Source organism: Palaemon carinicauda, chromosome 9, assembly GCF_036898095.1.
Source record: "Palaemon carinicauda isolate YSFRI2023 chromosome 9, ASM3689809v2, whole genome shotgun sequence".
NCBI classification, from domain to species: Eukaryota; Metazoa; Arthropoda; class Malacostraca; order Decapoda; family Palaemonidae; genus Palaemon; species Palaemon carinicauda.
Genome location: NC_090733.1, coordinates 74,886,449 through 74,955,989, shown reverse-complemented (window position 1 = coordinate 74,955,989; position 69,541 = coordinate 74,886,449). Strand labels below are relative to the sequence as shown.

Here is a 69,541-nt window from a genome sequence, read left to right as displayed (position 1 = left end):
TGAATTACAAAAAGAGTGTCGACGCCAGGCATGTCTGAAAGAGGTCTACCATGGCTGTGGGCCTGCCTACTGACTACACCTGTCTGCCCAGCTGTTCTTATTGGCGCACTCACTGCGGGGGGTCATGAGGGCCTATCTGGCTTCTATCTAGGTAGCAGTGGCGGGCTATGAAATTGCATTCGGCCGTTTCTCGCTTCCTTCCATCCCCTCTCCCCTGTGTACCTGCTAATACACAAATCTAACTCAAAACAATGTGCGCTGTGTAAGCAGATCAATGATGCCACTAAGAAACTGTTTCAAACCAGCTTTCCAGCCCCTGAACGTGGAGACGAGGTCACACATCGACAACCTGTCGGCCCTGTTTCCTAAGACTTCGTGTTGCCCTTTAACACCCTATAAAGAATTTACTAAACTCCCGGTTAACTTTGTCACAAAAGGGAAAATAGCTGTGAGGAAAGGAAACAGATAGAATAGTGTACCCCTAAGCAAGAGAACTCTAACCTAAGATAGTGGAAGACCATGGTACAGAGGCTATGGCACTACTCAAGAGAAGAGAACAATGTCTTGATTTTGGAGTGTCTTCCTAGAAGAGCTGCTTACCATAGCTAGAGAGTCTCTTATACCTTTACCGAGAGGAAAATAGCCACTGAACAATGCAGAGTATTTCTTAAACCTTTGAATGATGAAGAATCTTTCTGTTATCCTAGTGTTGTCAGATGTATGAGGAAAAGGGGGTAATTTTTAAAGAATATGCCAGACTATTATCTGTATATGTGTCGGCAAAGGAAAAAGGAGCCGTAACCAGAGAGAGGGATCCAACGTACTACTGTGTGGCCAGTCAAAGGGCCCAATAACTCTAAAGGTAGTATCTCAAAGGGTGGCTGGTGCCTTGGCCAGCCTACTACTTACATGATGGAATATTTAAAAAAAGAAAAATTTGAAGAGGAGGCAGACAGAACAAATTTCTGTCTTTAACGGAAATAATTTCAAAAAGATATGGCCTTTCCAATTTGATAAGCTTATAAAATCTGAGCTAAAATGTTAGGGTTAGATAATTGGATACTAAGTTTGATGAATTGATAATAGCTGACACTTGAAAGAAGATATTTGAATGGCTGAATTGCTAGCAAAATAAATAAGAGAATAAATCAATTAGTACGGTCACTGATAAACACTAAGAAAAGACCACAATCTGCCATGCAAGACCTAATATCAGTGAGATAAGAAATACAGACTTTATTATGTTTTATATAATGGAAGATGAATTTATTTTTCACCCAAAACTAAGAGAATTTGATTCCCGGAGCTCAAAACAATGAAACATGAGGCAAAGAAGACAGTAAAGTATAAGAATCAGTTCAACAGCAATCTACATGGATAGGTCATATCTTTACCATTGCGCCAGAGGTCCCAACTAATCGGGAAATGAAAACATCTTGAAATTATCCTGTGAGAGAAAGAGAGACTAGTGATTATGACATCTCTAGTCATTTCTTGTACGACTACTGAATTTTTACTGTATTTTCTAAATTAAATAAGAACTGATACAATAATTCACATTTAAATCACATTGAACGTATGTGAAAAACAGTAAAATTGGCAATAAACTACAGTACGGCACATCATGAATGTGTGATAGTTATGTGAATCAAGTAAAACTCTAATTATCATAGGAAAAAGCATAGGCTTACTCTACAATTTCCATTACCATAGGTGAAGCCTACCTTAAAACGACAAGAATGATCTTATTCGAAGATAATTGCCTCAAAAGTTTAAGCAATAGTTGTTGGACAAAAAATCTCGTTCCCCTTTTCTTTGGCTATCTTCATTATTTTTCATCTTTGTGGTTGCTGTCCTTCCTTTTTTGTAACCTATATTTAATGAATATATTTGATTACTATCGTAATCCAAAGATCTTCAGTGAATGAAGGTTACAAAGTTTAAAGGTGAAGGGGAGCTTGATTGAAAAATTGCAGATACAGAAGTTATCCAATCTTATGAAACATGTAAATTAAGTGGCTGTTATAATCATTGTAAGTTTATGACGACTATTTTTAAAGTAACCGGAGTCTTTATTAAATAAAGAAATTTGCTGTAAATATGGAGTAGAATGGAAATAGAGGAAATAGGAAGTAGGGGAAAAGAACCCTGAAAAAAGAAATTAAGAAAATAATTATGGAAAAGATAGAGGAAACTACTGAAGAAAAGAAGAGATGAAAAAAAATCGAGATTTAAAGAAGGAAATTGCCCACAGCCTTATATCAGAGATAATGAAGGCAAGGTTAAATATGCTCATACTAAAAGTAATTTTCAAGGGAAAATCCGCAGATGATGTGTGTGACTTTTGCGAAGATGAAGATACTACAGAACATTTATTTTCATGGCCAAAATTAAGACAGTTAATAAAACAAGACATGAGTGTAGCTCTGTTGCAAAATCCTGGAAGGGAACTGGTTGTATACACAAGTAGGGCGATGCATATAAAAGAATAATTTAAAAGTCTAAACTAATGATGGAATGTGATAAAAGTAAAGATTGAGAATTTCATTGATAATGTTGTTTATGGTAAGCATAAGCTTAGAAGCTCGGCACCTATCTATTATGCGATAGAGTGCCGGCAAATTTATTTTGCAGAGTGAGTAGTTAGGAACCAGGAACAATTCGGTTAAAACTTGACAAGAAAACCTTGACACTGTTCTATCAAATCAAAACTATTTGCACATGTTCTCTTAAATATCAAAGGAGTTTCGAATCATCACTATTATCACCAATAGAGTAAATCAACTTACCTCTATGGATATGTTTGTATACATAGTATATGGTTGTTGGTAGGACAACGTACATATTACATAATTTGGTAAATCTTCCTGACTTTTGTTAAAATAGCCATTTATGTTTTCGGTTATCTACGGTGATGGCAGTCACCGATGTGTTCGAATTGTAAGGAAATTAAGGAGATGTTTATTACACTCATGTCCGATTGGGGATAACTTAACGTGGTGTAAGAGTTTATGTATGTCCGTGACCAAGCAGAAAAAGAAGGAAGATGGTGGAAACAACCAACAAAGTACCTACAAGAATTAAATTGGGTTATAAGGTAGATAAGAAGAATGACCAAGACAGAAATAGAATCCGAAACCAGAAACTGGGGCACTGAAAAAATGGAAAGAAGGAATAGAAAGTAAAGTGAGCTTAGAAATATACAGAAAGTGGAAGAAAGAAATTAAAGAAGAAGAATTATATGACAACACATTTGCATCAGTGATATTTTCAGAGCAAGAACTAATACGTTAAAACCAAACATTATAAATAGACACAATAGGGGAATGTAAACTGTAATTTTTGTGAAAATGAGGAAGAAGATTTGACCCATTTTTGTTGTTTTACCAGGAATATAGAAAAGAAATAAATGAAATAATTGAGCTTCAGCAACCCTACGAGAAAGATCTAGAGAAAATAATAGGATAATTTTTATTCAGTGAAAGAAATTTAGATAAGAAATATTAAATTTGATGTGCAAAAAATACAAACCGATATAAAAGAAGGATAATCTCTGATAAATACTTTTTAGATGTGCCGTTGCAAACCATGAACCTAGAAAATAGAAGAAATAAGAGGTTGGGGGGAAAAGGATTGTGCTGTCTGTGTAGGAGGTAACTAATGATAAGGAATTTTCTGAAAATTGCAGCGCTTTGCACCTGCTACACTTCTTCCAGTCATCACAGTGTTGTGGAGAGAGCTACGGGGAACCTGGAACTTTGAAAAAAAGAAATTACAAAAAAAAAATATGGAAAAGAGAGAGGAAAGATTTGAAGAAAAGAAAAGTATTATAAGTTCGAGGTGTTGGGGTTAGCGTAAAACCAAAGTCGTCGTCAATACTGACGTTATTAAGTAGAAAATAACTCACAAATGCAAATGACCATTGGCGAACCTCGGTTTGGCAGAATACAAAACAAGGAAAAGCATGAAACGTTATAAAAAGTATAGATTACGCAAAGGTACAAAAGTATTGGAATCTATGGGAGAGGATCCAATTATTTATAATGGAAAACAGTAAGCAAAAAAAAAAAATAAGGAATAAAACTGTTATATTCAATAGTAAATTAATAATAATAAATCAATATATGACATTTCCTTTTCCCTGAGATTAAGATATCCTCCGTAATTAAAGATTCAGTCTATCAAGTGGTTTAACCACTCTGTCCGATCTACGTAGTAGTACTGGGTCAGGCAATGACACATTACTAGGAATTGACTTACAGTATCTGCAACAGTTGTCTCTCGCTGCTTAAACCAGTATCAGAACTTCTAACAGTTGGAATAGGAGGCAAAACAGGTTCATGGAAACGACTAATTGCTGGGTTACGAATAGGAACAATACAGTCATCAGAATTAGGAGTGAATCTAGGCATTAATTGATCAGCATGGCGTTTCCATACCGTGTTACTAAAATTCTTCAACTGCAATCTATAATTCATAACACCAAGCACTGGCAGCCAAGTGTTCCCAGCACCAAAATATTTTACAAATACTGCTTCATCAACTATATATTTAGACTTTTCAAATTTGCAATCATTTTTCAATTCTTTCTCTTTCTTATTCTGGGGTTTAATCCTCTCAATTAAACCACGAAAATTACGATTGAACATCATATCAGATGGGGATTTCCTAGTGGAAGAATGCACTGTCCTTCTATAATTGTAAAAAAATCTACACAAACGTGTAGTGATATTCCCCTCTGTGAATTTAACAAGACCCTCTTTAAAAGTGTTAATTGATCTCTCTGCAAGCCCATTTGATGATGGATTGTACGGAGCAGGCGTAGCATGGTTAATGTCATTCTTCCTCAAGAAAGTCTCTATCTCATCAGAAACAAAATATTTAGCCTTATCAGAAACAAGTACACTGGGTAATCCAAAATTGCAAAAAAAAAAAAAAAAAAAACTAATTCTCAATTTCTCAATAGTTACAATTGATGTAGTTAATTTAGTTACCTGAATATCCAAAAATTTAGTGTAATAATCAATGATTATCAAAAAATAGTTTCCATATATAGGACCAGCAAAGTCTATAAGTGCTCTATCCTATGGTTGATCAATCCCTGGCCACGACAATACAGAAGATTTAGGAGTTTGATAGTTTTTAAAACATACATTACATGATTTTGTCATTTCACTAATGTCTTGGTCTATTTTTGGCCACCATACCCAATTGCGTGCGTCAGCTTTCATTACACTAATACAATTATCATTATGATCAACATGTACTTGATCCAACACTACATTTCTCATATTAGATTGAATAATCCCACGATTTCTATATAAAAGTACATCATCATCAAGCCCTAAATTGTCTTTCACTTTGGAAAAATCAGAAATTAAAGGATCATTAATACAGCTATATTTCACACAACTGATTACTTTCTTAAGCACAGGATCACATTCAAGCAAAGATTTAATTGATTCAATAGATAAATTTTTCTCATCCAAAGCTTGAACCATATGAACATATTTATTAGGAGTAGTTAGATCCAAATCCGAATCAGACAGGGGTAACCGACTCAAAGCATCTTAGATAACATTGTCCTTGCCAGCATTAAAACATAAATCGTAATCAAATTGAGAAAGCAGCAAGGCCCAACCTTGTACCCTAGCATTACCATTCGTAGGTACCAACTTGGTTCTGCCAATTAAACCAAGTAAAGGTTTATGGTCAGTTCTGATTACGAATTGCGACCCAACAAAAGCTATTGAAACTTGGATACAGCATAAATCAAAGCTAAAGCTTCCTTGTCCAATTGCGAGTATTTCAACTCAGCAGCTGACAATTTCTTAATTGCAAAATACACTGGTTTCTCATTACCATTGAATCTCTGCATTAAAACACATCCCACACCCACTGGAGACGCATCCACTTCTACTACTACTAGACTATCACCGTTAAAATTAGCAAGAAAATTGGACCTGGATAACTCAGCTTTGACCGTACTGAATGCATTAGCCTCACTATCAGACCATTGAAATTTTGCATTTCTCTTCAAAAGATCATACAGAGGAGAAAGTACACGAGAAAAAATAGGAACAAATCTCGAATAATAAGTAACCATTCCCAAAAATGATTTAACTTCAGAAACAGAACTTGGAGAAGGGGTTTCCAGAATTGCTGCTATTTTCTTTGGTGATGGCTTGATTTCATCTCCTGAAATGACATAGCCTAAGTATTCTAAATTACTGGTATCTAAAACAGTTTTACTTTTATTAATGGTAACTAGAGAACCATGACTTACGAACGTCACCTGTGTGTGACACTGTGAGCGTTGTAGAGCACACCCCTCGCTTGTAGCTCGTGCCGGCCACTGATATTGTTGGGCGCTTAAGTTTTTCAACCTTGGTGCTTGGCGGGTGGTATTGAGCTACTGGGCCCTGGGCATGAGTCGTTGTGTGTGCGTTCAGGAGCGCTGTGATAATGATGGGCTCTGTGGATGCCTCAGTTCGATAGGTGCATCCAGGCACTGGGCAACCAATGCTTTGTGCGGCCATTTTGCTGCTTATCACTGTGAATTACCTACTAGGGAATTACTGACAGAGTGAATCACTTTAATCACTGTAAACCATTTGGATACTACTGACCTTTTGAGTCCTTTTTGCCATATTCACGTTCTCCACAGGTTTGCGGGTTTGTTCATATCGTGGTGTAGGGACACACAATCAGGTAGATCTAGTAACAGACTTAACTTTAATACACAGCAACACTGTTCTTGACAATTCCCAGTTGCATTAGATTCAAGTCTGTTCACTTTTGTTATGGCCACATTTAGTTTACCTTTGGCTGGCACTAGTCACCACATTATCACTCAGCACGTTGCATCACTTACAATAATGTCTTTTAACAATGACTTCTCCCTCGGATCGTTTGTACATAAATAGGAACGATTTCCATTTGTATTTGGCATATAAACAATGTAAAATTTTCGATAATCTTATAACAGATAATGCCAATTGCAACAAATTGTTTATATGCCAAATACAAATGGAAATCATTCCTATTTAATAATTTGCTACAATTTCAGATTTTGTTAAAGGTATACCTGGAATCTTTCCTCTTATTTTAAAGAAGAGGCAAAGGAAATATTGCCTAATGTTGATTACAGGAAAAGCAGTTCTAGTCTTCTAGATGAACCCATTAAGTAAAATTTTCAAATTAAAGATTAAATTTTACCCGACAGATGTGCAAAACATATTGTTTATATGCCAAATACAAATGGAAATCGTTCCTATTTAGTAACATTATGCTTCTGAAGCTCTCTCAAAACTCTGTTTAGTCTTTCATCATGTTCTTTTTGTCTCTCCCCCACTAAAAATGTCATCTAGAAAAGAAATAATGCCATTAATATGCATTAAAATTGGAGACATGGACCTCTGAAAGATAGTGGGTGATGAAGAAACACAAAGGGAAGTATCTTATACTTAAATAATCCCTTTGGAGTGTTTATGACAAGCAACTTTTGACTATCAGTATCTTCAATTTTTGAAAAAAAGAAAAAATCGTACTCTTACCCACTATACCAAATATTTCCTCAAGTCTAGGTAAAAGATATTTCTCACAAGCAATATTGTTAATATTAAGATATTTGAAATCACCACAAATTCACATAGACTGTTTATCACTTTTTAAAACAGGTATAATAGGAGCTGCCCAATCATAAAATTTAGCAGGTTCTATCACATCATTCTCCACAAGCTTATCTATTGCATTTTCAACAAGCTTTACATATTTACTAGATTTATGGAATTTAGGAAGTACACCCCTTTTCAAGTGGATTTTAGCCATAACAGGCAAATTAGGATCAGAGTTGAACTGCTCCAACTGGGATTTACCATCCAAAACAGAATTAAGTTCTATTTCATCTTCAATTCCTGTTAAAGAAATGCCCAATTTTGGCATTAAATCTTTACCACACAAAATGACATTAGGATCTTCAACCACATAAAAACCATGATGGATTTAGTAATCTTTAAATTTTACATTAACAAACACCTAGCCAATTACATGAATAGAATTATTTCCATAAGCTTTCAGGCCTTTAATATTAGGCTGAACAGACAACCCTAAAATTTGAATATATTCGCAAATATCAGTATCATTCAACTTCAAGGTAATCTTTGTTCTGATTAGTTCAGCATTATCACAACCACTCTCCAAATTAAACATATGATTCGATTCTGAATCATTAGCCTCATCCTTTAAATTAAGCAATTGATCACAATTATCATCATCATCATCAAAATCTGAATTATCACATTCAGCTAAAGCATTTACTTTCTTTTTAAAAACTTTCTATTTCTTAGGTTTGTAAAACGGACTTTTACCATCACCGTTCTTATCCACACTTGGCTTAGGTAGCCCTTTGGCCGTGATTTGACTCTATAAAACGAGGACAAACACGTTTCAAGTGCCCTTTTCTATTACATAAAGAACAAGATAAATGGGAAAATCTACAATTCTCACTACAATGAGGATAACCACAATGTCTACAACTAAAATTAGCTTTACGTCTGGTTGCACTATAATTTAAATCCAAAGCATTAACACTATTAGTTAAACCAACTTTCTCAGAAAAGAAAGCTTTCTAAAAATTCAAAACTCTTTAAAGGGTTTCCGTCGAAGTCATAGTTTTTAAATTCAGATTTTCAGCAGCCAAATTTGGAAAATAAACTTCATTATCAATGGCCATAAACAACTGATCTCTGACTCGACCATCAAAGGCAGTACCAAAATCACAATCTGAAGCTAAGGATTTCAGATCACCATAGAGATCACGCAATGACTCACCACAAGTTTTCTTCCTTTGCTGAAACTTAATTATCTGTGATAGGACAGTTTCACAATAAAATGGGTTTTCAAAAGAGAAACAATATGATCAAATCTTAAAGATGCATCATGAGGTAATTTAAGTAGTAATGATATAGGCCATGGCATGGTTATGAGCCTCATTAATCAAAAATTATCAGAAGGGAAGCTCTACAGGAAAGTAGTTGAACATCTGAGAAAGTGTGATTATACACTAGACGAATTCTTCAATGCGATAGATTTCATTATTCGAATGCTCGAGGACGATGCCTTGCAACGAGGAGATAAACTTGAACCTGACAAGAGAATAGACGTCAGTGTAAGAGCGAAGTCGAAACCAGTTCAGAATAATTCTTTTCCCTTTTGTAACGAACAGCACCCGCCTCACGGATGCCGCCGAGTGACTGACGTGGCTGCTAGACGTCGCATTTTGCTAAGAAAGGGCATATGTTTTAATTGCATTAATTCTGGTCATCGAAGTGATAAGTGTCCTGTCCCTAACTCTTGTAATAATTGTAGTGGTAACCACAACACAGCCATTTGTGATGATTATAATCCGAGAAAACAATTGCCATCAGTTCCCTCCACTTCAGCCCGAAGTAATAGTAGTAGTGATTATAGCATTAGTCAGTCTACAACGTCCCGCCCCGTAGTAAATGCGACGCCTCAACAGCACGAAACAGGCCCCTGTCCATCTAAAGATAAAGTAGAATCCAAGCAGTGCAAAAGTGCAAAGGTTACACAGATGTCCAGCGTGGACCTCCCATGTACAATCTTGCTTACGGCTATGGCCAAAATCAATCACAAGCCAGGGAGTGAGCGAGTCCGCTTATTTCTTGATACGGGAAGCCAAAGAAGCTTCATCTCTGTGAAAATTGCGAGGCAATTAGGCCCACCGGTGGTAGGGAAGGTAGCGTTGAATATAGCTCCGTTTGGCTCCACAGAAATAAGCGGACAATATGATGTCGTAAGCTGTAGGGTGGAGATAGGAAGAAGAGTAGTACGAATGAAGCTAGTAGCACATGAGAACGTTGACGTCCCAATACATAACGCCAGTTATGTACAAGTTAGACAGCATCTGTTGAGTAAGGGAGTCACGTTGGCCGATCCAGAGAATAAGTCCGATAAGTTGAAAAATGTGCACATTTTAGTAGGGGCCGATTATTTTAGCTACTTCATCATAGGCATTGAGAAAGTTGATGGGATAAGTCTTTTCTTGACCCATAATGGCATGTCGCCATATGGGAAAGTGCTGCAGTGGCTGTTAGAAGGCCAAAAGATCGAACATGTGAAAACGCTCAGAGTCTGTAGAATTGCGGGTGAACCAAACCAGTTTGACGTAGATGAGTGGTGGCATTTGGACCGCGTTGGCATCGCCCCATCAGAGCAATATACTGTCCGCAAAGCGGAAACCATGCGAAAGGTATCGCAAAGTGTCGTAAAGAAGCCTGAGGGATATCAGGTTAGCCTACTATTCGGGTTGGATGCTAGGCCAGATACGAACTATCGAAACGCTGTAGCACAGTTAGATTCGTTGCAAACTAAATTTAGGAAGGACAGGGAATATTTTGATCGGTATCAGGGAGTGATAAATAAGTATCTAGAAGCAGGCTTTAGATCAGAAGTAAAGGAACCCAAGATTGAAGGGTATTATATGCCACATTTCGGCATTAAGAAAGATAGCCGCTTGACCCCCCTCAGAATCGTGTTTAATTCCTCGGCAAAATCTAAAGGTCATAAATCGTTGAATGAGTGCCTCTTACCTGGCCCCAATCTAGTAGAATTAGCATAGCATTTGCTTATAAAATTCAGATTCAACGAATATGCCATGCTAGCTGACATCAGCAAGGCCTTCCACCGTGTATTGTTAGATCCCTGTGATGCCAAATACACACGATTTCTGTGGCGTGAGGTAGCAGGTCGAGCGCTCACCTTTGCCTTTAGAGTCGTGGTGTTCGGCATCACGGCGAGTCCGTTTTGTTGCAACAAGTTTTGCATTGTCATTTTTGGCAAAGTCATTTTACATAGATAATTATCTCAGTACTTTCGAGAATGCAGAGAGCATGAGGCAGGAGCAAGAATCTGTCAACAAGATCTTAGAAAGGGCTGGTATGCCTTTAGAAGGGTGGGCGTCCAATAACTTAGCCTTCGATAGTGAGAAGCAGTGGAGTGAGCCAGTGAACGTGAACGTACTTGAGCTGCGATGGGCCCGAGACGTCGATCGATTGTGCGTGAAAGAGAGTAAGAGAATCAGTGAATTGGGGGAGGGATGGGTACCTACAAAGCGTAGGGTACTTTCCCTGTTAGTCTCCATATATGATCCTCTAGGCTTGATAAGCCCATTGTTTGTTCGAGGAAAGCTTTTCCTCCAGCAACTATGGGAGGATAACGTAGGCTGGGATGACATGTTAAGGAGAGAGAAAGCTAGGGAAGCGGGTGAGTTGTTGTGTGAATTGAAAGCGGTAAGTAACATCACATTTCCAAGAGCGGTAGGCAATAAAAATCTAGAGCTCCATGTATTCACCAATGCCAGCAGCAAGGCATATGGTGCAGTAGCATATATTAGGGACAATTGCAATCAAGTAAGACTACTCACTAGTAAGATGAAAATCACTCCCAAGGGGATGAACAAGTTGACAATCCCCAAGCTAGAACTATTAGCATTATTGTTAGGCTGCAAATTAGCTAAGACACTTAAAGGGCTGATAGAGCCACGAGAGATAGTCATGTGGACCGACAGTAAGGTCACGATGGCATGGGTAGCATCTCCCGATGCCAAAGAAAATAAGAATATATTTATATCTAACAGAGTGGCGGAGATTATTTTTCTTCGTCAGGTTTGCGATTTCAGTCTCAGCTATGTCCCGAGCAAACAAAATCCTGCCGATGTCCTGTCCAGAGGAGCAACAACGCAACAACTGCTACAGAACCCTCTTTGGCAGAAGGGTACAGAGTTCCTTGGGACAACGGGAGAGCCTGTTCCCTACAAAGAGGATGATCCAACCAGTGTGAGAGCCGTAGTAGCAGCGGTGCAAGAATTAAGGGAAGAAATAAGACCTGTTCCCCTAGGAGAGATATGGGAACTTCTACAGAGGGAAGTAGAGTTCCAATTCTCATTGAGAGTTACTAGGCTAATATTGAGATTTGCCAAATTAAAACGGGACCCATTTAGAATTGTTGTCCAATTAGAGCAAAAATATTTATTTGCCTACAGTCTACGCTTACTTGGAGGGTGAGGTTAGACCCCCCTCGTGAAGTCATTAATTTTGTCAGACAATTAAATTTAGTGTTAGATAATAAGTTGATTTGCACTAGGGGACGTGTGTTCCAAGTAGAGAAAATGAAACATTTGATTCTTTTGCCAGCTAAAGGACGCTTAGTTAAGACTTATCTAAGATATTTGCATTGTTTGCATTTACATTGTAGTGTGAATACACTAATGGGTATCTTTCGACAGAAATGCTGGTCGCCAGGCCTGCATTCCATTGCAAGGCAAATTGTACATCAGTGTCCAGAATGCGTGCTAGCCTTCCAGCCCCTGTTGAGACAGCCACCACCACCACCCCTACCGATGGAAAGGATCAGCTTGACGAAGCCATTTACCGCAGTCGGAATGGACCACACAGCAGCCATATAGACCGAAACGTGGCCAGGCTACCTACTGATTGTAACAATGCACCGATCTTGCCAGACGACGACCTCAATGTGACCTTCACCTCCCGGAGCCTCCGTGATCGTTATTTGAAATTGACAGACACTCTGAAAGCCTTCCGGGAGAAGTGGAAGAAAGAGTATTTAAGTGCCCTGAGGGCCAGACTCGATTGTCGATCTGGGGAACCTTCCAAGCTGCACCCCGGAGACATCGTGCTGGTCAAGCAAGACAATAAAAAAAGGGCTACGTGGCCCCTTGGACGTGTCGTGGAGACATATCCTGACGAGGACAGAGGCGTGCGTTCGGCCAAGGTGTTGTTCGAGGATGTGAAGTCCCTGCGAGTTGTCAACCACCTAGTTCCCCTGAAGATTGCCCCCTCTGATGACGATGATGGTGCTGGAGAAGAGACGACGGTGATGGTCGGAGAAGACGATGGCAACGGCGATGTCAAAGACGAGGGTGCGTACAGTTTACCAGCAGGACTGCCAGGGAACGTTGTGACATCTGGGGACAACCAGGAGATAGTTCAGGCTACGACATCTCGACAACAAGCCACAGAGGTCTTAGGTAGTAACGAAGATAGTAGAGGTAATGATGGTAATGAAAGTAGCGATACCAATACAGTGAGAATATTGAAAGGCGTAACCATGAAATGTTGAGTGCTAGTGCCGTAGAATCAGAGACGTCGGGCGGACAAGGACGTTCCGCACGCCCATTCAGAAAGGCTACTGCGAAGCAGCTTGAGCTAATGAAACGATTAGTTGAGAATGAAGATATATAAGTCATAGTTGCAAACAGTAAAAGAAAACGGGAGTATCCCTCCTTCTGGTAGGTAGGGAGGGTGGAAAGAACTAAGTGTAGGTGAGTTTGAATCCACAGAGGTTGGAAGTGCGTCGGGTATAGAGTACGGGAATGGGAGGGCCTCTTTCGTATATACAAGTCTAGCGTTGTACAGAACCAGCCCCACCCCGCCACCCCCCTTCCCCTAGAGTAATTGCCAAGAAGTGTGGCTGTTTGGTGAGTGGTAATTCCATTGATTGATTAAGGGCAGATTGCCTTATGATTGTATATATATATGATTATTCGATTTATGATTGTGCATGTATACATTGCTTATTGCTTATTGAGATGTTATTGCAGGCCTATTGCCTTTCTATTGTTGATTCATGTATGCATTATATGTTTTGGTACATTTATACATATTATCGCCATTATGTGTATATACTTGTAAGAATTGATTGCCCCGGGGTAATATTATTTCCCTTGATGTACATTGTGTGTGTAATCCGTTAGAGTCGTTGCGGAGCACTACGCCACAAGCCTAACCGAGTCTTGGAGTGGTTACTCCCCCCCCCCCCCCCAGGTTCGGTCTTGCCTAATTGTCCAATGTTTCACCGCCCATTTATTTTAGGTGTGGAGTATGTCGGGAATTTTGAACTGATCATTTGGAATCCCTGCCATTTGACTTCACAAACGTTGCGTTAAATTGGGGCAAGACTGAAAGATCTTGCGGGCGTTTCTATGAATGAGCGCTGTCCAATACGTGACAGTATTGTGGCGTAAATTTTCACCACCTGGCGGGGAAGGAGCGGGTGTCAGAGAAACAAAGTCTTTTTTGTTTACATTTTACGAAAATGATATTGTATTCATTCATGCAGGCAAAATTATCAATGTATATGTTTAGAGCCAAGGACTCGCTAGTTTGTTAGATTCTGGCAAAATACGGCCTTCAGCTGAAGTATTGAGTTTATCCTTTGATCTAACGTAAGACTTTGACTGTTTTTCTATCTTGTATTCTATAAAGAAACTCAATTAAACCCCTTGTTGATTAAATAAAGTGAGAGTTCCCGCGCATTTTACAAGGACCCTTTAATTAGCGCGGGAGACAGTAGTTTTCCTTTGAGCCATGCTGAGCGATGCTCGGCATTCCTGCCGTAGGGCCCGGCCAGACCAAGCGCGGCTAACGGCGAGGTTAGCGGCAAGAGGTTAGGGCGGCAAATTGAAACCTTAGGTATCTTATGTAGGTGGCCAGATAGGAGGCGCGGGAAGCCTCGCGCCTCCTGTCTGGCCACCTACATAAGATACCTAAGGTTTCAATTTGAGGTTAGGGCGGCAAATTGAAACCTTAGGTATTTTATGTAGGTGGCCAAATAGGAGGCGCGGGAAGCCTCGCGCCTCCTGTCTGGCCACCTACATAAGATACCTAAGGTTTCAATTTGCCGTCCTAACCTCTTGCCGCTAACCTCGCCGCTAGCCGCTCTTGGTCTGGCCGAGCCCTTAGCCCCGAACAATGTAAGTACCGTCTATGAGGTTGTAGTGTGTCTCTCTGCCTCTGGCTCCTATCTACCGCGATACCAGGTCGGTTCCTTTGTCAGTGTGAGTTATGTACATTTTTATGTCTGTAAATTTGTCATCCCTGGGATTAGGGATTTGATTTCTCAGATGATGTCTGCAGGCACCGGTATGTCATTTACCATAGAGTCATTATTGTAATGTTGTAATTTCACCTTGTTTAGTTCAACTGTGAACTTATAGTTTTACGAGCACATGTTGCAAACCTCCTAAGGGTTACCGTGTTCTAAGGCCATGAGAGCCTGTATTTGATTAAGTAAAATTTCTTGTCAATGTCGAGTAACTGCGTGTGTAGTAAGGTTGAAGACCTAACTTTCGTTTTGCGTGATGTTTCTAAGAACACATTGGCTTAACCACCCGTGATGTCCTTCAGATTGTATTAGCGTGATTTGTTATCGTTTTTAAATGATCATTTTTGTAATAAACCAGATTTTGTGAACATATTTTATTGAAACCCTCCTGAATCATTACAGTTTTAAATAAGTCGGAGAAAAATTCCTGACAACTACGTCAGTATATTTTATTCTTATATTTATGACATTCTTAAATTTTAGATAACTAAATTGTAATTTTACAAACCGGTACATTTATAAATTAAGAATACATATCCTTATGTTTCTGTCTGTTTTTTTTTCTGAAACTTAATAGCTGTCTCTTATAATTTTGTTGATTTTCTAGCATTTTCAAGTATTGTATATTACAATTGTAATGGGAGAATGTTATCCTTTTGGTATTTTGATTTTTTTTCTGTGAAATTGATTCATCATCCGACTCTAATATCTTTAAAATTATCTCTGTTAGTAATTATTGGAATTTATTTTAATTCCAACCTTATTTATATTTAATAAACAAAACAATTACTCAAAACCCAAAACAACTTACATCAAATAGTAGATCGACTAGTAATACTTTGTGATATTGCCCTACATCACCCTTTTCCCTAGACATGTCCTAAGATACAGAATAATATAGTTCACTTATCACAAGGTAGATGTTGAAGTCTTCCAAAATTGTCGTAGTTTTGGGTGATGAACGTTAAGTTTTGTTCGGAGTTAATATCCTATGAAGATGCCGGCCTTTCCATTATGTACTTATTACTAGAACTGTTCGCCGTGGCTGTGGTAACCTCGGAGTTAATTTACTTCTTACCATTGACAGGTAAATATTACGCACGCGCGAACTTAAGGCCTATTAGGCAATTACTTATTTAAGTCATTTAATTCATAAGTTTAATTTTATTATTCATTTTACTTATCATTAACACTAAGTTACTATACTAAGTAGCATTAAGTTATTTACTTTTAATTTATTATGAAAAATAGGTAAAGCTTCGAGTCAAGCTAACGACCGAACGGCTATTCCCCACAGTCGACACAAATATTTACGTTAACTGTAATCCTTATAAATAAACAGTTTTGCTTTCCATTTCTTTTGCAACTCGTACCTCTATAATTTATTTTTGGTTTCTAACATAATATTGATTATAAAAATCATTTAAAGAAACTTTATTTCATCAACGAATGCATGTAACATTATTGCCATTCCCTTCTTATGTTTTTCTCTCTCTATCTGATACGTGGTCTTGAGTCCTTTTTTTTTCGTTTTGGCCATACTGGCATGAGAAAAACACGTTGGAGAAGCCGAATGGGCATGCTTCCCCGTCCATTAAAGATATTTGTTTTGGGTCATTAGAGAAGACATTGACGTATCCCTTTTCAAAGGTAAGACTTCGTTATAATCTAGAAGATTATTATAAGGATAGGGAATATTATGTTATAGATAGAGAGGAAAAGCGATCAGAATGGATGCAGTGGCTTGCCAATGTCCGGCAAAACAGTTCCAGAATTGGGGACTAGAAGATCCCATAGGGTAACGGTTTCCGGCAACCAGCCGTGCTAAGATACACACAGCATGCTGGAAATCTGTGATATGCAAGAAGACAGCATGATTACTAATAGAACGGTAATAAAGTACCGATCCATTTACGTAAACAAGTCATCTGGTTGCAGTGTAGGGCTATCAATATCAGATGATAGCTAGTAGAAGGGGGTGCAAGTCGCCTTGACGCCTCCGGAAGGCTCCGGCAGACTGCCGGCACGCCGGAGGCCGCTCCAGCAGAGTTTCTGGCATTAGGGAAGACAATATAGAAGTCAAGAGTAATACCAGGGTGGCGGCCGCCGGCACTGCGGCGGCACGCCGGCGGGGAGCGGCGGCTCCGGCAGCCGGAGGTTGCCGGATTGGTGACAGGAACAAGGATGGTTATAGCAGAACCGGACTGCCGCGGATGCCGGCACTCCGGGGGCCGGCCGGTGGACGGACGACCAAAGCTATGAGGAAAGAGGGAAGGCCATCGGTTGGATGCCGGCGGCAGGCGGCAGTCCCCCGGCACACGGAGGACTGGCGGCCCAGAGGGTAAGGGATAAGTCACCAAGGTAGGAGGTGGGTATCACCGACAGTGGAGGCGGCAAGGGACCGGCACCAGGATAGTGAAGGAGACAGAAGGAGGGATGTAGGGGTCCGGCCACGGACCTCAAGACATCCCACCTGAGTGGGTGTACCCATGATAGAGGCTAGCTCTATCACCCAGAAGCAGGGGCCGCAGAGGACCGGGAGCTAAGGTAGCCCAAGGGAGGGCTAGGGGACACCCAAGAAGGGGGGAGAACCCCTGCAGACAGAACGCATCCAGTGGTTAACCCCATAGGACACTATGAAGGGTATATGTACCAGAGCGGACTGCACACAGGAGCTAAGGTAGCCCTATCACTCCACCCTAAGGAGGAGTTGTAGGACAGGGGACAGATGGGTATAGACTAACCTAAGTATAGGCTAGGCCATACAAGAGATAGGTGGGGAGGGGAGAAGAGAATGGTCTTCTGTGGAGGAGGTTCTGTACCAGAGCGGCCACCGAGGAAGGGAGGACACTCCCTAGCCTAAGGTAAGGCAGCTTGTCTGAAAACGGTGCATGGGTATCGTTTCAGCAAGGTACGCAACAAACCCCTCCAAAACCTAACCTAGAGCAGGGATGTTACATCCTGAACTAGGAAGGATGGAAGACGTATCGCTATTGCAGGGATGGTCGGAGACCTAACCCCAGCAATAGAGGAAGGACTAGTCGTTCCTCATTCTCGGACGCAACCCTAAGGGGGAATCATTCCCTTAGGGAGGACAGAGAAGCGATATAATACTCTGATAAGAGCTTCAACCCCTTACGTGGTAGGGGGAGCAAGGTTATGCAGAGGGGATGCCCTAAGGCAGGGGATGAAGGAAGCATATAAGGGTCCTACGTGTAGGTTAGGTTAGAAAGACTCACTATCTAACCTGTCCCTTATATGGTCCCCGAAGGCGAAAACACTTGCATCACAGTCAAAAGTATTGTAAAATAATGCCACTATCTTCATAATAACCTAAGATCACTGATAAATATCATGCATGAACACTGATATAGGCGCTCTGGCCTGGGGGCTATAGTAGCCAACTGGTATGGGGTCATTCGATGACCGATAAAAAGGCGTCAAAACACGATATAAAAGTTCCTAGCTATGAAGACTAAATAACTAATAGTATCGATTAGTTAAAGAGGCCGGAAAAAACGCTGTTGAGGCTAACTAAATAAGGCATGCAAACAACAGCGACGCCATAAAATGGCGGGTCCGGTCGAGGCACAGCTCTGCCACAAAACATCAAATACAGTATCTCGAAAAGTAAAATTTACTTTACGGTCAGAGGTTAATTAAACAATACTGGAAACTTGTACTCAATTTTCCAGAAGAAGGCGAGGCCGAAGGTAGCGACATGACGAAGATGCAGGTTGATGAAAAGAGCGTAGGGAAAATCCGTCTAAGTAAGGCAAGCTACTAGCAGAAGGATGGAGACGGACGTGACGTCATTTAGCAATGGCGCCCGTTTGTTTACGTCTCGAGTACCAAAAGTAGCCACGAACGAGATTAGCTGTGGAACGGCTCCCAGCTATTCTCGGCCCCTACACACCGAAGTGTTAACTCTGTTTGGGGTGTAGATAGCTATGTGGCGCGTTAATACATGCGTCCCCTGTTGATATACGATGTCTTAAAAGGGAAACCTTTAGGATACTCGCTCCAGAAGTTAGAATTCTGTGATAACCTGTGGTTAAATTCTCTGGGAATATTTAGTAGTGATATACCCAAGGAAGCTACCAAAAAGGAACCTTCCATCAGGACGCCATGGCTTGAGCCCAAAAAGTTTGCATACACCCTCGTGGTCGTGTTGCATCATTTTACAAGACACCCTATTTATTCACTTGAGTATGATACATTCTTTTCTTTAAAAAAAAGGGGGGATGTGAACATGTTAGTAACATTACGACCTCCTCGTTTTCCTGAAAACCGTATTAACTGTACGAAAAGTAATGGTTCCTTATATGTAAATTTATTTTCAATGCCAAGAGGGTGTCACGAAGTAGCCGACCTGTAGGACACCTCGGGACTCCCCCTTTCCCTCTCTCCCATGGAAAATTCCATTGTTTATGATCTTAGATTGGGCTATACAATTGTTTCTGAAAGCCCAGCAGATATTTTTCTTATCAATTGAATAGTTATATTTCCTTTGGAAAATAGTTTAGGCTATAAGAATTATTCAATGTTGTTAGGTATATGAGTTAACCTATGTCCTCCTATACCCTCCCTAACCTAGACACAGTGGCCACAGAAACCTTCTATAGCCTAGCCTAGAATTGCCTATAAACCTTGAGTAGGGTATTTTTGGGCTCAAGCCATGGCATCCTGATGGAAGGATCCTATTTGGTAGCTTCCTTGGGTAATCACTACTAGGATTTTCCCAGAGAATTAAACCACAGGTTATCACAGAATTCTAACTTCTGGAGCGAGTATCCTAAGGGTTTCCCCTTAAGACATCGTGTATCAACAGGGGACACGCATGTATTAACGTGCCACATAGCTATCTACACCCCATATAGAGTTAACGCTTCAATATGGCGGACAGAGAGCGGCTGGGAGCTGAGCCGCAGCCAATCTAGATGTGGCGATATCGGTACTCGCGATGTAAACAGACGGACGCCATTGCTTTTGATGACGTCACGTCCGTCTCCATCCTTTTGCTAGTAGCTCGCTCGATTGGACGTATTTTTCCCTTTGTGCGACTTTATCTGCTTGCATCCTCGCCATGTCTCAACCTTCAGCTTCACCTTCTTCTGGAAAGTTGAGTACAAAGGTTAAAGTATTGTTTAAATAAGCTCTGACCGTAAAGTAAATCTTACTTTTCGAGATATTTGCATAATTGTGGCAGAGCTTTGCCAGACCGGTCAGCGCCATTTTATGACGCTGCTGTTGCTTGCATGCCTTATTTAGTTAGCCGCAACAGCCTTACCGGTATATAAATTACTAATCAGCGCTATTAGTTATTTAGTCTTCATAGCTAGGAACTTTATATCGTGTTTTTGACGCATTAGTTAGGGTCTTCGCTGACCCCATACCAGTAGGCTTTGCTTAGCCCCTAGGCCAGTGAGCCTAAACCAGTGTTAATGCATGATATTTCAGTGATCCTAGTGTTAGTTATGAAGATTTTGGCATTATTTTACAATACCATTGACAGTGATGCAAGTGTTTTTTCGTCTTCAGGGACCATATAGGGGGTAGGTTATCTTGAGTGCCTTGCTAACCTAACCTTATGATAGGACCCCTATATGCTCTCTTCATCCCTAGCCCTAGGGCTTCCCTCTGGTAATCTTGTACCCTATTACATGTGATAGGACAAGACTCCTCAGAGTACTGTATCGCCTCCCCACCTAAGGGAATGACCCCTCCCTTAGTGTTGCGGACCTTAAAGGTAGGATCACCTCCTTTAAGCTGAATCGGTCCTTGACCTTTTCCTTGCGATACGTCTTCTCCCTTCCTTGATTAGGGTCTAACAACCCTAATCCAGGTTAGGTTGGGAGGGCTGGTTTATGTACCTTGCTGAAATATACGCGTGCACCGTTTTTCAGTTGGTCCACCTACTATAGGTTAGGGTGAGCATCTCCCTTCCTAGGTGGCCGCTCTGGTGCATAACCCATCCTTTCTTATAAGAAGACCCTCCCCCCCCCCCAACCTATCTCTTGCCTAGCCTAACCTACCAGTAGGTTAGGCTTCATATGTCCCCTGTCCTACACTCCACCCTAGGCTGGAGTGCTGGACCCCGTGGTGCTCCCAGTGTTGTCCGCTCTGATACATAGACCCTCCATAGTGCTATGGGGTCAGTTATCATTTGGTCGACATGAAGAGTCTCCACCCCTTCTTTGGGTACACCCTGTCCTCTCTTGGACTGCCTTAGCCCCCGGCCATTGCAGCCCCTGCTTAGGATGATAGATTCACCTCTATCATGGTGGTACCTTTTTCCAGAGGTGTCTTGACTAGGCTAGTACAGCCTTGCCATCCCACCTCCATCTTTGGTGCTTGTCCCTTGCCGCCTCTACCCCGGCATTACCGCCGCTACGGGTGACTTCCTTATCCTTGCCGCCTTTCCCCGAGTGCCGGGGGATCACCGCCGTGGCCTCTCCATTCCCTCATAGCCTCGGCACACTGCCGACCCCTCCCGGAGTGCCGGCACTAGCAGCCGGCCCCCGGCCCCGGCTATGCTCCTTTATCCTTACCCCTGTCACCCTCCGACTGCCTCCGGCTGCCGGAACCGCCGCTCCTTGCCGGCGGCCGCCGCTACCGGCTGCCGCCACCCTGGCTTCTTTTGACCATAGAATGATCATTCTTGAATGCCAGAAACTCTGCTCGAGCGGCTTCCGGCGTGCCGGGGGTATGCCGGACCCGTCCGGAGGCGGCAAGATGCCTTGCACCCCTTCTCTCAGCTATCTTTACTAGCGATAGCTCCTAAAAACCGCACCTAGACGGCTTGTTAACGCAGACAAACTGGTACGGAATCGTACATTTTGTTCAGTTTTCACTCTGTCTTCTTGCGTGTTTCATCTTTCCAGCACGCTACGTGTAATTGGCACGTCTGGTTGCCGGAACCTTACTAGGATCTCATGATCCCCAGACTTTCTTGATAAGATTTCAAGCCTAGTCTATAATATGGTTATTCTAGATGGAATTCCCATTATCAAGACACCTTCCATGGAGGCCTACGGCCACCTGGGACTGTCCGATGCTACGGCAACCAGCCGGGCGGGTTACACGAGGCATGCGTCTGTCTCCTTTCACCCACCCTTCTGTGCATCACAATTAATTTAAGTTAATATTAACTTGTTAATAATTAACTTTATATACGAGCCATATTATGACTCTACAATACTCATCGTCTCTTTCTTTTACAGGAGGAGTACGTCACGTGTGACCACGACTTCTGCGCGGTCCGTCGGCCACACTTCTATGGACACACGGCGTGTAGGACACACGCCCCTTGTGCTCACAAGAGAGGGGATCTCAAGTACTGGGGCCCCACCACCTGTTCGGTCTGCCAAGAATGCTTACAGAAAGCATTCTATGATCCTCCCTCAGCGGAGATTCGGGACACTGCTCGGGACAACCTACGCAAGTGGGTACGTGGCTTTCAAAAGAACGCCACTGGACCATACCTAGCCACAGAAGAAATGAGGTCTTTGCTGTTCCCAAAGGCCTCACCAGACTCAGTGGTCCCAGTCGAACAGATCCCCGTAGTCCAGATTACAGTGGAACCTGATGTTGTCATGGCTCAGTCCATGAATGATTGTCACCTGGATTCAGAACATGATGAACACATGTCAGAGATCTCGGAGGACACCGAGAAAACCCTTATGGCCCAGGGTGAAGGGAAGGATGATGAAGAAGAGGACCGGGTAGTATATACCGAGTCCGATAAGGAGGATGCCCCTCCCTCCATCCCCCCTGCTACTCCTACACCGACGGAAGTGTCTCTCCCGTCTACGTCCTCCACCACGACTCCTCTACCTACGGCACAGGATATGATTCGGCTCATTGAATCCGTGATGGAGCAGAAGCTCCAAGAAACTCACAAGATCATTCGGTCGATGGGAGGTTCCAAGGAATCTCGCAAAATTTCCATCAAGGACCTCCTCGCATGCTCGAGCGACAATCCGTGGCGATTCGCCGAGCATATGGTCATCGCTGACGACAAGATCTTCGTCAGCGATAAGATCGGCTCCATACCCCTGGAAGAAGTTGAGTTCTTCCCCCGCTTTGAGGCGTATCCGGACTGTTACGTCCGTCTACGTTCAGAACCATCCTCAAAGGAAGAGACCGAACCGAAGGAGAAAATAGTGTTCGATCTCTCGAAGGCCCAGGCTATGCTTGCCAAAGCGCTTAAGAGCAGAGGCTTTACCTGCTCTGGACTTCCGGCTCTGAGCAAGAAGTACCCCACCTACGTTGCGCCCGATGAAGTGGTGATACCCTTCACGGAAAAGGCCTTCGCTGCCTGCCTTAAGGCTGTAGAAGAAGGGAAATCCTGCCCTGCATTGGAGGAATGCAGACCTTTCTCCGCAGTCACCCCGCCCGACACCAAACACTGGAAGGATGTGCAACACACCTTCGTGGTGGGCAAACTAGATCCTGACGTTGCTGGACGTCAGTTTAATGAGGACCTCCCCAAGCTAAACGATCACCTCCTTCGTAGGGAACAGGAAACGAAGGAGAGGCTGGCAGCATCTCTCACTCTCCAGGTCCAGATGGACGTAATGGCTGGTGACACCAGAGTCCCTGACCATTACATGGTCCTTGCCAAATCTCATATGGCAACCTTAGTCAAGGATCTGTACCACTTCATGCGAGCTCGTAGAGCCTGCAGAGAATTCGTGTTCTCCAGTGCCACTGTCAGACACGAACCCCGGAAACTGATTTCCTCCAACATCTGGGGCAAGTACCTCTTCCCGTCTGATCTAGTGAAAGAGATCACAGACAAGGCCGCATCTGAGAACAGGAACCTTCTCAACAAATGGGGCATGTCTAGGAAGAGAAAGCCCTCTCAGGATGACGGTCCTCAGCCTAAGAGGAAGCAGTCGAAGCATAGACCCCAGCAACGTCAGCACAGACGTCAGTTTCCGGCACCCGCTACTCCCCAAGTGGCCGCTCAGCCGCCACAGACCTTTCAGTTGGTCCCACAGCCGGTTTTGTCCTCATCACCGGCCTTCAACCCCGCCTTCGAGCAGCACTCCACTACCTTTCGTCCCAAGGGTAGAAGCTCAGGCAGGGATTCCGGCAGAGATTCCTCTCGCCGGCCCTCCAGAGGCAGAGGAGGACAGGGAGCTAGCGGCCGAGGCAGCAAGTCCTCGGGACCCCAGAAGCAATGAAGTGCTTCCGGTGGGAGGAAGACTCTGCCACTTCCAGGATCGCTGGACCTTCGACTCCTGGGCACACAGCATCATCAAGAAAGGTCTGGGCTGGAGCTGGGCGCAACCACCCCCAACCTTCCAGCAATTCTTCCAACGTTCAACCCCCCTCCTGGAAGAATATGTGCTAGACCTCTTGAACAAGAAGGTGATAAGAAGGGTGAAGTCCACAAGGTTCCAAGGGAGACTGTTTTGTGTCCCCAAGAAAGACTCAGACAGACTCAGAGTCATTCTGGACTTATCCCCCCTCAACGTATTCATATCGAACAACAAGTTCAAGATGCTGACTCTTCAACAGATCAGAACCCTCCTGCCTCGAGGGTCTTTCACGGTCTCGATAGACCTGGCGGACGCATACTGGCACATACCAATGAACCATCACGCTTCCTCCTACCTAGGATTCCGACTCCAACGGAAAAGCTATGCCTTCCGGGCCATGCCCTTCGGACTCAACGTGGCCCCTCGGATATTCACAAAGCTAGCGGACGCAGTAGTACAACAGCTCCGCATCCGAAACGTCCAGGTGATGGCCTACCTCGACGACTGGCTAGTGTGGGCGCCCTCGCCCGAGGATTGTATAGAATCCTGCAGAAAAGTTACCCAGTTTCTCGAACACCTGGGATTCCAGATAAACGCGAAAAAGTCTCGCCTATCTCCAGCTCAGAAGTTCCAATGGTTAGGCATCCACTGGAATCTTCAGCGGTGTGCCTTTCCATTCCAGCAAAGAAAAGGAAGGAAATAGCAGGGTCTGTCAAGCGACTGTTAAAATCCAAACGGATCTCGAGACGCCAGCAGGAACAAGTTCTAGGCTCTCTACAGTTCGCCTCGATCACAAACCCAGTGCTTCGTGCACAGCTAAAGGATGCAGCGGGAGTCTGGAGACGTTCCGCATCCATCGCTCGAAGAGACCTCAAGAGACGGCTCCCAAGCAGACTTCGACTTCTTCTAAAGCCGTGGTCAAAAACGAGGGCCCTAAAAAGGTCCCTTCCTCTCCAACACCCACCTCCATCTCTCAACATCCATACGGACGCTTCGTTGGAGGGTTGGGGAGGTCACTCCCACCAAAAACAGGCTCAAGGCACTTGGTCTCCCCTATTCAAGACGTTTCACATCAACATCTTGGAGGCCATGGCGGTTCTTCTGACGCTGAAGAAACTCTCCCCGCCCCCGTCGATACACATTCGCCTGACCCTGGACAGCTCTGTGGTAGTGCGTTGTCTCAATCGCCAGGGCTCAAGATCGCCCAAGATAAATCAGGTGCTCCTGACAATCTTCCGTCTGGCAGAAAGGAAGAAATGGCACCTGTCTGCAGTTCACCTACAAGGATTCCGCAATGTGACAGCGGACGCTCTATCTCGGACAAACCCGATAGAGTCGGAATGGTCTCTAGACGCAAGATCATTCTCCTTCATCTCTCACCGAGTCCCAGAACTCCAGATCGACCTCTTCGCAACGAGCGACAACCATCAACTTCCTCGATATGTAGCCCCGTACGAGGACCCCAAAGCGGAAGCGGTGGACGCCATGACCTTGGATTGGAACAGATGGGCCAAGATTTACCTGTTCCCTCCCACCAATCTTCTGCTGAAAGTCCTCTCCAAATTGAGAACCTTCAAAGGGACAGCAGCTCTAGTGGCTCCCAAGTGGCCCCGCAGCAACTGGTACCCCTTGATCCTGGAGATGCAGCCAACGCTGATCCCCCTCCCGGACCCAGTTCTCTCCCAGCAAATACAGAAGTCGACTGTCTTCGCTTCATCATCGAAAATCAAGGACCTTCATCTCATGATTTTCTCACCCTAGCCGCTAAGAAAAGGTTTGGGATTTCGAAGGAGAGTCTAGACTTCCTCGAGGAATACAAGACCGAATCCACGAGAAGGCAATACGAATCGTCTTGGAGGAAATGGGTCTCCTTCGTCAAGGCAAAGAACCCCTCGAAAATCACCATAGATTTTTGCATGTCCTTCTTCATTCACCTTCATGGACAAGGCTTGGCAGCCAACACGATTTCTACTTGCAAATCGGCCTTGACTAGACCTTTGTCATACGCCTTCCAAATAGATCTGTCTAGCGACATCTTCAACAAACTACCGAAGGCCTGTGCCCGTTTACGACCGGCACCCCCTCCGAGACCAATCACTTGGTCTCTAGACAAAGTTCTCCACTTCGCCTCCAACTTGGACAATGATTCATGCCCTCTTAAGGACCTGACTCAGAAAGTTATATTTCTCTTCGCTCTAGCTTCGGGAGCCCGAGTCAGCGAAATAGTGGCACTATCTAGAGAAGAGGGACATATCGTTTTCAACGATTCAGGAGACCTCTCCCTCTTCCCTGATCCGACGTTTCTCGCAAAGAACGAATTACCTACCAAACGATGGGGCCCGTGGAGGATATGCCCCTTGAAGGAAGATGCCTCTCTATGTCCAGTAGAGAGCCTTAAGGTCTATCTTCATAGAACTTCAAACTTTGGTGGAGGCCAACTCTTCAAAGGAGAAACATCGGGCAGCGACCTGTCACTGAAACAATTGAGAGCTAAAATCACCTACTTCATTCGCAGAGCGGATCCAGACAGTACACCCGCTGGTCATGATCCTAGGAAAGTCGCTTCGTCTCTGAATTTCTTTCAGAGTATGGATTTCGAAAGCCTCAAGAACTATACAGGCTGGAAATCCTCGCGTGTTTTCTTTAAACATTATGCGAAACAAGTGCACGAAGTGAAACATTTTGTGGTAGCCGCAGGTAGTGTTATGAAACCTGCTCTGAACTCTGCTTAGAGCAGTGAGTTATTAGGGACTCTAACTCGTCGGGTGCCTATGTTGACCCTCAAGTGATACGTAGTGAAGCAGAAACCACCTTGTGCTTTCTTTAACTGTTCTTACCTCAGGTGAAATGTCATAGTAGATTACCACATGAGTGCTACATGCCACGTGCATGACGTGTGTTACATAAAGACTAACGTTCCGTAGAACGAGTGCCTACTAATACTTGATTCTTCCCTTTCAGACTCAAGAGCACGCCTTTATGACTATGTACATTTTTATCAATGTAAATGTTTTTTACTATTTATTGCATGACATGTATTGATTTACCTGCAATTATCTAATAAAATGTCTATTTTATTACTTGTGCGTCTCCCTTGCTCCTTTCTTACTATGAAATATACTAATTGTCATAGTTTTATTACCCTTTATTCTTGGTTAAGGAAAATGCCAGGATTTACTCCGGGCATTTATTTATATAGAGCAAGTAAGTTTCCTTAGCGAATACTTACTCAGTTATGAAGATGAGTCAACTCCATGCACGAAGTGTACAACCACCACTTCTTCAAGTTTGTTTCGACGCGAATACCAAATCGCTCTGACTTATCTTCTGGATCTCATTGTTCCTTCAGCCTATATGAATAGCCTTCCCATGACCACTTTGATCTCAGCATAGCCCGTGGGGACTTCCATGCCAGGGGGGCAGGAAGGCAACTGCCTCACGGTAGCTCTAGTATAGACCACTATGCTTTCGGCTCAATGTTTTAGCACTCACTTATAAAGGGGAAAAAGTCTACCACGATACACTAATTCTCTGGTACTCTTCCATCAGGACGCCATGGCTTGAGCCCAAAAAACGGATTTTGAGCGAAGCGAAAAATCTATTTTTGGGTGAGATAGCCATGGCGTCCTGATGGACCCGCCCTATCTGTTATCAGGTCCCGCCCTGCGCCGCTGTATCATGGTGATGAGCGAGCTCCAGACTTACGGATGGAGACGGACGTGACGTCATCAAAAGCAATGGCGTCCGTCTGTTTACATCACGAGTACCGATATCGCCACATCTAGATTGGCTGCGGCTCAGCTCCCAGCCGCTCTCTGTCCGCCATATTGAAGCGTTAACTCTATATGGGGTGTAGATAGCTATGTGGCACGTTAATACATGCGTGTCCCCTGTTGATACACGATGTCTTAAGGGGAAACCCTTAGGATACTCGCTCCAGAAGTTAGAATTCTGTGATAACCTGTGGTTTAATTCTCTGGGAAAATCCTAGTAGTGATTACCCAAGGAAGCTACCAAATAGGATCCTTCCATCAGGACGCCATGGCTATCTCACCCAAAAATAGATTTTTCGCTTCGCTCAAAATCCGTTTTTTAAAGAGGTTTGAGGAGGCCTAGCCTATGCTATATTGCGTTAAAGGGCATATTAGCCTAATTTACCTCGCTTAACCTTGTAAGATTTCCTTTGCCTCTTAAACCTTGAAGGTAACCTCCTCTATGTTCACATGTATCATTTGTTCTTTAGGGAAATTGAAAACTATTGTTTCATATTATTGTAAAATTATTAAATAGAAGTATCCTGTAATTTTGTTTTGAAACTGAAGCATAGTAATTATATTTTTTTTCTTTGTTATTAAAAAGCTTTTAGAGGTAGGTATTATTATTTGAAGAATAAAAAAAATTAAATAACTGTAATAATTACAGGGAACCAGTCTTGGAGACCTGTGATCATGAATCAGTCTGGGAAATCTGTGATCTTGGACTCAGTCTGGAAGATCAAATTATGGAACAGTGTACAACATTTTGAACTGAATAAAACTAGATAAGGATCACGTCTTTCTCTTACACGTCGAATGTCAAGTTCACTTTTGATGAATAACGAAAATTCATGTCAGGAGGAAAAGAAAAATCCACCGTGACATATGGTGGCAGCTGTTAAGGGATTAATAACCTTATGCTATTGATTCCACTTACCCATGAGGCCTAAGTACTGCAGGTCACACTAACGTTTTTGTATATTTTCATAGAAATATTTTTTTGAACTGTAACACCCTATGTATAAGGTAGGCTATGTATAACTTATACTTTGCATGTAATTCTTAATGTCTGATAATATTTACATATTTTGGGATTATTCTGTTTAAATGATTTTTGTTAAATTATTGTATTAAAATGGTCAGTGCTATGGATGACTCGTACACAGAACTAATAGAGTTAGAAAGCGAAGTTAGACAAACTGCAAGGGAAACACAGAATCTTACACAGTCCTACCAGGGAGTTTGGACACAGGTAGGGGATTTAACACAGCAGGTTCAAAAAATGGACAGGAAGATGTCTAATATTCAGGGTACAATGCAGCACCTTATACAAACCCTTAATAACACTCAACCCCCAGTAGGGTCTGCGCCACATACTCCACATAATCCATGCAACCCTTGCCCAGATACACACATCAATACAATATTAGGAACACTACCATACAGTTCCCCAATCCCTCCATGTACGAACACACAAAGCGCATCTGCGCTCATGAGTACAGTACCCCTAACACCTATAAGGGCATGGCCAACAACACACAACCCTGCAATTCCAACACCACCAACACCATCCCCCATCCCTAATCCACCACCAGCCTACCCGCCTCCTCAACTTTCTGTTAATCAGACAAACCCTTTCATTATACAGCAAGGTAATCAGTGTGTCACATCCAATCCTTTTATTGGATCTTTCAGTAATGCTAATCCATTCCTTTATTCAAATAATATTCCAGTAGCAGTTTCTCATGATATACCTGTTTTAAGGCCAAAAGATGTATCTCTCCTCAGGCTTGCAGAGCTTAAGGGTGTAGTTGCCGACAATAGGTTGAATATTTTCTTTAGGCAAGTAGAGTCATGCACAGGCTCAGATGATAAGAGGATAGAAGTTGCCATGGCTAAGGCTGAACAGGATATAGCTACTTTCTTGGCCGCTGAGATACAAAAGAATGGTAATAATCTGTCTTGGAGTGAGATTAAAAGGCTCATGAAGCAACAGTTTATAGGTGCAGCAACTCTTTTACAGGCATGGCAAGAGATAACTGCCATGACTTAATACTTTGATGAACCTCCTAGTTCTTTTGTTAATAAATTGCAGTGTAAAATTTCAGCTTTAACATTGAAGTTCCCCAATGATCCAATTCCAACATCAGATAAGTTCCTTAAGACAAAGATATATAAAGGCTTAAATTCACAAGTTCAAGTTAAATTAGTTGATTTCTTGGCAGACCATATACCTTTAAAGAATTTCATGGTATATGCAGAAGAAGAATATTATAGGGCTCAGGGCATAATTATTAGTAATAACAACAGAGTCTTGCCCATTTCGGGTGCTGGAAGTTCCCAGTCACCAATCCCAGTAACAAATACCCCTCCGGTAGGAACTCCATGTAATGAAATAGAGAAATTAACAAGAAAATTGGATGAGTTAAGCAAGAAAATCGAGAAAGTATCCATGAGGAGACAAAATAATATTAAAAAGTACAGTGCTTTTTGCAAAGTAGCCACCCATAATCTGTCTGGTTATCCTTATAATCCACCCAAGGGAGTATGCTTTGATTGTCATCAACCAAATGTTAGGAGAGGTCATGTAGGATGTCCAGGACAATTAGGTGGAGATAGTTCACTATGACTAGGTCACGCCAGATTTCCAAGTATAAGTTTGATGGTTAATGATTGCATGATAGGAGCTTTAGTTGATACAGGTAGTTGTGCCAGTATAGTCAAGAAATCCTTTGTGGACAGTTTAGGTTTGAAGCCTGCTAAGATGAAAAATTTACCACAGTTAACGGGAGTCACAGACACAGTTGTACCAGTATTAGGATCGGTTTATTTGGGTGTTAATGTTGGCAATAGAGTTGTTACTCATTTATTTTATATTGTGCCAGACCCACTTTTAGATACAGAAGTCCTTTTGGGTGCAGATTTACTTGGGATTGCTTGTTTAACATGGGATCATAAGAAGGGTATCCTGGTTTGGGATAATATTATGTACCGTGTGCGGCTTCTTAAAATGAGACCTTCCACAAAGAGAATTAGGAATCTCAAGATAGTTGAATCCTCAAATCCCAAAGTAGATGAGATTAGGTTAAAGAAAAAGATTATTCTACCTCCTTCCTCAGCAGGAATGTATGCAGTTAACGTTAATGAAGATGCGGATACAGTACTTCTATTGGAACCAGGAATGAAACATAGTGGTGCTATGAATGCTTTGTGCCCTAAAGTTAATAACAATAAGGAAGTTTTTATACCTCTAATAAATAGTACAAAGGGTATAGTTAAGTTAAAGATAGGAATGTTGATAGGTACTTATAAAAAGATTGATGAAAGGGACATCAGTTCAGAATCTCCCATATGTAGAAAGATTGAGATTAAGAATGAGCTTATCCCTGAAAGCATGCGTGTTGCACCAGGACAAGGATGCACTAGAGAGGAGAAATTAGAAAATTTAATTGCACAACACGATTGGTCACATCTAGATGATGAACAACAGGCCCAGTTGAAGAACATAGTAATGGAAAATCATCAAATTTTTACATTAGAAAATAATGAGTTAGGAAAATTTCAGGGCGTTCAAGGGCATATTAATGTTAGTGATCCACAGCCAGTTAGGACCCCTATGTATAGATATCCTGAGAAAGCTAAGCAACTTATTGCTGATATGTTAGAGGATATGGAGGCCAAAGACATAATTGAGCCATCCACAGCTGCGTGGTTAAGTCCTATAGTTTTAGTTAGGAAGCCTGATAACTCGCAAAGAATGTGCCTGGATTATAGGAATGTTAACACACACCTCCAAACTGATATTCATCCTCTACCTAGATTAGAAGAGTTAGTTGAGTCAGCTTCCAGGAATCAGTTTTATGCCTCGTTGGACATGAAAGAGGCTTACTACCAGGTAGAATTGGAGGAAGATAGTAGAGATTTGACAACTTTTAGTGATGGAGTCTCCCTGTATAGATTCAAGAGACTCCCCTTTGGGTTGAGTTGTAGTCCAGCCATATTTTCAAGAGTAATAGGAAATATCTTAGCTCCCTTAATAAAGAAAGGCTGGGTCAAGAATTATTTAGACGACATAGTCGTCGGGGCCCCTATTTTGGAAGAATTAATTGGGAGATTAGGAGAGTTGTTCAAACTGTTAGGTGAAAAGGGAGTGAAGCTAAATATTAAGAAATATCAGTTCGCTCAAGAAGAGGTCAAATTTCTGGGCCATATCATATCTAGGGAGGGATGCAAACCTTGTCCGGACAACGTAAGTGCAATCAGAGATATGAGAGCTCCCACTAATGTAAAAGAAACTAGAAGATTTTTAGGTATGTGTGGGTTTTATAGGAAGCACATACACAATTTTGCTAAAATTGCTGTCCCCTTGACTAATCTCTTAAGAATGAAAGAACCATTTAGTTGGACACCAGAGTGTCAGTCTAGTTTTGAGCAGCTAAAACAACTTTTGATGACAGCTCCAGTACTGGTAAAAGCAGATATGACAAAGCCTTTTCAGTTGTTCACAGATGCTAGTCTAGACCATGCAGGTGCAGTACTGATGCAGGAGAATGATGGTCTTTTGAAACCTGTTGGATACTTTTCAAAGAAATTGAAACCTGTCTAACAGAGGTATCCAACTACTGATAGGGAAGCTTTGGCCATAGTCTTGGCCTGTAGGCGGTTTCATCATTTTCTTTGGGGTACCATGTTTACGGTTCAGACAGATCATCAGCCTCTTGTGTCAGTCTTCAAGAGACAAAGTCTCCTAGGATGAATAGATGGATTATTGAAGTGCAAGATTATCGCTTTAAGGTTGTATATAGGCCAGGAAAGCTCAATGAAGTTGCTGATCAGTTAAGCAGGCCAGTTAGAGCAATTTTCCACAATAATCAAGATAATTATCTTGGGTTAGGTAAGGAAGAATTTAGAGATAAACAGGTAAGTGAAGCTAGATGGGGTGACTTGATTGCTTACTTAGAAGGAGGAAAATTACCTAGGAAGCAGTTTCCCAGAGCTTTAATTCATCAGTTTATACTGTATGAGGGTTTGTTGTACTTGAGTGCTGATAAGCAAGATAATAGTTTTCAGTTAAGACTTGTGGTGCCTCAAGAGCTTAGGAAAGCAGCCTTAAAATTTGGTCATGAGTCTGTTGCAAGTCATTTAGGTAGGAGAAAAACTATTGACGCTTTGGAGACGTACTTCTATTGGGCCTCACTTAGATCTGATGTAGTTGAATATGTTAAAGAATGTATTACATGTCAAGCTCATAAAGACAGTCCGTCCTTACAGCAAAAATTCCATGAACTACCTCCAGAACATAAACCCTTGGAGCGTATCAGTATTGATTTGACAGACATGGTGTCTGGCGCAAATGGATACAGGTATGTTCTTACCATCATTGATCACTATTCACGCTATGTGAAGTTTTACCCACTGAGGAACAAGACGACAGATGTTGTCAGAAAAACTTTGAAAAGTATTTAAACGACTTTGGGGTTCCAAGGTGTGTAATTCTTGACAATGGTGCTGAATTTACCTCACAACAGTTTAGAGATCTTTGTAGAGTACACAACATAAATACTGGTTTCATCACACCATACCATCCTGAAGGTAACAGTATCTGAAAGGATGCACAGGACCATGAAAACTTTGTTGAATGTCATGTGTCAGGGTCATCCATATCAATGGCCAAAATATTCAGGAGAGACACAGAGAACCCTTAAATGTGCAATACATGCTACCACTGGTGAACAGCCTCACTATGTATTTTTTAGCCGTAGGCCCTTTTGGCAAATTCTCAGTGAAGTGCCTTCAATGGATGATGAGGTGACGGACTCTGATCTCGCTCGAGCCCATGAAATAATTCAAAAGACATATGCTGAAATGGCAAGAACATTTGTCAATATTGCCAATCGAAAAAGAGTGAACAAAAAGGTGGAACTACATTCCCTAGTATGGGTAAAGAATGAGACCCAGTTACCAGGTACAAGCCGTAAATTAAATGTGAAATGGCTTGGACCATATAAAGTGATAGAAAGTGTTCGCGATGGGTCTACCTATGTGATACAAAATGTTTTCAATGACACTGTACATGAGCGTGCTGCTGATAAACTCAAACCAATCTATGGGGATGAACAGTACTTACTGAATATGCAAGAGCACACAGAAAATGTGCCTGACATTGTAACTGAGGGAGTTCTCACAAGAGGCACTAGAAATATTGTACCTCCTTCCCGTCTCATAGGAGAGATATAGACTCTGTTAGTGAATTTTGCTGAGAGGAAAGCCTACTATATACTCTCAGTATGATTGTGAAGCAAACATGTTCCTATACGTTTATGATACTGTATCTGTATTTTTTGTATTTTTCTTTTTTACTTTTATGATATTTTTGTAAGTTGTAGTCCAAACTCTGGAATTATTCAAAGTTGATGAATAGATTTTTTTCTACTAGAAATAAAAATTGTAATAAAAATATATAATGGATCATAGAAAAATTGCCCTGATTATGAGTGTCGTAGTGGTCCCGTGGATCTTGTTTTATAGTAATTAGTTCTGCTCTTGTGGTACTGGTTTTGTATAAATCAGGATGGAGTGCGCCCCTTTCCGAATGCCTTTGAGACTCGTGATGTGAGAGTCGTTTCTAACCAAGAGGTCTGGACAGTTAGGTAGTCATTAGGACACCTCAATAGCAGCCAACGTTTGCCTTCTTAAGTGGAGAGCTCTTTTGAGGTAGAGTGACATGATCTCCTGTGTAAATGGAGTCAATCTAACCGCAGCATAGGGCTAGGCAAAGCTACTAGGAAAGTTGTCCGAATGCACACCTTTAGGGTAGTGTCCCCATTAAGTGCTCCAAGATATCCATGTTTTGATTGTACAAGAGTAATCTCTTCCCTCTATTGAGTGTGTTTCTGATTTGTTGAACCGAGATCTGTATTCCCCCGGTAGCAAACACATGTAAAGGGTTATTCAAGACCATGATGGAATGTGGCCTGATATTAGAGTGGACATGAATCAATCTTTCCCTAAGGGAAAAGCTTTGTAATGGGAGAATGTTATCCTTTTGGTATTTTGATTTTTTTTTTCTGTGAAATTGATTCATCATCCAACTCTAATATCTTTAGAATTATCTCTGTTAGTAATATTGATTATAAAAATCATTTAAAGAAACTTTATTTCATCAACGAATGCATGTAACATTATTGCCATTCCCTTCTTATGTTTTTCTCTCTCTATCTGATACGTGGTCTTGAGTCCTTTTTTTTTCGTTTTGGCCATACTGGCATGAGAAAAACACGTAGGAGAAGCCGAATGGGCATGCTTCCCCGTCCATTAAAGATATTTGTTTTGGGTCATTAGAGAAGACATTGACGTATCCCTTTTCAAAGGTAAGACTTCGTTATAATCTGGAAGATTATTATAAGGATAGGGAATATTATGTTATAGATAGAGAGGAAAAGCGATCAGAATGGATGCAGTGGCTTGGCAATGTCCGGCAAAGTTTGCATACACCCTCGTGATCGTGTTGCATCATTTTACAAGACAACCTATTTATTCACTTGAGTATGATACATTCTTTTCTTTAAAAAAAAAAGGGGGGGGGATGTGAACATGTTAGTAACATTACGACCTCCTCGTTTTCCTGAAAACCATATTAACTGTACGAAAAGTAGTGGTTCCTTATATGTAAATTTATTTTCAATGCCAAGAGGGCGTCACGAAGTAGCCGACCTGTAGGACACCTCGGGACTCCCCCTTTCCCTCTCTCCCATGGAAAATTCCATTGTTTACGATCTTAGATTGGGCTATACAATTGTTTCTGAAAGCCCAGCAGATATTTTTCTTATCAATTGAATAATTATATTTCCTTTGGAAAATAGTTTAGGCCATAAAAATTATTCAATGTTGTTAGGTATATGAGTTAACCTATGTCCTCCTATACCCTCCCTAACCTAGACACAGTGGCCACAGAAACCTTCTATAGCCTAGCCTAGAATTGCCTATAAACCTTGAGTAGGGTATTTTCAAAGAGGTTTGAGGAGGCCTAGCCTATGCTATATTGCGTTAAAGGGCATATTAGCCTAATTTACCTCGCTTAACCTTGTAAGATTTCCTTTGCCTCTTAAACCTTGAAGGTAACCTCCTCTATGTTCACATATATCATTTGTTCTTTAGGGAAATTGAAAACTATTGTTTCATATTATTGTAAAATTATTAAATAGAAGTATCCTGTAATTTTGTTTTGAAACTGAAGCATAGTAATTATATATTTTTTTTCTTTGTTATTAAAAAGCTTTTAGAGGTAGGTATTATTATTTGAAGAATAAAAAAAAAATTAAATAACTGTAATAATTACAGGGAACCAGTCTTGGAGACCTGTGATCATGAATCAGTCTGGGAGATCTGTGATCTTGGACTCAGTCTGGAAGATCAAATTATGGAACAGTGTACAACATTTTGAACTGAATAAAACTAGATAAGGATCACGTCTTTCTCTTACACGTCGAATGTCAAGTTCACTTTTGATGAATAACGAAAATTTATGTCAGGAGGAAAAGAAAAATCCACCGTGACATATGGTGGCAGCTGTTAAGGGATTAATAACCTTATGCTATTGATTCCACTTACCCATGAGGCCTAAGTACTGCAGGTCACACTAACGTTTTTGTATATTTTCATAGAAATATTTTTTTGAACTGTAACATCCTATGTATAAGGTATGTATAACTTATACTTTGCATGTAATTCTTAATGTCTGATAATATTTATATATTTTGGGATTATTCTGTTTAAATGATTTTTGTTAAATTATTGTATTAAAATGGTCAGTGCTATGGATGACTCGTACACAGAACTAATAGAGTTAGAAAGCGAAGTTAGACAAACTGCAAGGGAAACACAGAATCTTACACAGTCCTACCAGGGAGTTTGGACACAGGTAGGGGATTTAACACAGCAGGTTCAAAAAATGGACAGGAAGATGTCTAATATTCAGGGGACAATGCAGCACCTTATACAAACCCTTAATAACACTCAACCCCCAGTAGGGTCTGCGCCACATACTCCACATAATCCATGCAACCCTTGCCCAGATACACACATCAATACAATATTAGGAACACTACCATACAGTTCCCCAATCCCTCCATGTACGAACACACAAAGCGCATCTGCGCTCATGAGTACAGTACCCCTAACACCTATAAGGGCATGGCCAACAACACACAACCCTGCAATTCCAACACCACCAACACCATCCCCCATCCCTAATCCACCACCAGCCTACCCGCCTCCTCAACTTTCTGTTAATCAGACAAACCCTTTCATTATACAGCAAGGTAATCAGTGTGTCACATCCAATCCTTTTATTGGATCTTTCAGTAATGCTAATCCATTCCTTTATTCAAATACTATTCCAGTAGCAGTTTCTCATGATATACCTGTTTTAAGGCCAAAAGATGTATCTCTCCTCAGGCTTGCAGAGCTTAAGGGTGTAGTTGCCGACAATAGGTTGAATATTTTCTTTAGGCAAGTAGAGTCATGCACAGGCTCAGATGATAAGAGGATAGAAGTTGCCATGGCTAGGGCTGAACAGGATATAGCTACTTTCTTGGCCGCTGAGATACAAAAGAATGGTAATAATCTGTCTTGGAGTGAGATTAAAAGGCTCATGAAGCAACAGTTTATAGGTGCAGCAACTCTTTTACAGGCATGGCAAGAGATAACTGCCATGACTTAATACTTTGATGAACCTCCTAGTTCTTTTGTTAATAAATTGCAGTGTAAAATTTCAGCTTTAACATTGAAGTTCCCCAATGATCCAATTCCAACATCAGATAAGTTCCTTAAGACAAAGATATATAAAGGCTTAAATTCACAAGTTCAAGTTAAATTAGTTGATTTCTTGGCAGACCATATACCTTTAAAGAATTTCATGGCATATGCAGAAGAAGAATATTATAGGGCTCAGGGCATAATTGTAAGTAATAACAACAGAGTCTTGCCCATTTCGGGTGCTGGAAGTTCCCAGTCACCAATCCCAGTAACAAATACCCCTCCGGTAGGAACTCCATGTAATGAAATAGAGAAATTAACAAGAAAATTGGATGAGTTAAACAAGAAAATTGAGAAAGTATCCATGAGGAGACAAAATAATATTAAAAAGTACTGTGCTCTTTGCAAAGTAGCCACCCATAATCTGTCTGATTGTACTTATAATCCACCCAAGGGAGTATGCTTTGATTGTCATCAACCAAATGTTAGGAGAGGTCATGTTGAATGTCCAGGATAAGGAGGTGGAGATAGTTCACTATGACTATGTCACGCCAGATCTCCAAGTATAAGTTTGATGGTTAATGATTGCATGATAGGAGCTTTAGTTGATACAGGTAGTTGTGCCAGTATAGTCAAGAAATCCTTTGTGGACAGTTTAGGTTTGATGCCTGCTAAGATGAGAAATTTACCACAGTTAACGGAAGTCACATACACAGTTGTACCGGTATTAGGATCGGTTTATTTGGGTGTTAATGTTGGCAATAGAGTTGTTACTCATTTATTTTATATTGTGCCAGACCCACTTTTAGATACAGAAGTCCTTTTGGGTGCAGATTTACTTGGGATTGCTTGTTTAACATGGGATCATAAGAAGGGTATCCTGGTTTGGGATAATATTATGTACCGTGTGCGGCTTCTTAAAATGAGACCTTCCACAAAGAGAATTAGGAATCTCAAGATAGTTGAATCCTCAAATCCCAATGTAGATGAGATTAGGTTGAAGAAAAAGATTATTCTACCTCCTTCCTCAGCAGGAATGTATGCAGTTAACGTTAATTTAGATGCGGATACAGTACTTCTATTGGAACCAGGAATGAAACATAGTGGTGCTATGAATGCTTTGTGCCCTAAAGTTAATAAAAATAAGGAAGTTTTTATACCTCTAATAAATAGTACAAAGGGTATAGTTAAGTTAAAAATAGGAATGTTGATAGGTACTTATAAAAAGATTGATGAAAGGGACATCAGTTCAGAATCTCCCATATGTAGAAAGATTGGGATTAAGAATGAGCTTATCCCCGAAAGCATGCGTGTTGCACCAGGACAAGGATGCACTAGAGAGGAGAAATTAGAAAATTTAATTGCACAACACGATTGGTCACATCTAGATGATGAACAACAGGCCCAGTTGAAGAACATGGTAATGGAAAATCATCAAATTTTTATATTAGAAAATAATGAGTTAGGAAAATTTCAGGGCGTTCAAGGGCATATTAATGTTAGTGATCCACAGCCAGTTAGGACCCCTATGTATAGAGATCCTGAGAAAGCTAAGCAACTTATTGCTGATATGTTAGAGGATATGGAGGCCAAAGACATAATTGAGCCATCCACAGCTGCGTGGTTAAGTCCTATAGTTTTAGTTAGGAAGCCTGATAACTCGCAAAGAATGTGCCTGGATTATAGGAATGTTAACACACACCTCCAAACTGATATTCATCCTCTACCTAGATTAGAAGAGTTAGTTGAGTCAGCTTCCGGGAATCAGTTTTATGCCTCGTTGGACATGAAAGAGGCTTACTGCCAGGTAGAATTGGAGGAAGATAGTAGAGATTTGACAACTTTTAGTGATGGAGTCTCCCTGTATAGATTCAAGAGACTCCCCTTTGGGTTGAGTTGTAGTCCAGCCATATTTTCAAGAGTAATAGGAAATATCTTGGCTCCCTTAATAAAGAAGGGCTGGGTCAAGAATTATTTAGACGATATAGTCGTCTGGGCCCCTAGTTTGGAAGAATTAATTGGGAGATTAGGAGAGTTGTTCAAACTGTTAGGTGAAAAGGGAGTGAAGCTAAATATTAAGAAATGTCAGTTCGCTCAAGAAGAGGTCAAATTTCTGGGCCATATCATATCTAGGGAGGGATGCAAACCTTGTCCGGACAACGTAAGTGCAATCAGAGATATGAGAGCTCCCACTAATGTAAAAGAAACGAAGATTTTTAGGTATGTGTGGGTTTTATAGGAAGCACATACACAATTTTGCTAAAATTGCTGTCCCCTTGACTAATCTCTTAAGAATGAAAGAACCATTTAGTTGGACACCAGAGTGTCAGTCTAGTTTTGAGCAGCTAAAACAACTTTTGATGACAGCTCCAGTACTGGTAAAAGCAGATATGACAAAGCCTTTTCAGTTGTTCACAGCTGCTAGTCTAAACCATGTAGGTGCAGTACTGATGCAGGAGAGTGATGGTCTTTTGAAACTTGTTGGATACTTTTCAAAGAAATTGAAACCTGTCTAACAGAGGTATCCAACTACTGATAGGGAAGCTTTGGCCATAGTCTTGGCCTGTAGGCGGTTTCATCATTTTCTTTGGGGTACCATGTTTACGGTTCAGACAGATCATCAGCCTCTTGTGTCAGTCTTCAAGAGAAAGACAAAGTCTCCTAGGATGAATAGATGGATTATTGAAGTGCAAGATTATCGCTTTAAGGTTGTATATAGGCCAGGAAAGCTCAATGAAGTTGCTGATCAGTTAAGCAGGCCAGTTAGAGCAATTTTCCACAATAATCAAGATAATTATCTTGGGTTAGGCAAGGAAGAATTTAGAGATAAACAGGTAAGTGAAGCTAGATGGGGTGACTTGATTGCTTACTTAGAAGGAGGAAAATTACCTAGGAAGCAGTTTCCCAGAGCTTTAATTCATCAGTTTATACTGTATGAGGGTTTGTTGTACCTGAGTGCTGATAAGCAAGATAATAGTTTTCAGTTAAGACTTGTGGTGCCTCAAGAGCTTAGGAAAGCAGCCTTAAAATTTGGTCATGAGTCTGTTGCAAGTCATTTAGGTAGGAGAAAAACTATTGACGCTTTGGAGACGTACTTCTATTGGGCCTCACTTAGATCTGATGTAGTTGAATATGTTAAAGAATGTATTACATGTCAAGCTCATAAAGACAGTCCGTCCTTACAGCAAAAATTCCATGAACTACCTCCAGTACATAAACCCTTGGAGTGTATCAGTATTGATTTGACAGACATGGTGTCTGGCGCAAATGGATACAGGTATGTTCTTACCATCATTGATCACTATTCACGCTATGTGAACTTTTACCCACTGAGGAACTAGACGACAGATGTTGTCAGTAAAAACTTTGAAAAGTATTTAAACGTCTTATGGGTTCCAAGGTGTGTAATTCTTGACAATGGTGCTGAATTTACCTCACAACAGTTTAGAGATCTTTGTAGAGTACACAACATAAATACTGGTTTCATCACACCATACCATCCTGAAGGTAACAGTATCTGAAAGGATGCACAGGACCACGAAAACTTTGTTGAATGTCATGTGTCAGGGTCATCCATATCAATGGCCAAAATATTTAGGAGAGACACAGAGAACCCTTAATTGTGCAATACATGCTACCACTGGTGAACAGCCTCACTATGTATTTTTTAGCCGTAGGCCCTTTTGGCAAATTCTCAGTGAAGTGCCTTCAATGGATGATGAGGTGACGGACTCTGATCTCGCTCTAGCCCATGAAATAATTCAAAAGACACATGCTGAAATGGCAAGAACATTTGTCAATATTGCCAATCGAAAAAGAGTGAACAAAAAGGTGGAACTACATTCCCTAGTATGGGTAAAGAATGAGACCCAGTTACCAGGTACAAGCCGTAAATTAAATGTGAAATGGCTTGGACCATATAAAGTGATAGAAAGTGTTCGCGATGGGTCTACCTATGTGATACAAAATGTTTTCAATGACACTGTACATGAGCGTGCTGCTGATAAACTCAAACCAATCTATGGGGATGAACAGTACTTACTGAATATGCAAGAGCACACAGAAAATGTGCCTGACATTGTAACTGAGGGAGTTCTCACAAGAGGCACTAGAAATATTGTACCTCCTTCCCGTCTCATAGAAGAGATATAGACTCTGTTAGTGAATTTTGCTGAGAGGAAAGCCTACTATATACTCTCAGTATGATTGTGAAGCGAACCTGTTCCTATACGTTTATGATACTGTACCTGTATTTTTTGTATTTTTCTTTTTTACTTTTATAATATTTTTGTAAGTTGTAGTCCAAACTCTGGAATTATGCAAAGTTGATGAATAGATTTTTTTCTACTAGAAAAAAAAATTGTAATAAAAATATATAATGGATCATAGAAAAATTGCCCTGATTATGAGTGTTGTAGTGGTCCCATGGATCTTGTTTTATAGTAATTAGTTCTGCTCTTGTGGTACTGGTTTTGTATAAATCAGGATGGAGTGCGCCCCTTTCCGAACGCCTTTGAGACTCGTGATGTGAGAGTCGTTTCTAACCAAGAGGTCTGGACAGTTAGGTAGTCATTAGGACACCTCAATAGCAGCCAACGTTTGCCTTCTTAAGTGGAGAGCTCTTTTGAGGTAGAGTGACATGATCTCCTGTGTAAATGGAGTCAATCTAACCGCAGCATAGGGCTAGGCAAAGCTACTAGGAAAGTTGTCCGAATGCACACCTTTAGGGTAGTGTCCCCATTAAGTGCTCCAAGATATCCATGTTTTGATTGTACAAGAGTAATCTCTTCCCTCTATTGAGTGTGTTTCTGATTTGTTGAACCGAGATCTGTATTCCCCCGGTAGCAAACACATGTAAAGGGTTATTCAAGACCATGATGGAATGTGGCCTGGTATTAGAGTGGACATGAATCAATTTTTCCGTAAGGGAAAAGCTTTGTAATGGGAGAATATTATCCTTTTGGTATTTTGATTTTTTTTTTCTGTGAAATTGATTCATCATCCGACTCTAATATCTTTAGAATTATCTCTGTTAGTAATATTGATTATAAAAATCATTTAAAGAAACTTTATTTCATCAACGAATGCATGTAACATTATTGCCATTCCCTTCTTATGTTTTTCTCTCTCTATCTGATACTGTACGTGGTTTTGAGTCCTTTTTTTTTCGTTTTGGCTATACTGGCATGAGAGAAACACGTAGGAGAAGCCGAATGGGCATGCTTCCCCGTCCATTTAAGATATTTGTTTTGGGTCATTAGAGAAGACATTGACGTATCCCTTTTCAAAGGTAAGACTTCGTTATAATCTAGAAGATTATTATAAGGATAGGGAATATTATGTTATAGATAGAGAGGAAAAGCGATCAGAATGGATGCAGTGGCTTGCCAATGTCTGGCAAAGTTTGCATATACCCTCGTGGTCGTGTTGCATCAGTTTACAAGACAACCTATTTATTCACTTGAGTATGATGCATTCTTTTCTTTAAAAAAAAAAGGGGGATGTGAACATGTTAGTAACATTATGACTTCCTCGTTTTCCTGAAAACCGTATTAACTGTACGAAAAGTAATGGTTCCTTATATGTAAATTTATTTTCAATGCCAAGAGGGCGTCACGAAGTAGCCGACCTGTAGGACACCTCGGGACTCCCCCTTTCCCTCTCTCCCATGGAAAATTCCATTGTTTACGATCTTAGATTGGGCTATACAATTGTTTCTGAAAGCCCAACAGATATTTTTATTATCAATTGAATAATTATATTTCCTTTGGAAAATAGTTTAGGCCATAAAAATTATTCAATGTTGTTAGGTATATGAGTTAACCTATGTCCTCCTATACCCTCCCTAACCTAGACACAGTGGCCACAGAACCTAAAGAAATTATTAGGTCTAAAGACAGAAATAGTGTTGCCTGACATAACTAATGATCCTAAATGCCTAGCAAATGATTTTATTGATTATTTTGAGGAAAAAATAAATCAAATCTGTTCCAGTTTTCACAACATCGGCACAACAGAGCGAAGGAATACATCAGCAACAGGTGTAAATAAGCTAAGGGTATTCAAAGAATTAAGTCAGAGTGATTATATGAGAATAATAAAGAAAGTAAAAAAAACCTACTGCGGAAATGATCCATTTCCAATTAATGATGTAAAAGATGCAGAAAATTTCACCAGACTACAAGAGACCTACCGAAACATGGTAAATATGAGTCTAACACAGGCAGTTTTCCCTGATTGTGAAAAAGTTGCATGTATCAAGCCTGTGTATAAAGGAAAAGGTGATGCAGACAATTTAAGTTCATATAGGCCAATATCAAATCTGTCATATTTCCGAAAATTACTGAAACTGCTGTACACGAACAAACCTGGAAACATCGGAAAAAATCTAATGCCATACCTGATGATCAATCTGCATACAGAGAAAATTACTCCACAGAAACAAGTGTTAGCGATAAAAAATGACATAACAGAAATTATAACAAATGGCAAGTGTTGCATTCTTGTGATGCTTGATCTAAGTGCAGCATTTGTTACTGTAGAACATACATATCTGATGGAAGACCTTAAAGCTGTGGGCATCGTAGAACGAGCATATGACTGGTTTGTGAGTTATCTTGAAAACCGCAAAGTTAAGTAGTAATATCAAATGTTAAATCTGAGACAAGAAAACTAAGCAAAGGGGTGCCTCAAGGCAGTGTACTAGGTCCTCTCCTGTTTGAAATTTACACGATTGAACTGGCAAATATACTTGAAACTCACAGAGTTAAGTTTAAAATATACGCTGATGATACACAATTCTATTTCCCAATAGAATCAGTTGATGAAGCTAAAAGAAAGATACATGAAATAATGAATGACATTAAGGCTTGGATGTTAACAAAAAAGCTCAAGCTCAATGAAGATAAAAGTGAATGTATTATTTTTGGAAATGAAAAAGATATAAAAAGAATCGAATGCTTCCAAAGAATTGAAATCGGTCAATGGATCATTGACCTAAAGAAATCTGTCAGGAATCTTGGAGTAATCATGGATGATAGACTGACAATGAATGAACATATAAATAATATGGTAAGAAATTGTAACTTATCATATTAGAAACATAGCATTTATTAGTAAATACTTAGATGAAAAATCTATGGCCAAACTCATTAATCACCACATATTTTCAAGAATTGATTACTGCAACTCACTGTTCTATGGCTTACCAAATTATCAGCTGAAGAAAATTCAGAGAGTACAAAACAGAGCCGCAAGATTAATAAAAGGACTACACAATAGGGAAAGAGTTACCCCTGCACTAATTAAATTACACTGGCTACCGGTAAAAGCGAGAATTGAATACAAGCTACTCTTACTAACGATTAAGATACTGAACCAAAATATCTAAAAGAATGCCTGAATAAACTAGAACTAGAAACAAATGTTAACACAAGACACACGAGTGACAAACCTAGGCTATCTGAACCAAGAACAAATAGTAAATTTGGTGAAAGGGCTTTTAGCTACTGTGCGCCTAGACATTATAAAAAACTGCCAACTGAAATGAAGGACCTTAAGGGAGCAATTGAATTTAAAAAGAAACTAAAGACATTACTTTTCACAAGATCATATGATTTGAAGACATTACTTTTCACAAGATCATATGATTTGGAAGATGCTACAATCAAAGAATTGTATAAGTTATAATAAAAATGTTTCGTTATATGATTAATATGGACCCGCCCGAGAAGTAGTTCACTCGACTTCAGTGGAGGGTTGGATTTAACCCCCCCCCCCCAAAAAAAAAAAAAAAAAAAAAAAAAAAAAACCTTCTATAGCCTAGCCTAGAATTGCCTATAAACCTTGAGTAGGGTATTTTTAAAGAGGTTTGAGGAGGCCTAGCCTATGCTATATTGCGTTAAAGGGCATATTAGCCTAATTTACCTCGCTTAACCTTGTAAGATTTCCTTTGCCTCTTAAACCTTGAAGGTAACCTCCTTTATGTTCACATATATCATTTGTTCTTTAGGGAAATTGAAAACTATTGTTTCATATTATTGTAAAATTATTAAATAGAAGTATCCTGTAATTTTGTTTTGAAACTGAAGCATAGTAATTATATATTTTTTTTCTTTGTTATTAAAAAGCTTTTAGAGGTAGGTATTATTATTTGAAGAATAAAAAAGAAAATTAAATAACTGTAATAATTACAGGGAACCAGTCTTGGAGACCTGTGATCATGAATCAGTCTGGGAGATCTGTGATCTTGGACTCAGTCTGGAAGATCAAATTATGGAACAGTGTACAACATTTTGAACTGAATAAAACTAGATAAGGATCACGTCTCTCTCTCTTACACGTCGAATGTCAAGTTCACTTTTGATGAATAACGAAAATTTATGTCAGGAGGAAAAGAAAAATCCACCGTGACACAATCCTTTTTAAATATTCTATACCATATCACGTTGGAATAAAGTAAAACATACTGTATATCTGATTTGTTAAACCTTGTCATGTGTGATGTGTATGCATACATTTGATTACAGTTTGTAGGCCATTGTAGAATGATCTTAGGTGTATAAAAAACACAATTGTAATTTTTTTTTTTATTGAAACGGAAATGCATGATGCACTCGTGTATACTCTTTAGTAATATAAACTAATAAATGTATAGATATACAAACAAAAGGAATAAAATAACTCTCTAAATTGAATCACGCATAAAAATAATCAAAAGGGGATGGAAATAGAAATAAGGTAGCATACAAGTCAATCAAAAATGAAAGATAGATCCCATCAAAGGAACTTTAATAAATTATACATAAGAAAAAATAACAGTAAATAATATTGTACATAAATATTGTAAAAAAAATACATATATACAAGCAAGCTAAAATTGTCATGCAAATAAACTAATATAATTATAAATATGAGAAAACATAATACTAAAAAAAGGATTTCTTCATTAATTGAATACATCGTGCAAACATAAGACAAGGCAAGTATGCAAACATAGAAAGCACACACATTCAATGTTCATGAAAATACAAATACAGTTTACAAATACTGTAAAATGTTAGTCTTTATTTAAGAAATAGAAAAAATAATAAGAAGACAAGGAACACAAACAAAATAATATGTTGAAGCAGTATATTCCTGTAGGTAAACATGCTGAAATATTCATACACTTAAAAGTTAAATCAAAGTTAAACATAATACATACCATTAAACATGTTCCTAATGCCAAATATGCCAGCTTCTGAGAAATACATAATTTCAATAGCTTTATGACCAAATAAAAAAGTTTGAGGAAAGTGTATTGCGGATGCCTAGCCTTAATCTTATATCCAATATCATTGTGGGGCTTACTCGTTAGTAGCACATATTTCATGTATTATACTCTTAGTACTCACCGTTCTTTGTCCTTAGGGAACCTGTGAAACACCTAATGAGGATCGGTTTCTTTTCGTTTATTGCAAAAAACACACTGTGTGACTTATTCACTGCTGGCGCCATGATAGTGTCAACTGGCTCAATTTCTCAAATTCTGAGTATAAAGTAACAAACAGACGACAAACGACATACCTACAATGCCATCTGAATACTGAGCGGTCAAACTATTGTGTTAACTTTGGAGTTGCCAACTAATGTATTAATACTCATATTTTGAGCCTTCCTATCTTCCTTCCTTCAGTATATAGTTTTTGGTTTTAACCAAAGGAGTACATTGCTTCAACATATTAATTTGTTAGTGTTCCTTGTCTTTTTATTTTTTTCTATTTCCTAAATAAAGACTAACATTTTACAGTATTTGTAAACTATATTTGTATTTTCTTGAACATTGAATGTGTGTTTACTGTCTGTGCTTTCTATGCTTGCATACTTGCCTTGTCTTATGTTTGCACGATGTATTTAATTAATGAAGAAATCCTTTTTTTAGTATTATGTTTTCTCATATATATTGTCGGGAATTTCGAACTGATCACTCGAAATTCCCGCCATTTAACTCCACCTACGTTACGTCAAATTGGAGGGAGGGTTGAGAGAACTCGCGGGCGAATGAATGTGGTTTAAGACGAGACTGTTTTAGAACCTAGAGAGCAACCGCCTGGTAGGGGAGGCGCTGAGGCTAAAGAAATCGAGCATTTGTAATTTATGATTCAGAAATTTAATGTCATTTTATTGTAACATGATGAAAATATCCTATCTAGAAATTTAGGTTCAGAAAAAACGCGGGAACAAGGTGACGTCGGGGGGTGCAGAGCTCAGCTCTACCTCTTTGATCCGCCGTCCTCAGTCGAAGTAAGTCCTTAATTGTACTCTCCCCCCCCCCCCCCCCTATTGTACTCAGGTCGGTTTCCATATAGGTTTTACAAGTGTTCTGTAAAATTTGTATCTATGTATATTTAGTCGATCCTTGTGATTGGGGATCAGTGCCGTCTTGTAAATTACGTGAAAAGGCCTCGGTATGCCGTTTATCGAGGTAACTTGTTAAAAGATTAATTAATTTTGAGTCCGGTGCGGACTTAGTTTTTTTTCAGTAACGCATGAGTTCATTTAGTCTAGTGTCTCTTTTGTATGTCGAGTAAATGTTTAATTATGTATTTCCCTTCTATTAAATAATTATTTTTGTAATAAACTTGTTAAAATATAGCTGTATTTTAATTATCTCCTGAAGGGTTTTGGGGAGTATTGCCTCTTCAAGGCCTTGCGATGCGCCCAATACATCGGGCAGATTTAATAAACTGGTGAAATTCACAACATTTGGTCCTTCGAACCGGATCGCAAGCGCTTCCCAGAGCCGGACAGGACTAAATTAAAATATGAGCTTTTGAGGGTGGGAGAGACGTAACAATTAAAGGTCCTCAACGTCTCGGTGTGCGATCAACCACGTGTTAGTTTTCTTGAGTCCCCTCTTCATAACGTAGACGTAACTTTTCTTCTTGTTTAGATAACCTCCCGTAATTACAGTAAAGTAGTCAGAATGGCGGTGGCCACGATCGTGCACATCGAGGCGTCGATGGGCCTAGTGAAAGACTTGCTTAGCAAAACGCAAAGAGCGCTATTAGAGACCTACTCTGAGTCCGTTTACCAGAATTTGGTAACGGAGTTGCAGGTAGAGGTCCGACAGCTAAAAGAGCTATACAAAAGCCAGCGCGTGAAACTAGAATCTAGTATTGAAGCCCGAATCAGGCACACGTTAGGTGAAGCTACACATGCTTCCACCCTACTGTATAATAGGATAGACAAAGTGAAAAGCACTTCAACGGGGAATGTTGCCCTCCCCAGGTTGAAGCCGCTGCCTCTCCCCTCGTTTGAAGGGGAAGTGCAAGAGTACGCATCGTACCGTGAGCTCTTCACAATCCACGTGGATAGAAGAGCTGATTTAGACGAAGTGTCTAAGTTTACTTATTTGCTGGGGACGTTGGACAAAGAGCCGCTTAGAGTCGTAAAATCTTTAAGTGTAACCGCCGCGAACTATAGATTAGTGTTAGATCTATTAGACAAACAATATGGTAACGTACATCAGACGCTCGTGATTCTGCACCGAAAGTTAGTTAACATATTTGTGCCATCACTAGACCCCGTAGAGCTCAAAAGGTTCCATTTCGAGTTAACTATTATAATTGAACAAATTAAAAGGTTGAGTAAATACGATATAGGCCAGGGCATGGTCATGAGTCTCATAAATCAAAAATTGTCAGAGGGAAAGCTCTATCGGAAAGTGGTCGAGCATTTGAGAAAATGTGATTATACGTTGGATGAGTTCTTTGACGCAATAGATTTCATTATAAGAATGCTCGAAGACGATGCGTTACAAAGAGGCGACAAACTCGAGCATGATAAAAGAAAAGACAACAGTGTAAGACCAAAATCCACACCTGTCCACAATAATTCTTGCCCATTTTGTAGCGAACGGCACCCGCCTCACGGCTGTCGCCAAGTAACTGACGTAGCTGCCAGACGTCGCATTTTGCTTAAAAGGGGCCTTTGCTTTAATTGTACAAAGTCAGGTCATTGTAGTGATAAATGTCCCATCCAAAGTTCTTGTAAAATTTGTAATGCCAAACACCACACCACAATTTGCGATGATCACAATGTGGGAAGACGACCGCAATCTAACCCCCATAGTAGTAATAGTCAATTAACAACGTCCCGCCCCGTAGTAAATGCGACGCCAACACAGAACGAAACTGTCCCCCGTCCATCCAAAGTCAAAGTAGAATCTAAACCATGCAAAAGTGCAAAGATTGCACAGAAATCTGATGTAGACCTCCCATGTACCCTCTTGCCAACCGCGATGGCAGACATATATAAAAAACGAGGTAGCAAGCAAGTCCGCCTATTCCTTGACTCCGGGAGCCAAAGAAGCCTCATATCAGCGAAAGTCGCCAGTCAATTAGGCCTACCGGTGGTAGGGCAAGTGTCATTGAATATAGCTCCATTCGGCTCCGCGGAAATAAGTTGACAATACAATGTAGTGAGTAGTAGGGTTGAGATGGGAAAAAGATCAGTGAGGATGAAGTTAGTGGCACACGAACATGTGGACGTCCCGATACATAACGCTGGTTATGTAAAGGTTAGACAGCATCTGTTGAGCAAGGGAGTCACGTTAGCCGATCCAGCAAACCAATCAGATACCATGAAAAACGTACACATATTAGTAGGGGCTGATTATTTTAGCTATTTTATTATAGGTGTTGAGAAAGTGGATGGGATAAATCTTTTCTTGACTCATAATGGTATGTCCCCATACGGGAAGGTGCTGCAGTGGCTATTCCAAGGGGAAAAGGTCGAACAAGTAAGAACGCTCAGAGTGTGCAAAATCATGAACGAACCATATCAGTTTGATGTAGATGAATGGTGGCGTTTGGACCGTGTGGGCATCGCCCCATCTGAGCAATACACCGTGAGCGAGGCGGAAGCCGTGCGGAAGGTATCGCGAAGTGTTGTGAAAAAACCTGAGGGATATCAGGTTAGCCTACCATTCAGATCGAATGCTAGGCCAGATACCAACTATAGAAACGCTATGGCACAGTTAGAGTCGTTGCAAACTAAATTTAGGAAGGATAGGGAATATTTCGAACAATACCAGGGAGTGATAGACAAATATATTGAAGCGGGTTTTATATCTGAAGTAAAAGAACCTAAGGTTGAAGGTTATTATATGCCGCACTTTGGAATCAGGAAAGAAAGTCGCACCACCCCCCTTAGAATTGTGTTCAATGCTTCCGCGAAATCGAAAGGTGGTAAGTCCTTGAATGAGTGCCTATTGCCTGGCCCCAATCTAGTGGAACTAACATATAACTTAATCATAAGGTTTAGGTTGAACAGATATGCCATGTTAGCTGATATCAGCAAAGCCTTCCATCGTGTCTTGTTGGATCCTCGTGATGCCAAATATACTCGATTTCTGTGGCGCGAGGCAGCAGGTCGAGCGCTTACCTTCGCCTTTAGAGTCGTGGTGTTCGGCATCACGGCAAGTCCATTTTTGTTACAACAAGTGTTCAATTGCCATTTTAAAGGGGAAGGTAGGCCAGATTTGGTAAAATCTTTTTATGTTGATAATTATCTAGCCACTTTCGAGAATCTGGAGAGCATGAAGCAGGAGCATGAATCTGTTAATAACATCTTAACAGGGGCGGGTATGCCTTTAGAAGGATGGGCATCCAATCACTTGGCCTTTGATAGCGAGAAAGAATGGAGAGAGCCTGTGAGTGTGAACGTGCTTGGGTTGCGATGGACCCGAGACGTGGACCGATTGTGTGTGAAAGAAAGTAAGAAGATCTGTGGGTTGGGGGAGGGATGGGTGCCTACGAAGCGTAGGGTACTTTCCCTGTTAGTCTCAATTTACGATCCGATAGGTTTAATAAACCCATTGTTTGTAAGAGGAAAACTTTTCCTCCAACAACTATGGGAGAATGACGTGGGTTGGGACGATGTGTTGAAAGGAGAAAAGGCTAGAGAAGCGAGTGAGTTGTTGAGTGATTTGAAAGCCGTGAGCGAAATCACTTTTCCAAGAACAATAGGTAGGAAAGGTTTAGAACTCCATATATTCACCGATGCCAGCAGTAAGGCATACGGCGCAGTAGCATATACCAGGGACGATTGCAATCACGTAACCATAGTCACAAGTAAAATGAGGATCACTCCGAAGGGAATGAACAAATTTACAATTCCAAAGCTAGAACTGCTAGCATTGTTGCTAGGCAGCAGATTAGCAAAAACCCTCAAAGAACTGATAGAACCTCGAGAGGTAGTCCTATGGACGGACAGTAAGGTCACATTGGCATGGGTAGCATCTCCCGAGGCCAAGGACCACAAGAATGTTTTTATATCTAACCGAGTAGCGGAGATTGTTTTTATTCAGCAGATTTGTCATTTGAGATTGATGGATGTCCCCAGTAAACATAACCCTGCTGATATCCTGTCCAGAGGTGCAACGACGCAACAACTGCTAAATAACTCCCTGTGGAGGAGCGGTCCAGAATTCCTCTGGACCACGGGAAAGCCTGTTCCTGACAAGGAAGAAGATCCAACCCAGGAAAAAGCAACAGTCGCGGCGGTGCAGGAGTTGAGAGAGGAAATGAATCCTTCCCCTCCAGGCGAGATATGGGAAATTCTGCAAAGGGAAGTAGATTTCCAATTCTTGTTGAGAGTTGTAGAAGTAATCAAAAGGTTTACAAAGATAGAACGGCATCCATTCGGTATTGTTGTCCAATTAGAGCAAAAACATTATTTGCCTACCGTTTATGCCTACTTAGAGGGCGGAGTTAGACCCCCTCATGAAGTTGCTAATTTTGTCAGACAATTGAATCTAGTCTTAATAGATAGTCTCATTTGCACTAGGGGACGAGTGTCCCGAGTCGAAGAAACTGATCAGTTAATTCTCTTGCCAGCCAAAGGGCATTTAGTCAGGATGTATTTAAATTATTTACATCAGTTACATTTGCATTGTGGAGTGAATACTCTAATAGGTATCTTTCGACAGAAATGCTGGGTGGCGGGTCTACGTTCCATTGCGAAGCGAACCGTGCGACAATGTCCCGAATGCAAGCTGGCCTTCCAACCTCTCACGAAACAGCCACCACCACCCCCCCTGCCAAAGGAAAGGATCACTCTCACAAAACCCTTCACAGCAGTCGGAGTGGACCACACAGCAGCCATACAGACCGAAACTACATACTCATCATAACATGCATGGCTAGCAGAGCCGTGTACCTTGACTTTTGTCCCTCCCTGGAAGCAGAAGAATTCGTGTTAGCACTAAGAAGGTTTAGTGCCACCCATGGTGCCCCGCAGCTCATCATGTCCGATAACCATCAAACTTTCAAAACTACCAGCCACCTCCTTCAGGGACTTTACGAAGAAGATGAAGTCCAACAGTTCTTGAGGAAAAATGGCATAAAGTGGCGGTTTCAGACGCCCCGTGCACCTTGGAAAGGTGGGTTCTTCGAGCGTTTGATAGGGGTAACGAAACGGACCCTCCAGATAGCCCTCGGAAAGAAGTACCTGCCGGACGCCCACATGCTAACCCTCGTGAAAGAAGCAGAAGCAGTGGTGAACAATCGGCCGCTTATGTACAGCAGTGACGAGTGCGAGGATGAAGTCCTCACCCCCTCCCATTTGCTAAGAGGACACCAAGTCCACCTCATGGCACCGATCTTGCTGGACGACCATCTCAACGCAACCTTCACCTCTCAGAGGCTACGTGATCGTTACCTAAGACTGACAGATTCCTTGAAAGCCTTTTGATAACGGTGGAGAAGGGAATACTTGAGTGCCTTGAGAGCCCGGCACGACTGTCGGTCCGGGGAACCCTCCAAGCTGCACCCCGGAGACATCGTGCTAGTTAAACAAGAGAATAAGAAAAGAGCTACATGGCCTCTTGGACGTGTCATAGAGACGTATCCTGACGACGACAGAGTCGTGCGTTCGGCCAAAGTGTTGTTCGAGGGTGTCGAGTCACTGCGAGCTGTCAGCCACCTGGTTCCCCTAGAAATAGCCCCCTCTGAGGATGATGATGGAGGAGAAGACGACGACGACGGCGGCGATGACAGAGAAGAGGGCGCGTACAGTTCGACAGTAGGAATGCCAGGGATCGTGGAGACGTCTGGGGATAACCAGGATGTGGCACCAGCAACGACAACTCAACAACCAGCCACAGGAACGGTCGACACCGACGATGAAGGTGAGAACTATGCAGTTAGTGAGAGAAGTGAAAATGAAACTGAATCAGAGCAGACGAACGCACAAGGACGTTCTGCACGCCCATTGAGAAGGGCTGCCGCGAAGCAGCGAGAACTGATGGACTGTCTGCTGAAAGGTGACGATATATAAAACGTAGCTGCAAACAGTGAGTGAAAAAGGGGAGTGTCCAATCTGGAAGGTAGGGAGGATGGAGAAACCGTTTGTAAGGTGTGCATGAATCTGCGGAAGTTGGAAGTGCGTAGGGCGTGGAGAACGGGGACGGGATGGTCTCTCGTGCGTACAGACCGAGCGTTGCACAGAACCAGCCCCCTCCCTCTTGTACTCCATCAAGTAATAGCCTGTATGTAACAGCGCTATAAAAGTATCGATTAATGTGAGTAAAGGCAGACTGACTTTGGTATTGTGTGAATACATTTCAATTGCGATTTTTCAATTGTCTTAGGCCCATTGCCTAATTGCCTTTACATTTGAACTGTTATGTATACATTTCCATTGCGAATTTTTGCCATTTTCTGATTGTCTTAGGCCCATTGCCTAATTGCCTTTACATTTGAATTGCTATGTATGCATTTCCATTGCGATATTTTGCCATTTTCTGATTGTCTTAGGCCCATTGCCTAATTGCCTTTACATTTGAATTGTCTGTAACATGTATGTGTACATTACTGCTATTTTCTGCTGTTTTTTTTTTTTTTTTTTTTTTTTTTTGACAAGCTGATTTGTCTTAGACCCATTGCCTAATTGCCATTCCATTTGATTCCTTATATGTATTATACACGAGTACATTTCAATTGCTAGGCCCATTGCCTAATTTGAGCTGTTGTATAGGTACATTTGGATTATTATTTTGTGTACACCTGTAAGAGTTTATTGCCCCGGGGTAACATTGCTGTGTGTTGTACATTGTGTGTACTCTGTTCGAGTCGTTGCGGAGCGCTACGCAGCGAGCCTAACAGAGTCTTGGAGTAAGTCACTCCCCCCACCCCGAGTCCAGCCTTGTCCAATTGACCGACATTTCATCGCTCCTTTATTTTGGGGCGTGGAGGATGTCGGGAATTTCGAACTGATCACTCGAAATTCCCGCCATTTAACTCCACCTACGTTACGTCAAATTGGAGGGAGGGTTGAGAGAACTCGCGGGCGAATGAATGTGGTTTAAGACGAGACTGTTTTAGAACCTAGAGAGCAACCGCCTGGTAGGGGAGGCGCTGAGGCTAAAGAAATTGAGCATTTGTAATTTATGATTCAGAAATTTAATGTCATTTTATTGTAACATGATGAAAATATCCTATCTAGAAATTTAGGTTCAGAAAAAACGCGGGAACAAGGTGACGTCGGGGGGTGCAGAGCTCAGCTCTACCTCTTTGATCCGCCGTCCTCAGTCGAAGTAAGTCCTTAATTGTACTCTCCCCCCCCCCCTATTGTACTCAGGTCGGTTTCCATATAGGTTTTACAAGTGTTCTGTAAAATTTGTATCTATGTATATTTAGTCGATCCTTGTGATTGGGGATCAGTGCCGTCTTGTAAATTACGTGAAAAGGCCTCGGTATGCCGTTTATCGAGGTAACTTGTTAAAAGATTAATTAATTTTGAGTCCGGTGCGGACTTAGTTTTTTTTCAGTAACGCATGAGTTCATTTAGTCTAGTGTCTCTTCTGTATGTCGAGTAAATGTTTAATTATGTATTTCCCTTCTATTAAATAATTATTTTTGTAATAAACTTGTTAAAATATAGCTGTATTTTAATTATCTCCTGAAGGGTTTTGGGGAGTATTGCCTCTTCAAGGCCTTGCGATGCGCCCAATACATCGGGCAGATTTAATAAACTGGTGAAATTCACAACATATATAATTATATTAAGAGTTTATTTGCATGTTATTCATGGCGTAATTATAGCTTGCTTGTATGTTATTTTTTTTTTTGCTGGGGGAGGTTACAATTTTTATATGTGCAATATCATGTACTGTTATATTTTCTTATGTATGATTTATTAAAGTTCCTTTGATGTAATTTATCTTTCATTTTTGTTGGCTTGTATGCTACCTTATTTCTATTTCCATCCCCTTTTGATTACTTTTGTGTGTGATTCAATTTAGTGAGTTATTTTATTCCTTTTGTTTGTATATCTATACATTTATTAGTTTATATTACTAAAGAGTATACATGAGTGCATCATGCATTTCCGTTTCAATAAAAAAAAAATTACAATTGTGTTTTTTATACACCTAAGATCATTTGTCTGTCTGTCTGTATAGATTGCCTTACCTTGTGTAAGACCCGGGCTCATTCTACAATGGCCTACAAACTGTAATCAAATGTATGCCTACACATCACACATGACTAAGTTTAACAAATCAGATATACAGTATGTTTTACTTTATTCCAACGTGATATGGTATAGAATATTTAAAAAGGATTGTAATATACAATACTTGAAATTGCAAGAAAATTAACTAAATTATAAGAAACATAGCTATTAAATTTCTGTAAAAAAAAAAAAACTGACAGAACCATAAGGATATGTATTCTTATTAATCTATAAATGTACCCTTTTGTAAAATTATAATTTAGTTATCTAAAATTTAAGAACGTCATAGATATAAGAATAAAATATAATAACGTGGTAATGTAAATTATGAAATAATGTCGCAAATTTACAATCGAACTCCATCCTAAATTCCCGCAAGGATTGTGGCTCTGAATGTTTAACCGCTTTCTTAATAGATGGAGCCATTCGTTTCGGATGGGAGTATCTGGCATCTTTTTCTCACACACTCATTTTAGTGCTGTTAGGCTCAGCCTTCCTATCTTCCTTCAGTATATAGTCTTTGGTTTCAACCAAAGTACAAATTTTAAATATAAACAACGCCATCTGAACACTGAGGAACAAACTATTGTGATCACTTTGATGTTGGCAACTAGTACAATAACGTTCGTATAATCGTATTTGGAAGTTTATTCCTTCAGTGCATCCTGGGTGTCACTGCAGTATAACTCCCAGGTCAGGTCGACATCAACTTACTGTGAGTATTGTGGAGAAATGTGTTTCTGTTATTTAATTGTTGAGTAGTAACTTGTTGTTCCGGGAAAGTCTCTTTAGGGAAGGAAAGGGAGTACATGCACTCAAGACATAAACACCGTATTACTAACTTTAATGACGTAATTCCCGTACCTCCACTCAAAAAAAAAAAAAAAAAAAAAAAAATTGTACTGTCAGGAAGCCTGAAAATTCCACACGCGAAAGAAAAGTAATTTTGATAGCCTACTTCAGCCTTGTTAGGTCTAAGGTCATCTACACTGTTAGGCTCCGTGCCGGGAATCCCAGTGAGATGCTGGTCAGGAATTTTACGTCAAGTAATTTTTGAAACTGGCAATGGGTGGGAGCATTGATGTAGTTAAGTAAAGTTAAGTGGGGATCTTCACCTTCAAAGCACTAAGTTGAAGAAGCTTACACTCGCTTATACCTACAGTAGGTTACTCTCAACATCTCTGGTGCATCTCACCCGTTTTATACTATATTGGTAGAATTCAAATAATGGGGTTGAAGATATCAATGTTTTAAATCTATTCTAATTAATTTATTACAGTAAAGAGAATCGGAGTAACTCGACAGTGATTTATTCAAATGGCAAAATTAATAAATGAAATATTAACCACAATTTACAACACAAAACATTTAAATTGATAAACTCTATGAACACATGAGATTAACCATCAAACAGAATAAAATTAAAATCTTATGGTAAATAACTTATGCTTTAGGCTACTGTGAGGTCCAAACACGTGGTCAGTGACCTCAAGCAGTTACCGACAAAAATACAAGTACATTAATTTCCTCGCATGCAGTCCAAAAAATGTTATGCCAGAATGTTGCCTAAACTTAACTTGGAGACAAATAGAAACTTATCAAAAGGGGAATGTCCATTAATTGAGTTTTCAAGATTTTTTTTCATCCTGGGCACCCATGTCCAGAGAATGGCAGTCTTCAGTTGTACCTCAATAGGTCTACTTCACTGGTTTAACGGAGTTAGTGGCCCTTACCTACTCGCCCCTAGCCTTGATCAGAGGTTTCTGTGATCTCTTATTGTATCTACTTGTCCTCATCCTTTGTGGAAGCCAAATCCGTCAATGTGCAAGGGGACAGGTGTAGAAATAGTTGATTGGAGAATGGTTATTGCATTCATGGGAGAATAGTAGATTTGACTAGTTTGTTCCTTACTTTTTGTACTCATTTTTGGTGTTCGTTTATGGATGGAAAGTAAACAATGATTGCCTTTTGTTAATATTAAATGTATATTTTTAACTTAACCCTTTTTGTATTCTAGTTGAATTAATTAATTTTCAATATTTAACTTAGCCGGTGATTATAATAGCTGCAGCTCTGCTGCTCGACAGAAAACTCTACGGAAAAAATCCGCCAGCGATCGCTATGCAGGTAGGGGGTGTACTTCAACAGCGCCATCTGTCGTCCAAGTACCCAGTACTCATTGTAAACAAAGAACTCAATTTTCTCTCTGTCGTGCTACCGGCAAGACCTACTAATTCGCTGTTGCTAACTGGATTTGTTTTCACAACTATTTGGTGAAGTACACTATTCTAGTTTTGAGCTTTCGCTGTGCAGGCTTTCTCTTCAATAAATCTTTGCATTCTTTTTTTGATATCGGATTATTTGTTGATGACTTTGGATAGTTTTTGAATTCCCCTTTGACCAATTCAAAATGGCTGACCCTTCTCAAGTCCCAAAATTCAGGAAGTGTAATGCTAGGGACTGTTCAAGGCGTCTTCCGAAGGCCTCTATCGATCCTCACACCGTTTGTTCCAATTGTCGGGATAAAACCTGTCAATTGGAAGATCGATGTGAGGAATGCGTTGGGCTTTCGGAATTCGATTTTATCGAATTCCAAAAATATACACGTAGGCTAGAGAGAGATAGAGTCAGGAGAAGTTCATCTCGTTCTGTTGATTTTTCCTCTCCTCATGCCCCACAACCTATTCCTTCCCCTGTAGTGGTTGCTCCTAATCCCCCTTCTGGCACTCAGGAACCTTCAATGGCTGATATGATGCGTGCCATCCAAGCTCTGGGTGAGAGAGTTGAGTCCCTGGCTAGTGACCGTAACCAGCTCATGGCGGACGTCAAGGAGCTGAAGTGTAAAGGTGCAGTGGGAAGTGATAAAGTGAGTGATAGTGTTGTGGATAGTGTTGCGCTTGAGGGTTCGTCTGTTCGTGCCTGTCGTCCTCCTAGTCCGGGACCTCTTGCAAGCTCCCAAGTCCAGGGGAGAAGCAATGTCGTACGACCAATGGGTTCGAGAGGCTTTAATCAGCGAACAGAAGTTCCCTCCGTGGTTTCGGGCGTATCTACCCAAGATCGCCCCACCCACACAAAGACGAGAGAGCCCATTTATTCCTCGTCTGCGGAAGAGGTTTCTCGCAAGAAACCATGGACCAAGGTCTCACGACCTCTTAAGCGCAAGTCAGTCCCTTCCGCGCAAGTCCAACGGCCCAGTTGTAGCCACTGGGTCAGTTCGGACTCGCTGCAGTCTTACGATGACTGCTCACCTCCTAAGAGAGGCAAAGCGGTACCGCCTCAGGCAGTTACACCGTCTGTCGCCGCACCTGCTCCTGCAGACCCTAAGTGGTCTTTGCTGCAGACCATGCAGTCCCAATTAACGTCTCTGATGCAGGACTTTCGTGCGGAGAAGGTTGCTGCTGCACCAGCCTCTTGCCTACAACCAACCACACACTCGGTTGTGCGTCCTGTGGACGCTGAGGCGACCTTCTTGCGCACTCCAGCTGAGAGAGTCCCGCCACCCATGCGTTCCAATGTGCCCTGCCAGCCGCATGTTGACGTTCAGCGACGCACGGAGCCCTCCGTTGACGTTCGCGAGGTACAACAACCGTCAGTTGTTTTGTTTTGACGCAGTGCGTCAACCTCCGCAACCCAGTGTGGTTGCCACTGCTCACCCTCATCAGATTAGACCGTCTGGAGTAGACGCTGTGCGTCCCCGCGCTGCTATGGTTGTTGCCAGCTCACAGACTGGGCAACAGTTCCATGACGTTGCGTCCGGTTCAGTCACGCGTGCACCCGTGCGACCGGACTCGGCTAACCAGCCGTTACCTACTCCATTGCCGCTTCCTCCTCAATACTCGGATGATGGACTTTCTGAGGATGATGATGCGGTACACGTTGATGAACCACATTCGGACCTTGACGAGCCTAAGTCCACGCAACCCTCTTTGGACTTTAGAAAAGTTCTTGCTCTGTTCAAAGAGATGTTTCCGGACCAGTTTGTGTCTGTGGCTCCGCGCTCTCCTCCGTCAGAGTTTGTATTAGGTACGCCGTCATCCTCGCCTGCCTTTACTAGACTCGTCCTCGCACGCTCGTCCAAGAGAGCTTTACGAGTGATAGGAGAATGGATGCAGTCCAAAAAGAGTCTAGGGAAGACAGCCTTTACGTTTCCCCCTGCTAGACTCTCTTCCAGATCGAGCGTCTGGTATGCCACGGGAGAAGTTCTCGGCTTGGGAGTTCCTGCCTCTGCCCAGGGCGACTTCTCAAGTCTTGTAGACTCTCCCCGCAGGCTAGCCATGAGACGCTCTAAGATATGTTGGTCATCTTCGGACCTAGACCACCTGTTGAAAGGGATATTTAGAGCCTTCGAGGTTTTCAACTTTTTGGACTGGTGTCTGGGAGCTTTGAGCAGGAAGATTTCCCCGACAGAGAAGGAAACTTCCTTGCTCATCATGTCCTGCATGGACAAGGCCATACGTGACGGTTCTAATGAGCTTGCTGCATCGTTCGTATCCGGAGTCCTCAAGAAGCGTGAGAACCTTTGCTCTTTCCTGTCAGCTGGAGTGACACCTTGTCAAAGATCCGAACTTCTGTTTGCTCCTCTTTCTAAGTGCCTTTTTCCAGAGGACTTGATTAAGGAGATTGCTGCTTCTTTGATACAGAAGGACACTCATGACCTGGTTGCGTCCTCTGCCCGCAAAGCCACCCCTTTGCCTACCTTGTCAGCTAGACCAAGGATGGACACTCCAGCGTCCCGATTTATTCCGCCCTTTCGTGGCAGAGCCTCCAGCAGAGGAGGTGCTCGTGCCGAAGGGAGACGTGGGAAGAAGAAAGGAACCAAGTCCTTTAAAGGCAGAGTCTGACTGCCAACTTCTTCAGACAGCAGTGGGAGCCAGACTCAAGAACTTCTGGCAGACCTGGGAGAAGAGAGGCGCAGATGCACAATCTATGAAGTTGCTCAGAGAGGGGTACAAGATCCCGTTTGTACGAAAACCCCCTCTAGCAACGTCTCCCATCGATCTCTCTCCCAGGTACAGAGAGGAAGACAAGAGACGAGCATTGAAACAGGAGGTGTCTCTCTTACTAGAAAAGGGAGCGGTAGTCAAAGTCCTGGACCATCAAACCCCGGGCTTCTACAACCGTCTCTTCTTAGTGGCAAAGAAGACAGGAGGGTGGAGGCCGGTGCTAGACGTCAGTGCGCTGAATGTCTTTGTCACAAAGCAGACGTTCTCCATGGAGACCACAAAGTCCGTTCTAGCAGCGGTCAGAAGGGAAGACTGAATGGTCTCTTTAGACCTAAGGGACGCATACTTCCACGTCCCCATCCACCCAGACTCCCAACCTTTTCTGAGATTTGTTTACGAAAAGGTTGTCTACCAGTTTCAAGCCCTGTGCTTTGGCCTAAGCACAGGTCCTCTTGTGTTTACGAGGCTGATGAGGAATGTAGCCAAATTCCTTCATTTAGCGGACATCCGAGCCTCCCTCTATTTGGACGACTGGCTTCTAGGAGCTTCTTTCAGTCGTCGCTGTCTGAAGGATCTAAAGTGGACTCTAGATCTGACCAAGGAATTGGGTCTCCTTGTCAATATGGAAAAGTCTCTAGTAGTCCCATCCCAAACTATTGTGTATTTAGGGATGGAGATTCACAGTCTAGTTTTTCGGGCTTTTCCGTCGGCCCCCAGAACAAGTCAAGCCCTGTTATGCATCCAGAACATGCTGAAGAAGGAACGATGTTCAGTCAGGCAGTGGATGAGTCTGATAGGGACACTATCATCCCTGGAACAGTTCGTATCATTAGGAAGACTACACCTCCGTCCTCTTCAATATCACCTAGCTGTTTACTGGAAAAAGGACAAGACGCTAGAAGCGGTCTCGATCCCCATTTCCGAGAAGATGAAGTCTTCCCTGACTTGGTGGAAGGACAGTATCAGCCTCAGAGAGGGTCAGCCCCTGGCTGTTCAGACTCCCAACCACGTTCTCTTCTCGGACGCATCGGACACAGGCTGGGGCGCGACATTGGACGGTCGGGAATGCTCGGGAACTTGGAACTCGAGTCAAAGGACAATGCATATCAACTGCAAGGAGCTACTGGCAGTTCATCTGGCCTTGAAAAGCTTCAAGTCTCTCCTTCAAGGCAAAGTGGTGGAGGTGAACTCGGACAACACCACGGCTTTGGCGTACATCTCCAAGCAAGGAGGGACCCACTCTATGACGTTGTACGAGATCGCAAGGGACCTCCTCACCTGGTCAAAAGGTCTAAACATTTCACTAGTAACGAGGTTCATCCAAGGCAACTTGAATGTCATGGCAGATTGCCTCAGTCGGAAGGGATAAATCATTCCAACAGAATGGACCCTACACAAGGATGTGTGCAAGAGACTTTGGGCCACATGGGGCCAGCCAACCATAGATCTCTTCGCAACCTCGATGACCAAGAGGCTCCCAATATATTGCTCACCAATCCCGGACCCAGCAGCAGTTCATATAGATGCCTTTCTCCTAGATTGGTCACATCTAGACCTATATGCATTCCCCCCGTTCAAGATTGTCAACAAGGTACTGCAGAAGTTCTCCTCTCACGAAGGGACAAGGTTGACGTTAGTTGCTCCCCTCTGGCCCGCGAGAGAATGGTTCACCGAGGTACTTCGATGGCTAGTGGACGTTCCCAGAACTCTTCCTCTAAGGGTGGACCTTCTACGTCAGCCACACGTAAAGAAGGTACACCAAGGCCTCCACGCTCTTCGTCCGACTGCCTTCAGACTATCGAAAGACTCTCGAGAGCTAGAGGCTTTTCGAAGGAGGCAGCCAGGGCGATTGCTAGAGCAAGGAGGACATCCACCCTTAGAGTCTACCAATCGAAGTGGGAAGTCTTCCGAAACTGGTGCAAGTCAGTATCGGTATCCTCGACCAGTACCTCTGTAACTCAAATAGCTGACTTCCTTTTATACCTGAGGAAAGAACGATCTCTTTCAGCTCCCACTATCAAGGGTTACAGAAGCATGTTGGCATCAGTCTTCTGTCACAGAGGCTTAGATCTTTCCAACAACAAAGATCTACAGGACCTCCTTAGGTCTTTTGAGACCACGAAGGAGCGTCGTTTGGCTACACCTGGTTGGAATTTAGACGTGGTACTAAGATTCCTCATGTCAGAAAGGTTCGAGCCGCTACAATCAGCCTCCTTTAAAGATCTCACATTAAAGACACTTTTCCTGGTTTGCTTAGCCACAGCTAAAAGAGTCAGTGAGATTCACGCTTCAGCAGGAACATCGGATTTTCATCTGAAACGGCTACATGTTCTCTACAACTTGGTTTTCTAGCCAAAAACGAGCTACCTTCTCGTCCTTGGCCGAAATCGTTCGACATTCCAAGCCTATCAAATATGGTTGGAAATGAACTAGAAAGAGTCTTATGCCCTGTGAGAGCTCTTAAGTTCTATTTAAGACGAACTAAACCTTTACGAGGACAGTCAGAAGCTTTATGGTGTTCAGTTAAGAAACCATCTTTGCCTATGTCAAAGAATGCTTTATCCTATTTTATCAGACTGTTAATACGAGAAGCTCATTCACATCTGAGTGAGGAAGACCAAGCTTTGCTGAAGGTAAGGACACATGAAGTTAGAGCTGTCGCAACTTCAGTGGCCTTTAAACAAAATAGATCTCTGCGAAGTATAATGGATGCAACCTATTGGAGAAGCAAGTCAGTGTTCGCGTCTTTTTATCTTAAGGATGTCCAGTCTCTTTACGAGAACTGCTACACTCTGGGACCATTCGTAGCAGCGAGTGCAGTAGTGGGTGAGGGCTCAACCACTACAATCCCCTAATTCCATAACCTTTTTAATCTTTCTCTTGAAATGTTTTTTATTGTTGTTTTTGGGTTGTCCGGAAGGCTAAGAAGCCTTTCGCATCCTGGTTGATTTGGCGGGTGGTCAAATTCTTTTCTTGAGAAGCGCCTAGATTAGAGGTTTTGATGAGGTCCTGTGGTATGGGTTGCAACCCTTCATACTTCAGATCCTAGGGGTCGCTCAGCATCCTAAGAGGATCGCAAGGCTCCGTAAGGAAGACGTACTTAAAAAGGCAGAGTAATTGTTCAAGTCGACTTCCTTACGAGGTACCTATTTATTTTATTTTTGTTATTTTGATAACTTCTAAAATGAAATAAAAAATCCTTAGCTCATAATAATGTAAACATATATTGCTGGTCTCTACCCACCCCCCTGGGTGTGAATCAGCTATTATAATCACCGGCTAAGTTAAATATTGAAAAATGTTATTTTGATAATAAAATAAATTTTTGAATATACTTACCCGGTGATTATAAATTAAAGGACCCTCCCTTCCTCCCCAATAGAGACGCAGTGGACCGAGGAGAAAATTGAGTTCTTTGTTTACAATGAGTACTGGGTACTTGGACGACAGATGGCGCTGTTGAAGTACACCCCCTACCTGCATAGCGATCGCTGGCGGATTTTTTCCGTAGAGTTTTCTGTCGAGCAGCAGAGCTGCAGCTATTATAATCACTGGTTAAGTATATTCAAAAATTTATTTTATTATCAAAATAACATTTTAATGTTAAATGTATTCCTTATAAGGAAACCGCTTTGTTTTCCCGTCTTTGTTTTTCAACGGTTGTTTGAGAGTTTTGGACAAGGTAAAGAAAACGGAGTTGATGATATGTTTTAGTCCGACCGGGAGTTCAGTCTCTGCAGAATTTCAGTACCGGCCGGACCTTGAGAACGAGTGTTCTTTTGCCTTTAATAGTGAATTTAAAATTTGAAAAAACAAAGAGATTGTTCCTGGAAATAGTGCAGGTAAGTTGTAAAATAAAGACTTGCCTATTATTTATTTGAGTTAGATAATTCTAACATTCAAATTTTTAAAACCATTTTTTTTTCCTGTAAGACTTCAGTTTGCTTTTCGTCTTGGTTGTTTTGTTTTGTTCGGCTATGACTCTTGTTGTTGGGCATAGCTGAGTGAGAAGGTTGTCAGATTTACGCCTAGAAGAATGTGATGGGTATAGTTACATTTGCAAAGGGGGAGCAACCTTTTGAAAACATCAAGGTTGAAGTTGAGCGGTATTTTGCTACCCCTAGGAGGTCTAGGCCAAGTCGTATCTTTTTGTGTTCTTGGGCAGCAATGATTTAGATGCTATCCAAAGTACTGCGGAGGTATGGCAAGTAGAGCGCTGTTGCGAGGCCTTTGCTGAATTGCTAAAATAATTGTCCTGATGCAAAACTAATTTTTCAATATTAAACTTACCCGATAATCATGTAGCTGTCAACTCCGTTGCCCGACAGAATTCTATGGAGGGATACGCCAGCTATCACAATACTAGAAGGGGGTGTACTTACCAGCGCCACCTGTGGCCAGGTACTCAATCATTTGTTGTTGACACCTCCTCAATTATTCCTCTGTCGTGCTTCCGGCTAGACGTTCTGGGATACGCTCATGGTCTTCGAGTTTATTCATGGATATTTGGTGAAGTATTCTCTTAGATTAACGGCTGTCGCATACTGGAATCCTTTTTATATTAGCTAGTTAGCTTTTATATAAACTCTGATTAACGGTTAATGAATTTTTGCTTGTTTTTGGATCACCCTTTGACTTACTCTTTGAAACAAGATGTCTGACGTTTCGCAAGCTCCCTCCCATAGACGATGTAGGTCTTGCAATAGGCGTATTCCGAAGGTCTCGGTAGATCCTCACACCGCTTGTTCTGACTGTAGGGACAGGCCCTGTCTATTAGAAAATCGGTGTGAGGAGTGCGCCGGACTTTCGGAATTGGATTTTGTACGTCTTTTAAAATATTCATCCAAGTTAGAGAGAACTAGAGTTAGGAGAAGTTCTTCTCACTCTTCTATGTTTTCCTCACCTCATGATCCCCTACCTTTTCCTACCCCTGTAGTGGCTACCCCCGAACCTACTGTGTGCCCTCCGCCTGATATGTCAACTGTTTTGCGTGCTATTCAGGCTTTAGGAGATAAAGTAGAATCAGTGGTAAGTGACCATAAGTCTCTGATGGCCGAGGTTAAAGAACTGAAGGCCAAGAGTGCAGTGGGTGGAAATAGTGCCAGTGCTGTGACGAGTGCTAGTGTCTGTGCAGTGCCAAGTGCTAGTGGTGCCAGTGTGGTGCGTGAGGATTTTTCTGTGCGAGCCAGTCGTCCTCCCAGTCCGGGACCTCTTGCAAGCTCCCATGCCCAGGGGAGAAGCAATGTCGAAGGGCTTAAGGGTTCGACAGGCCTTGTTAGGCGCACAGAATTATCCTCGGTGGTTGCGGGCGTGTCTTCCTTAGACCGTCACTCCCACCTGCAGACGATTGAGCCCGTCTTCTCGTCCGCTGATCTTCATGCAGGGAAGAAACGTTGGTCTCAGGTCTCGAGACCGCTTAAACGTAGAGTTCAGTCAGCGAGTGCTCAGCCAGGTTGTAGTCATTGGCTCAGCTCCGACTCGCCTCTGTCATCGGTCGACTGTACTCCGCCCAAGAGGAGTAAGGTTCTGCCTATACAGACCCCGACTGTGACTTTACCTCAGTCTGTTATCGTTTCTGCCGACCCCAAGTGGACCCTGCTTCAGTCCATGCAAGTTCAGCTTTCGGACTTGATGCGTGAGTGTCGGGCTGAGAGTGTTGCACCGCCTGCACTCCCTCCACCTGTTCTCGCTGCACCTGTGCTCGACCAGCCTGCACCTGCTCCGCCTGTGCTCGCCCAGCCTGCACCTGCTCCGCCTGGTCGCAGCACCATCTGCCAGGCGTACGATGTTGAACCACTTTCGGAGTTTGCTGTTCACAGTGTTGTTCAGCCTCAGCCTTCTTTAAGGCAACCCTTGCTTTGGGATCAGGAGAGTTACACTCTTCCTCCTCCTCCCCTTGCTGCTCCACCAGTGGTGCAACTCTCGGTTGGGGTACAACAACCTCTCCCCTCCGTGAGTCTGTCTGCTCAACCAGCGCTGCACCGAGTTCAACCCTCATCTAGGCAAGCTCATCCACACCATGGACTTGCGCCTCAGGAGCCTCAGCTTGCTAGAACTTTACCTTGTTCTGCGCAGCCTCAACCCTCTCATGCTCCACTCATCTCTCAGGAACAGGAACGGACTACTCCGCCTCCGTCCTCCGCTCAGCTGGTGCAATCCTTGGGTGCAACTCTTGCTAGGAGTCAACCTCCTTCTCCCTTGCACCTGCCTTCTGCTCCGACTGTTGTTCAGCCTATGCAGTCTGAACCTCAGGTTTTCCCTCAAGTTGAGGAAACCTCTGTTGTTGTTCCTACCCGTTCTGACTCTGCGGTTCAGCATTCTGGTCCTTTTGCTTCGCTACCTTCTGCTGATGAAGTGTCGGATGATGAGGAGGCACATCTTGATCCCTCATCAGACGTGGAGGAGTCTAAGCTTTCTCCATTGTCTGTTGATTTTAGAAAGGTCTTGGCTCTACTCAGGGAGCTTTACCCTGACCACTTCGTCTCTGCTGTTCCCCGCTCTCCTCCATCTGAGTTTTCGCTAGGCGTACAACAAGCTAAGTCGAGCTATACTAAGCTTGTCCTAGCTAGATCCTCCAAGAGGGCCTTAAGGACCTTAGGGGAGTGGCTTCAGTCTAAACAACACCTGGGCAAGACTTCCTTCATGTTCCCTCCAACGAAGCTCGCATCGAAAGGTTGCGTTTGGTATGCCACAGGGGAAGCACCAGGCTTGGGAGTTCCTGCCTCTGCCCAGGCTGACTTCTCAAGTCTGGTGGACTCGCCTAGGAGGACTGCGATGAGACGCTCGAAGGTTTGTTGGACCTTCTCAGACCTGGATCATCTTCTGAAAGGGTTGTTCAGAGCTTTCGAAATGTTCAACTTTCTCGACTGGTGCCTGGGAGCCCTCAGCAAGAAAACATCTCCTGCGGACAAAGACTCTGCCATGCTAATTATGTCCTGCATGGATAAGGCTATCAGGGATGGATCGGGTGAGCTAGCGTCGTTATTTGTATCAGGGGTGTTGAAGAAAAGGGAACAACTGTGTACCTTCCTCTCAGCCAGCATTACACCGTGCCAGCGGTCACAGCTCCTTTTTGCTCCACTCTCAAAGTTCCTCTTTCCCGAGGAGCTAGTTAAGGACTTGTCGGCTGCCCTGATACAGAAGGACACGCACGATCTTGTAGCCTCATCGGCTCGTAAGTCTAAGGTTACCACCTCTGTCCCCAAGACTTATCGCTCTCCAGTGGCTGATACCCCGGCCACTAGGTTCATACCGCCCTTTCGTGGTAGAGCCCCCAGCCGAGGAAGCTCCCGTCCAGACTCTCACAGGGGCAAGTCTAGGAAAGGACCCAGGACATCTAAGGGAAAGCACTGACTCTCAGATTCTCCAGACAACAGTAGGAGCCAGGCTCAAGATCTTCTGGCAAGCCTGGGAGAAGAGAGGTGCAGACGCACAGTCTGTCAGTTGGCTGAGGTACGGTTACAGGATTCCATTCTGCCTCAAACCGCCTCTGACCACATCGCCCATCAACCTCTCTCCCAACTACAAAGAAGAGGACAAGAGGCTAGCATTGCAACAGGAGGTGTCGCTACTTGTGCAGAAGAAGGCAGTGGTTATAGTCCGGGACCATCAATCCCCGGGCTTCTACAACAGTCTCTTTCTTGTGGCCAAAAAGACAGGAGGTTGGAGACCGGTGCTGGACGTCAGCTCTCTCAACGAGTATGTCACCAAGCAGACGTTCACAATGGAGACGACCAAGTCGGTCTTAGCAGTGGTCAGACAGGAGGACTGGATGGTCTCGTTGGACTTGAAAGATGCATACTTTCACGTTCCCATTCATCCAGACTCCCAACCTTTCCTGAGATTCGTTTTCGGAAAGGTTGTCTATCAGTTCCAAGCCCTGTGTTTTGGCCTAAGCACAGCTCCTATGGTCTTTACTCATCTGATGAGGAATGTAGCGAAATTCCTGCACTTATCGAACATCAGAGCCTCCCTCTACCTAGACGACTGGCTGTTGAGAGCCTCCACGAGTCGTCGTTGTCTGGAGAACCTCTCTTGGACTTTAGATCTAATCAGAGACCTAGGTCTATTAGTCAATATAGAGAAATCTCAACTCATTCCCTCCCAATCCATTGTGTACCTGGGAATGGAGATTCAGAGTCGGGATTTTCGGGCTTTTCCATCGGCCCCCAGGATAAACCAAGCCCTAGAGTGCATCATGAGCATGCTGAAGAGGAGCAATTGCTCAGTGAGACAGTGGATGAGTCTCACAGGGACCCTCTCATCTCTGGCCCTGTTTATCGAGCTAGGGAGACTCCACCTCCGCCCTCTTCAATTCCATCTTGCAGCTCATTGGGACAAAGGCTCGACTCTAGAAGCAGTCTCTATCCCTATCAACCAAGAGATGAAGACC

At 42.1% G+C, this 69,541-nt stretch overlaps 2 protein-coding genes and 2 pseudogenes across 2 annotated transcripts in view; all 4 read left to right on the top strand.

Annotated features, from left to right (window-relative positions):
* The first annotated feature begins 8,977 nt into the window (after positions 1-8,977).
* LOC137646486 (uncharacterized) lies at positions 8,978-12,086 on the top strand. The gene is made up of 3 exons (XM_068379592.1): positions 8,978-10,312; positions 10,866-11,091; positions 11,179-12,086. The coding sequence occupies exons 1-3, from the start codon at positions 8,978-8,980 to the stop codon at positions 12,084-12,086; spliced, it is 2,469 nt and encodes an 822-aa protein (XP_068235693.1).
* A 16,998-nt stretch (positions 12,087-29,084) lies between these two features.
* LOC137646485 (uncharacterized) lies at positions 29,085-30,578 on the top strand (annotated as a pseudogene).
* Positions 30,579-36,724: 6,146 nt separating this feature from the next.
* Positions 36,725-38,222, top strand: LOC137646791 (uncharacterized; annotated as a pseudogene).
* An 18,556-nt stretch (positions 38,223-56,778) lies between these two features.
* The window catches only part of LOC137647000 (dual specificity protein phosphatase 23-like), a 203,748-nt gene continuing 190,985 nt past the window's right edge, over positions 56,779-69,541 (top strand). Inside the window, exon 1 of the mRNA XM_068380107.1 lies at positions 56,779-56,921. The gene's annotated coding sequence lies outside the window, so the exon portion shown is untranslated. The remainder of the gene's footprint in view (positions 56,922-69,541) is intronic.

Excerpts from the sequence above, each read along its gene's own strand:
- LOC137646486 (XM_068379592.1), top strand. The coding sequence starts at position 8,978 with ATGGTTATGAGCCTCATTAATCAAAAATTATCAGAAGGGAAGCTCTAC. Across the intron at positions 10,313-10,865 it reads AGAAGCCTGAGGGATATCAG|TCATTTTACATAGATAATTA; the intron begins GTTAGCCTACTA and ends TTTTTGGCAAAG. Across the intron at positions 11,092-11,178 it reads TCGATTGTGCGTGAAAGAGA|GCTTGATAAGCCCATTGTTT; the intron begins GTAAGAGAATCA and ends ATGATCCTCTAG.